The following is a 72,089-nucleotide window of genomic DNA, read 5'->3' as shown; positions in this document are numbered from 1 at the left end:
CCCGTAGCAGCCACGTAAAACTTGCAACAACAAAGTAGAGGACGTCTAACTTGTTTTTGCAGGGTATGTTGTGATGTGATATGGTCAAAGCATGATGCTAAATTTATTGTATGAGATGATCATGTTTTGTAACCGAGTTATCGGCAACTGGCAGGAGCCATATGGTTGTCGCTTTATTGTATGCAATGCAATCGCCCTGTAATGCTTTACTTTATCACTAAGCGGTAGTGATAGTCGTAGAAGCATAAGATTGGCGAGACGACAACGATGCTACGATGGAGATCAAGGTGTCGCGCCGGTGACGATGGTGATCATGACGGTGCTTCGGAGATGGAGATCACAAGCACAAGATGATGATGGCCATATCATATCACTTATATTGATTGCATGTGATGTTTATCTTTTATGCACCTTATCTTGCTTTGATTGACGGTAGCATTATAAGATGATCCCTCACTAAATTATCAAAGTATAAGTGTTCCCCCTGAGTATGCACCATTGCGAAAGTTCTTCGTGCTGAGACACCACGTGATGATCGGGTGTGATAGGCTCTACGTTCAAATACAACGGGTGCAAAACAGTTGCACACGCGGAATACTCAGGTTAAACTTGACGAGCCTAGCATATAACAGATATGGCCTCGGAACACGGAGACCGAAAGGTCGAGCGTGAATCATATAGTAGATATGATCAACATAGTGATGTTCACCGTTGAAACTACTCCATCTCACGTGATGATCGGACATGGTTTAGTTGATATGGATCACGTGATCACTTAGAGGATTAGAGGGATGTCTGTCTAAGTGGGAGTTCTTAAGTAATATGATTAATTGAACTTAAATTTATCATGAACTTAGTCCTGATAGTATTTTTGCAAATTATGTTGTAGATCAATAGCTCGCGTTTAGCTCCCCTGTTTTATTTTGATATGTTCCTAGAGAAAAATTATGTTGAAAGATGTTAGTAGCAAAGATGCGGATTGGATCCGTGATCTGAGGATTTTCCTCATTGCTGCACAGAAGAATTATGTCCTTGATGCACCGCTAGGTGACAGACCTATTGCAGGAGCAGATGCAGACGTTATGAACGTTTGGCTAGCTCAATATGATGACTACTTGATAGTTTAGTGCACCATGCTTAAACGGCTTAGAATTGGGACTTCAAAGACGTTTTGAACGTCATGGACCATATGAGATGTTCCAGGAGTTGAAGTTAATATTTCAAGCAAATACCCGAGTTGAGAGATATGAAGTCTCCAACAAAGTTCTATAGCTAAAAGATGGAGGAGAATAGCTCAAGCAGTGATCATGTGCTCAGATTGTTTGGGTACTAAAATCGCTTGAATCAAGTGGGAGTTAATCTTCCAGATAAAATAGTGATTGACAGAATTCTCTAGTCACCATCACCAAGTTAGTAGAACTTCGTGATGAACTATAGTATGTAAGGGATGACGAAAGTAATTCCCGAGCTCTTCGCGATGCTGAAATTGACGAAGGTAGAAATCAAGAAAGAGCATCAAGTGTTGATGGTTAACAAGACCACTAGTTTCAAGAAAAGGGCAAAGGGAAAAAGGGGAACTTCAAAAAGAACGGCAAGCAAGTTGCTACTCAAGTGAAGAAGCCCAAGTTTGTACCTAAGCCTGAGACTAAGTGCTTCTACTGCAAAGGGACTGGTCACTGGAAGCGGAACTGCCCCAAGTATTTGGTGGATAAGAAGGATGGCAAAGTGAACAAAGGTATATTTGATATACAGATTATTGATGTGTATTATACTAGTGTTCGTAGCAACCCCTCGGTATTTGATAATGGTTCAGTTGCTAAGAGTAGTAACTCGAAACGGGAGTTGCAGAATAAACAGAGACTAGTAAAAGGCGAGGTGACGATGTGTGTTGGAAGTAGTTCCAAGATTGATATGATCATCATCGCACACTCCCTATACTTTCGGGATTAGTGTTGGAACTAAATAAGTGTTATTTGGTGTTTGCGTTGAGCATGAATATGATTTGATCATGTTTATTGCAATACGGTTATTCATTTAAGTTAGAGAACAATTGTTGTTCTGTTTACATGAATAAAAACCTTCTATGGTCATACACACCAACGAAAATGGTTTGTTGGATCTCGATCGTGGTGATACACATATTCATAATATTGAAGCCAAAAGATGCAAAGTTAATAATGATAGTGCAACTTATTTGTGGCACTGCCGTTTAGGTCATATTGGTGTAAAGCGCATGAAGAAACTCCATACTGATGGGATTTTGGAATCACTTGATTATGAATCACTTGATGCTTGCGAACCGTGCCTCATGGGCAAGATGACTAAAACGCCGTTCTTCGGAACTATGGAGAGAGCAACTGACTTATTGGAAATAATACATACTGATGTATGCGATCCGATGAGTGTTGAGGCTCGCGGCGGGTATCGTTATTTTCTGACCTTCACAGATGATTTGAGCAGATATGGGTATATCTACTTGTTGAAACATAAGTCTGAAACATTTGAAAAGTTCAAAGAATTTCAAAGTGAAGTGGAAAATCATCGTGACAAGAAAATAAGGTTTCTACGATCTGATCGCGGAGACAAATATTTGAGTTACGAGTTTGGTCTTCAATTAAAACAAAGTGGAATAGTTTCACAAATTCGTGCCACCTGGAACACCACAGCATAATGGTGTGTCCGAACGTCATAACCATACTTTATTGGATATAGTGCAATCTATGATGTTTCTTACCGATTTACCACTATAGTTTTGGGGTTATGCATTAGAGACAGCTGCATTCACGTTAAATAGGGTACCATCTAAATCCGTTGAGACGACATCTTATGAACTGTGGTTTGGCAAGAAACCAAAGTTGTCGTTTCTTAAAGTTTGGGGTTGCGATGCTTATGTGAAAAAGATTCATCCTGATAAGCTCAAACCCAAATCGGAGAAATATGTCTTCATAGGATACCCAAAGGAGACTGTTGGGTACACCTTCTATCACAGATCCGAAGGCAAGACATTCGTTGCTAAGAATGGATCCTTTCTAGAGAAGGAGTTTCTCTTGAAAGAAGTGAGTGGGAGGAAAGTAGAACTTGATCAGGTAACTGTACCTGCTCCTTTATTGGAAAGTAGTTCATCGCAGAAACCAGTTTCTGTGACGCCTATACCAATTAGTGAGGAAGTTAATGATGATGATCATGGAACTTCAAATCAAGTTACTACTGAACCTCGTAGGTCAACCAGAGTAAGATCCGCACCAGAGTGGTACGGTAATCCTGTTCTGGAGGTTATGTTACTAGACCATGAAGAACCTACGAACTATGAAGAAGCGATGGTGAGCCCAGATTCCGCAAAATGGCTTGAGGCCATGAAATCTGAGATGAGATCCATGTATGAGAACAAAGTATGGACTTTGATTGACTTGCCCAATGATCGGCGAGCCATTGAGATTAAATGGATCTTCAAGAGGAAGACGGACGCTGATAGTAGTGTTACTATCTACAAAACTAGAATTGTCGCAAAAGGTTTTCGACAAGTTTAAAGTGTTGACTACGATGAGAGTTTCTCACTCGTATCTATGCTTAAGTCTGTCTGAATCATGTTACCAATTGCCGCATTTTATGAAATCTGGCAAATGGATAAACAAAACTGCATTCCTTAATGGATTTATTAAAGAAGAGTTGTATATGATGCAACCAGAAGGTTTGGTCAATCCTAAAGGTGCTAACAAAATATGCAAGCTCCAGCGATCCATCTATGGACTGGTGCAAGTATCTCGGAGTTGGAATATACGCTTTGATAAGTTGATCAAAGGATATAGTTTTATACAGACTTGCGGTGAAGCCTGTATTTACAAGAAAGTGAGTGGGAGCACTACAACATTTCTGATAAGTATATGTGAATGACATATTGTTGATCGAAAATAATGTAGAATTATTCTGCAAAGCATAAAGGAGTGTTTGAAAGGATTTTTTCAAAGAAAGACCTCGGTGAAGCTGCTTACATATTGAGCATCAAGATCTATAGAGATAGATCAAGACGCTTGATAAGTTTTTTTTCAATGAGTACATACCTTAACAAGATTTTGAAGTGGTTCAAAATGGAACAGTCAAAGAAAGAGTTTCTTGCATATGTTACAAGGTGTGAAATTGAGTAAGACTCAAAGCCCGACCACGACAGAAGATAGAAAAAGAATGAAAGTCATTCCCTATGCCTCGGCCATAGGTTCTATAAAGTATGCCATGCTGTGTACCAGATCTATTGTATACCCTACACTGATTTTGGCAAGGGAGTACAATAGTGATCTAGGAGTAGATCACTGGACAGCGGTCAAAATTATCCTTACTGGAATAAGGATATGTTTCTCGATTATGGAAGTGACAAAAGGTTCGTCGTAAAGGGTTACGTCGATGCAAGTTTTGACACTAATCTAGATGACTCTAAGTCTCGGTCTAGATACATATTGAAAGTGGGAGCAATTAGCTAGAGTAGCTCCGTGCAGAGCATTGTAGACATAGAAATTTGCAAAATACTTACGGATCTGAATGTGACAGGCCCGTTGACTAAAATTATCTCACAAGCAAAACATGATCACACCTTTGGGTGTTAATCACATAGCAATGTGAACTAGATTACTGACTCTAGTAAACCCTTTGGGTGTTGGTCACATGACGATGTGAACTATGGGTGTTAATCACATGGTGATGTGAACTATTGATGTTAAATCACATGGCGATGTGAACTAGATTATTGACTCTAGTGCAAGTGGGAGACTAAAGGAAATATGCCCTAGAGGCAATAATAAAGTTATTATTTATTTCCTTATATCATGATAAATTTTTATTATTCATGCTAGAATTGTATTAACCGGAAACTTGATACATGTGTGAATACATAGACAAACAGAGTGTCACTAGTATGCCTCTACTTGACTAGCTCGTTGATCAAAGATGGTTATGTTTCCTAACCATAGACATGAGTTGTCATTTGATTAACGAGATCACATCATTAGGAGAATGATGTGATTGACTTGACCCATTCCGTTAGCTTAGCACTCGATCGTTTAGTATGTTGCTATTGCTTTCTTCATGACTTATACATGTTCCTATGACTATGAGATTATGCAACTCCCGTTTACCGGAGGAACACTTTGTGTGCTACCAAACGTCACAACGTAACTGGGTGATTATAAAGGTGCTCTACAGGTGTCTCCGAAGGTACTTGTTGGGTTGGCGTATTTCGAGATTAGGATTTGTCACTCCGATTGTCGGAGAGGTATCTCTGGGCCCTCTCGGTAATGCACATCACTTAAGCCTTGCAAGCATTGCAACTAATGAGTTTGTTGCGAGATGATGTATTACGGAACGAGTAAAGAGACTTGCCGGTAACGAGATTGAACTAGGTATTAAGATACCGACGATCGAATCTCGGGCAAGTAACATACCGATGACAAAGGGAACAACGTATGTTGTTATGCGGTTTGACCGATAAAGATCTTCGTAGAATATGTGGGAGCCAATATGGGCATCCAGGTCCCGCTATTGGTTATTGACCGGAGACGTGTCTCGGTCATGTCTACATAGTTCTCGAACCCGTAGGGTCCGCACGCTTAACGTTACGATGATAGTTTTATTATGAGTTTTGATGTCTCGAAGGAGTTCGGAGTCCCGGATAAGATCGGGGACATGACGAGGAGTCTCGAAATGGTCGAGTCGTAAAGTTCGATATATTGGACGACTATATTCGGACATCGGAAAGGTTCCGAGTGATTCGGGTATTTTTCGGAGTACCGGAGAGTTACGGAAATTCGTATTGGGCCTTAATGGGCCATACGGGAAAGGAGAGAAAGGCCCCAAAGGGTGGCTGCACCCCTCCCCATGGACTTGTCCGAATTGGACTAGGGAGGGGGGCACCCCCTTCCTTCCTTCTCCTTCTCCCTTCCCTTCTCCTACTCCAACAAGGAAAGGAGGAGTCCTACTCCCGGTGGGAGTAGGACTCCCCCCTTGGCGCGCCCTCCTCCTAGGCCGGCCGCCTCCCCCCTTGCTCCTTTATATACGGGGGCAGGGGGCACCCCATAGACACAACAATTGATCTATTGATCTCTTAGCCGTGTGCGGTGCCCCCCTCCACCATATTAAACCTCGATAATATCATAGCGGTGCTTAGGCGAAGCCCTGCGTCGGCAGAACATCATCATCGTCACCGCGCCGTCGTGCTGACGAAACTCTCCCTCAACACTCGGCTGGATCGGAGTTCGAGGGACGTCATCGAGCTGAACGTGTGCTGAACTCGGAGGTGCGTGCGTTCGGTACTTGATCGGTTGGATCGTGAAGACGTACGACTACATCAACCGCGTTGTGTTAACGCTTCCGCTTTCGGTCTACGAGGGTACGTGGACAACACTCTCCCCTCTCGTTGTTATGCATCACCAAGATCTTGCGTGTGCATAGATTTTTTTTTGAAATTACTACGTTCCCCAACAAATACTACTTATAATATGGTGGTCTACTAGAAATTTTGATCGGTGGAAGACTCCATGATATCCGCTCCAGCTTCGTCTTCGTAATCATCATCGCTACTGTTGGGGTTGGAGTCGGTGTCGGTGTCGTCGATGATGATGTAGTCCTCGGGATAGTCGTCATCTCCTCCCGGCGCGGGGTCTCCCATGAACACTCCTAGCTTCCTTGTCAGGCCATCATTCTTCTCCACTAGTATTGCGATTTACTCCTCGTATCCGTCGCGTGTAGACTTGAGTTCCTCTTCTAGCTCCGTGTTCCTGGTCATCACCTTCTTCAATTCTATCATGCTTGCGCACATCAGGTTCTCCTGTCGACGAATGTGCTGGTTTAACTCCTGGATGAAAGCTGCAATGGACCTGTCCCTTCTGGTGTTGATCATTTCCCATTGCTCATCTCGGCGCCCACATATCTGGTAGATGGTGTCCTTAAGATCCTTGTGATAAACTTCGCCGATGCGTCCCATGGCAATGTGGGCTGCCATGCTCTTACCTAGACTCCAAGTTGGTGCATCAAAGGAAAACTCTATGGGCTCAGTAACTAGCGTGAATGTCCTTCCCGGAACTTGAACTCGAATCATCCAACACTCCTCTTCTGGTAAAGTGGTGGTGTAGGTCCCGGTGAAGCTTGGTATTCCTATGTTCAAGTACCTAGTGACTTCCTTCAAGTGTCGTCCAAAGGGTGTGTCCACATCTGGTTGTGCAAACTTGTTCCTTGAGTCCGCCATCCTATAGAGTAGAAAATGGAGAGGAGTCAGAAAGTAGAGAGGAGTGATCTATGGCTCATCTTAGTAGTCGTGTCCTACAAACAGCATGTGCTCTGATACCATCTTGTAGCGATCCGACCTCAAACGGTCAAATCTCTGTGTATAAGTGGCATCCCTGGATCGGTAATGCTGACACACACAGTACTTGAAGGATTTATAAAAGAGTGCAATGACACACTTATTACATCGAATGTCTCAAAAGAGAACTTATTACAATAAATATGGCTTAAGGCCATCTAAATAGGATAACAGCGGAAGGCTTGGAAGATAAAGTGACTCCATCAACTCCAATGGCATAGCTGAGTGCACGACAATGACCTAGCGCACCTTACTCTTCGTCTGAAAAGTCTGCAACATGATATGTTCAGCCCGAAACGGGTCAGCACATGGAATATGCTGGCAATATAACACAATAGAGCAATGAACAGAATAAATGCTATCACTACATGCGTATTTGGTTGGTGGAGGCTCTATGGTTATAATGTTTTGCGAAAAGCCAATTTTTTCCTACATCAAAGGAATATATTTTGTTTAACTATCATGGTAGTTGTTAAACATCGAGAAGGTTCCTCCAACTCAATCCTAATTAAGCAGTATTAATAACCCAACAAATTAATTTAGAGTGATGAGATCAACATGATAATCCAAGAACCAGATACTCAAGATGTCCATAACCGGAGACACGGCTAACCATGATTAGTTTGTACACTCTGCAGAGGTTTGCGCACTTTTCCCCACAAGACTCGATCTCCTCCATTGGATTTCTCGCACTACATGGTGTTTGAGAAACGGATGACTGAGACACAGTCTTTCGGAAGCATTAACTCTTTACTCTGGGTAGACAGTTACACCTACTTTCCCCTACATCTGCTAGCCTACCACTGAAATAGGTCATGCAACATACTCAACTATGCTAGAGCCCATAATAGCTTGTGGCTGCACACGGAAGTTTCTAGCATGAATAATCTTATGATCCCTTTGAGCCTGGGTGACGAACCATAGGATGATCACACGGGTACTCCGGGATATCCTAGGACAACACTGGATTCTCCAGGTGCCCGCAACCAATCCACCCAGATGTATTTAAGTAGCCACCTTAAGTTAACCATTAATTAATAATCTCACATCTGTCATGGACACACTCAAACCCAATCCACGTCTACGAGCATAGCATGGCAATATAAGCATAACGTAAAAGTAACTCCCATGGGTTTGATAATAAAAAGACGATAGGTTCTACCTCATCATCTACTTCCCAATACCCACAAGTTAATCACATCCTAATCATGCAATGTTTGAGGATTGTAACTAATGCATAAAACTGGGTAATAAAGGGGTATGATCAATGTGTTACTTGCCTTGCTGATGATCTGCAAACCCAAGAGACTCGTAGTAGCACGCTTCGCACTCCGGAAATTCTATCGCAAACAAACAATAGCATACATAAGAACTCAAGCATATATGCAAGGGTAAAACTCAAATAAAAAGATCCAATCTGAAAGTCCAACTGAAGAACTTCGATTTGCAAAAAAATCGATCAAATCGGAGCTACGGAACTGAAACTACGGTCAAAAGAACTTCGAATTCAAATCTGCTTGAAACCAAAATTTAAATTGTCAAAACCATGTTCAAGTTGATTAACCAGAAAGAGAGGTTCGAGACAAAGATTTTGGCATTGGTTTCACTGGATTTGGACAAACGGTTAAAAAGTTGCGAGGGTTTGAAGATCAGGGGCTAATCTTTGATAAAAATAATCGTGGATAGGTCCCTGGCTGAAAATAAACGGAAAAAGAAAAAAATCTGTTGGACGAACGTCCGCTAACAAAGACTAACGAACGAAAACGTTCTTTAAAACGAGTTAACGAATGAACATTCGCGGAATAAGCTGAACCGAGAAAACCGGACCGACCTAATAAAAACCAATCTAGGGTTTAAAAAAAACCCGGCGGTTTTACCTAAATTGAAAAAAAACCGAGGCGGCGAGGTCAACGGCGGCGGCTCGGATCTAGCGGGCAGCGGCTCGGTGGGGCGGCGGCGGCGGCGGCGGGCGGCGATGTGCGGCGGCTGCGGCGGCGGTGTGCGGCGCAGGCGGCGGCGCGGCTCGGAGTGGCGAGAGGGGCCCGGGGCGGCGGCTTAGAAAGGCCCCCTCGTGGTCTCCGACTTGGGAGAGGGGGCAGCGGCGGTGGCGGCGACCCGGACTCCTACCGGAGTCCGGCGCGGAGGCGGCGCCCGAACGGGCCGGCTGGGCTGCGGCCCAGTGCAGTCCGGGATTTAAAAAAATAAGTTCCGCCAAAAGAAAAATCCTAAATAAATATATAAAAAATTCTAAAAATGTCAAAAACAATCTTCACCGTCTAAATAAAATATTTAGAACAAAGTGAACATTTTTCTGGCCTAAAAATGCAATTTTGAAAAATGCATATTTTCTAATTCAAATGAAATAGCAATAAAATCTAAAATAAAATTATTATTTGATTTTAACATTTTTCCTCCAATATTTCTTTTAGTTTTGGAGAAGTCATATTATCTCCTCTCGTATATTTTTATATTGGAAATATTTATGGAGAGAAAAATAATTAAAACCAAAATGATCCTCTTTTCAATATTTGAGAAAAATTCAAATATGAAAATAAACAAAATCTCCAACCCTCTCCGTGGGTCCTTGAGTTGCTTAGAATTTCTAGGATCAAAACCAAAATGCAAATAAAATATGATATGCATATGATGACCTATGTATAACATTCCAAATTGAAAATTTGAGATGTTACATGTGTACACTTACAAACACATTAGTCTCTTAACCTATAAGTCTTCAATACACCAAAATCACTAAGGGACACTAGATGCACTTACAAATTTACTTTCAACTATTCAATTGGCCCGTGCTGGTTATGATTCGCATTTCGGTGAATTCCATGTGACCGTCTTTAAGAGAAGCAATCTCAAAGTGGTCTTTGTTGGGCATGTTGAAGACAACCTTTACGTGGTTGATTTCTCAAAAGATAAAACTCATCTTGCAACATGCCTAATGGCCAAGGCCAATGTGGGGTGGCTATGGCACCATAGGCTAGCCCACGTCGGTATGAGAAATTTACAAGCTCTCTTAAAGGGGGAGCACATCCTTGGACTAACCAATGTGTCTTTTGCCAAAGATCGTCCTTGTAGTGCTTGCATTGCCGGAAAGCTTCATAAAAAAGCTAATAAAGTGAAGACTATCATCACCACCTTGAGGCTCCTTGAGCTTATCCATTTGGATCTTTTTGGGCCTCCAACTTATGATAGTTTGGGAGGGAGGAGGTATTGCCTTGTCATTGTTGATGACTTCACAAGATATACTTGGGTGTTCTTTCTCAAGACCAAAGATGAAACTCAAGAAACCTTCATCAACTTTGCCAAAGAAGCTCAACGTCAACATAATTGTGAGATCAAGGCAATTCGAAGTGACAATGGCACCGAGTTCAAGAACTACACGATGGATGAATTCTTGAGTGAAGAGGGGATAAGGCATCAATATGCCGCACCATATACTCCCCAACAAAATGGTGTTGCGGAGAGGAAGAATCAGACTCTTATTGAGATGGCTAGGACCATGCTTGACGAGTACAAGTCTCCATACAAGCTTTGGGCCGAAGCCATCAACACCGCGTGTCATGCTTCAAACCGGCTTTATCTTCGCAAGCTCGAGAACAAGACCCCATATGAGCTCCTGATCGGGAGAAAGCCTAAAGTCAAATACTTTCGGGTATTCGGTTGTAAGTGTTTCATTTTAAACAAGAAATCCCGGTTAGCTAAGTTTGAGTCTAGAATTTATGAGGGCATATTTGTTGGATATGCATCAAACTCTCATGCTTACCGAGTTCTCAACAAATCCACCGGATGCATTGAGGAAACGGTAAATGTGGAGTTTGATGAAGATAACGGCTCCCGTGTGGAGCAAATTGTTCCTAGTGTAGTAGGTGATGAGGCTCCTTAACAAGCTATAAGGACGATGGGGATAGGCCACATTCTTCCATAAGAAACACCCCAAGTCCAAGTAGAAGAAGAAGGAGTAAGAGCCCCTCTTGTGGAGTCTTCACAAGGGAAGTCATCACCGGCACCTCTTGAACAAGATGCTACGGGAGATCATGTACCTATCCAAGAACAAGATCATGTCCCTCATATTCCCGAGCAAGATCAAGAGCGAGATCTTCAAATGGTGAAGAACCAATTATTGAGGCTCAAGATCAAGCTCATGTTCGTGATTAAGATCAAGATCAACCCCAACCGCAAGTGTCTTCATCATCATCACTTCCCAATGAGCAAGAACTTGTGGTTGTGAAGAGAAGGGTGTCTCCGAGGCCAAATCAATCTCAAGGTCAAGCTTCTTCATCAAGTCCAAAACCAAGTGAAGAAGAGCTTGCAATTAAGGAGCAAAAAGTGGATGCCAAGCTAAAGCATCTTCAACATCTCACCGAGAACATCTATGGAAGCATCAAAAAGGGGGTAACTACTCGTAGACGTTTGGCAAACTTTTGTGAACATCACTCGTTTGTCTCTTGTGTTGAGCCCCTTAAGGTGGAAGATGCACTTGACGATCCGAATTGGATAGATGCCATGCGTGAAGAACTCAACGACTTTACCCACAACAAAGTGTGGACCCTTGTGAAAAGACCCAAAGAGCATCATAATGTCATTGGAACAAATTGGATCTTCAAGAACAAACAAGATGAACATGGACAAGTAATAAGGAACAAGGCAAGGTTAGTGGCATAAGGTTTCACCCAAGTTGAAGGTTTGGACTTTGGTGAAACCTTTGCCCCCGTTGCCCGTCTCGAATCCATTCGCATCTTTCTTGCTTATGCCTCTCATCATGATTTTAAATTATATCAAATGGATGTGAAGAGTGCATTTCTTAATGGTCCTCTTAAGGAGTTGGTGTATGTCAAGCAACCTCCCGGTTTTGAAGACCCCGATCACCCCTCTCATGTTTATGAACTCCATAAGGCACTCTATGGACTCAAACAAGCACCTCGTGCTTGGTATGATCACCTTACGGCATCCCTAAGCGAGAAAGGGTTCCAAATTGGGGTAATAGATTCCACTCTCTTCACAAAGAGGGTAAAAGGAGAGTTGTTTGTTTGTAAAATTTATGTTGATGATATTATCTTTGGGTCCACTAACCATGCTATTAACATTGAGTTTGAGAATCTTATGACTAAGGAATTTGCTATGAGCATGATGGGAGAGTTGAAGTTCATCCTCGGTTTTCAAGTGAAGCAATTGAGAGGAGGAACCTTCATCAACCAATCTCGCTATATTCAAGACATGCTCAAAAGATTCAAAATGCAAGATGTCAAGACAATGAAGACACCCATGCCCACAAATGGTCAACTTCATCTTGATACCAATGGTAAAGAAGTGGATCAAAAGGTATATCGCTCCATGATCGGTTCCTTGCTTTACCTTTGTGCATCTAGACCGGATATTATGTTGAGTGTGTGTATGTGTGCAAGATTTCAATCCGCTCCTAAGGAGAGCCACTATTCGGCAGTGAAAAGAATCCTTCGATATTTGGCTCATACCCCAAACTTGGGCCTTTGGTATCCCAAAGGATCATCGTTTGAGTTAATGGGATACTCTCATTCGGATTGGGCCGGAGACAAGGTTGACCGCAAGTCCATTTCTGGTTCATGTCAATTCCTAGGGAGATCATTGGAAAGTTGGTCTTCAAAGAAGCAAAATTGTACATCTCTCTCGATGGCCGAAGCCGAGTACATTGCCGCCGGAAGTTGTTGCGCTCAGTTATTATGGATGAGGCAAACTTTGATGGATTATGGTGTCAAATGTGACAAAGTGCCTCTTTGGTGCGACAATGAAAGTGCAATCAAGATCGCCCAGAATCCGGTCCAACACAGCAAGACCAAGCATATTGAGATTCGTCATCACTTCATTAGGGATCATGTGGCCAAGGGAAACATTGAATTACTCCATGTCAACATCGAGAATCAACTAGCCGATATCTTCACCAAGCCACTTGAAGAAGCAAGATTCCGCGAGTTAAGGCATGAGCTAAATATCATGGATATAAGTAACTTGGGTTGAAAATCTTGCTCATGCACACATACTCATGTAATATCTTGCTTAGATGTAGGGCACATGTCTAGCGGGAGCTAGCTCAACTCATGAGTTATCTTATCCTAGAAGTGCATAAATTGAACAAAATCTTTCACACTAGCCACTTAGGTGGCACTTGTGCTTCAAAGGTGAGTATTGGTCTTGGTCCCAAGGTTCATATCTTCGCGGTGCCATACCAAACAAACTCAAACATGGTGGCCTCGGCCACCGCCCTCCTGTGAGGGTTGTGTCCGTTTTCGTGTGTGTTGTTGTTGTTCTTCTTCTGTTTTTCTCTCTGTTTTTGTGTCTTGGTTGTGTCTTTTTCTCTTCTTGTACAAGTGCTCCACATATTCCCTTCCTGTAGTGATAGGTTTTCTCTCGTGACGTATTCAGAAACATAGATCGAGTTCTTTGCGAAGACATGGTAAGAGTTGGCACTCATCCATCCCTTCAAAAAGTAACTCATGTCAAACTTCATGAATACCCCGTGCCCACGGGCTTGTACTGTGCGCACGGGGCCCCCATGCCCACGGGCATTGTACCGTGCGCACGGGGTTCTCTTAGCCCGTGCGCACGGGGTTTGCGGTTTCTGGACCTGAAGAGGCGGGGCGTGGGGGGCTTGGGATCATTCCCACCCAGTCGCCCCCTCCACTCCCCAGGAAGCCTTCAGCGCCGTCGCCTCCGCTCGCCGGAGCTCCTCCGGGCTCCTTCGAGCTCCTTGCTCCATGGATCTGCTTCGGGATGGGATCCTCCTCCGGTTGGTCCCTTCCCCTCATCCTCCTTTCCTCCATGGATGCCTGTCAAGTTCTCTAAAGTTCTAGGGTTTATGTTCTTTCTTAGTTTCGTTTGGCTGCTCCTTTACCTTAGGTAGATTTCAGATGCATAGCTCCTTGGGTTCTACTGCCGCACTCACTCCCAAACTTCGATCTGGAAGTGGCTGCCGCTGGGGAACCCCGTGTCCACGGGATGTTTGACCCCCCGTGCGCATGGGACCCCCGTGCCCACAGGGTCTAACCCCTCGTGTGCATGGGGTATCCAGGAGCTTTTCATCTGGTTGTTTGCCTTTCCCTGCCATCTATCAAGCACTTGTACTCATTTGTGTTTCGTGCTTTGTGTTGTTGGGTGTTCGTGTGTGTTTCAGACTCCGCTGACAAGAGGGCCGAGCTTCGTCGCAAGCGCCCAAAGGGAGGATCCAAGGAGTTCACAGTTGCTCGTCGCCATCCGTCTGAAGGCATGGGGCAGGGGTCTAAGTCTGGGCAGGGCCGTGTTCGCTGTGCTGCCACCAAGCGGCTGTTGTTGAGGCCTCCGATGATTCTGAGGAAGAGTATGACTCGCAAGATGATGCTCACTATGTCAACCCCAATGATGATGCAGAGATAGAAGAAGAGGATGATCATGTTGATGAGGAGGAAGAGGAGTAAGAGGAGCCTAGTCCCGAGCAAGCCATTCCAGGCGGGCGAGACCTCCGGAAGATGCCTCTTGCCAAGTGGACCAAGCCAGAGATTTGGGCTGAGAGACAGAGTCATCCTTATGCAGTTGCCACTGGTTTGGGTGTGGATCCCCGTTTCAAGAACGAGTTTCAGCAAAGAGTTTATCATGAGCTTCTCATGACCAAGTCGAAGAAGTTTGCACCGCACAAGCAAGTGAACACTGAGAGTCTGCGCGACAATGATCATCTATATCCCGGTGTGTATTCAGCTCTTGGGAGGTTGGGCCTCATTCCGTTCATCACATTCAACCACCCATACAATGAGGATCTGGTGATGCAGTTCTTTTCCACTTTGTTTTTCTCCAATGACTCTGCTCGCACGCTCACTTGGATGTCCGGGACTCATCGGTGCTCTGCGTATATGGCAAAGTTTTCTGAGATCATTCTGTATCCATTCATTGATGAATAGGCTGCATCTGATGAGTTTGGCAGGGTTCGTGAAAGTGGGAAGCACACTAAGGATGAGATTGCATTCGCTTACAAGCAGGAGAAGTCGTTTGTCACTGGATCCATCAAAGACCTTGTGCCTCTCTATGACACTATGCGCCACATCTTGAGGTATACACTCACTCCTAAGGCCGGTGATTCCCACAACATTCGGAGTTCCATGTTGGATGTTTTGTGTACCTGCATCAGAAGAAGAGGGTGGATGTTCTGGACTTCATGTTCTATGAGCTCCGTCAGTGTGTGCAAGAGAACAAGTCCTTGATCTATGCTCCGTTCATTCAGGCTTTGATTGAGTCCGTCTGCCCAGCCAAGTATATTGCTTCGTACAAGACTTCAATTCCCAAGCGCAACTCCAACTGGACCCCAGCTGCTCCTGCTCCTTATGTGCCTATCAAGAAGGGGCGCAACCCTAGGCCTGAGGATCGTGCCACATTCACTCCGGGCATGTCCTCCCCTGCATGGATCCCTCATGGTAAGGCCAAGTCCTTTGGTTCTAATGCCGTTTTTGCCAAAGGGGAGAAGAAGTCACTGTTCAAGACCTTGAGCAACATGTTCAAGATGTGCCAGTCTATCCAGCGCCGTCAGATTGAGGAGATCAACAAGGAGAAGCTTTGAGGCGTGAGCAAAAGGCAGCGAGGGCTGCAGCTGGTGAGGAGGTCGGCCCAGGGTCAGAGGACAATGACAGTGTGGCCACAGCTCGGTCCTTTCCGATGGCAGGATGGCGCTTTGATGATGATAATGATGCCTCGATTGCTCCTCCTCTTGTCTAGTGGGTCTGTGTGTCGCCATTTGTCTCCTTTTTGTTGTCTTGATGACAAAGGGGAAGAAGTGGTGGGTGTTGGTGTTTGTGGCTGTTGGTGTTTTTAGTGTGTGTTGAGATCTCAAGCCTCGTGTTTCTCTTTGTTGGTTGTCTTTAGCCGGCTTGAGATACTCTTTTTTGCTTTCCGCTCGTGTGGTTGTGAGCTACTCGTTTTTGCTTGTGAGACTCTAGCTTTATTATTGGACCTAATGCTATGATCATATCATGCTTATTATGTGTCTCACGATATTTGCTCACCACACCAATTCATGAGATCTAGGCACCGTTATAGGTTTATTATGTTGATCTCATGTCGTGACAATAATGATCTTGGGGGAGCCTTCGATGTGTGTACTTGATGCATTCTCAAGCATTCATTTTATCCGGGCACACATATAGGGCGAGCTACCATGATCATTCTTTGTCTCTTGGCTATTCAAATATTTATATCCTCTATGCCATGCTCTAACCACGTTGTCATCAATGCACCAAAAAGGGGGAGACTAAAAGTGCAAGTGGCACTTATACTATATTTTGGTGTGATGACAATGTGGTTAGTTGAACTAATATCGGTTACTAAAGTTTATCTCAGGATATTGGTTCTAAGTGCTTCGTGATGGAGATGTGCGATCCCCCAATTCAAAAAGGTTAAAGGCGTGGTTTTCCGGCGAACCGAAGGTTTAGTTTTTGGTTTGCTTCGAGTCATAGGAAAGACCGCACTATTAAGAGCGGTTTGTGTGGATGAAAGTTGTGTGGGAATGCCATTGCCAAACCATATACTCTAGCTTACCCATTCCTACCACCTGAAATCCTAGTGTGCGTGATTGTGGTACTCAGAAAGCTTATGACAGAAAGTTAATGGGTACCCCGTGCGCATGGGGTCTTTGGACCCCCGTGCGCACGGGGTACTGCGCAACTCTCTGGGTACCCCGTGCACATGGGGTCTTTTGACCCCCGTGGGCACGGGGTACTGTGTAAACTCTCTGAGTACCCCGTGCGCACGGGGTCTTTGGACCCCCGTGCGCACGGGGTGGTGTGATAGTCTCTGAGTACCCCGTGCGCACGGGGTCCAACGGGCAGAAACGGCCACCCCGGGACAAACACTATAAAATCCCCCCTTCTTCTTCCTCCATCCTTAACCCAAATGTCTTGTTGAGCTCCACCATTGCTACACCTCATTTTGCTCACTACTCTCAATCCCTCCACCCAAACTTGTCGAAACTTTGGGGATTGGGAGAGCAAGACCCGATCTACATCTTGACCAAACCAAATCACATTTTCCGCAACATTTCTTCCCCATTGACTTGTTACTCTTGGAGCTTGGGCTCCTAGGCGGCTAGAGGTTCCTCTGGAAGCTTCCTTGCTTGTGGTGTGCTCCGGAGAAGTTTGTAAAGGTGTGGTGGTCGCCTTCAAGACCAACCCCGAGTGATTCGAGGCTCATCCGTTGGGGTGACTCGAAGGAGATTACAGTGAGCCTTCGGTGGCGCTCCGCAAGCTTTGGCTCCGGCACCGCTCCAAACGAAGAGTAGCTCTTCCCCAAGGAAGAGTGATCTTCGGGATAAAATCCGTGTCCTCGTCTCACTTGTGGTTAATCCTTTCCCGCCGAAAGTCATGTTCTGCTCCCGAGCTCATTTGAGCTTGGGATGAACAGTAAAATCGAAAAAAAAAAACATTTCAAAAAATTCTGAAATTTTTGGGTGGAAACATTGACAAAAATTCTCAGTGCTTGCAAATTTTCATTCAAAAATGACATTCATAGAAGTCGTGGCAAAAAAATAAACAAAATCAGTACTCCAAAATGTTTTTGGGAATAACATTTTTGGATCATCAATTTTGTTTTTTTTTGCTGCGACTTGCATGAATGTTATTTTGTGATGAAATTTTGTGAGCATTGAGAACTTTTGTCAATGTTTGCACCCAAAAAAATCAGAATTTTTTCAATTGTTTTTAGAGTTACTATTCACCCGAGCTCATTTGTGCTCGGGCTCAAATACATCACGTCCCTTTCCCGCACCTTACTTTGCTTTATATGCTTGTTGGCTTGCTACTTAGATTGTTGCCTAGCATATTTAGCTTGGAGCTTGCTTGTCATATAGGTTGCATTCACCTAGTTGCATATCTAGTGAACCCTATTTATCCGCTAAGCCTTAAAATTGACAAGAAAGATTAAAATTTGTAGTCTCCTATTCACCCTCCTCTAGTCGACCGTATCGTCCTTTCACACTTCATACTGGACGATGCACTTTGGGGTTGTTTCAACATCATTCATAATAGGGTGATCATAACGACAACTTATAGGTTCACCGGAAACATATGCCAAGGGACTAGATAGCTCGAGACTGGGATTTGCTCCTCCGACGATGGGAGATATTATTAGAGCCCTCTAAGTGTGATGACATCCATCATTGTCTGGCCAGACACAACGGAAATTTCTCACGGGGATGCCGGAACACAATAATGAGAAAAGAGAACCAAACTGGTAATGGGGAGACTGGTATAGTGAGCACAGGTTGGACTCACGGGGATCCTAACACATCTCACCTTGGATTTTGTAAAGTACTGCAAAGCAAAAGGAATAGCATATGATAACCAAAGGTTCACTCGAATATCATTTATGTGAGTATAGGGGTCAATATGAATGTCCACAGTTCCACTATTGATCATTGAGAAAATATCACCGAAAAAGTTTTAAATATAAAAAATTGTTTCAAGAGAAAATTAGAAGTGTTTCGGGGAAACCGAAAGCATTTCAGAGAAAACCTGGTTAAACCGAAAGCATTTCCCAAAAACTGTGAGAGCTTCCGACTCTTGCGCGACACCAAAGAACTAGCGATGCTCTATATGGACCGGCCCAGTAGCGAAGCAATCACGTGTGCGTGTCTATGTCTCGTTTAATGGGTGCGAGAGAGAGCGCTCACCTCAAGCGCAGTGAGTGGGCCCGTCCACCAACTTGCATTTTTTATTTTACCGCTTTCTTCTGATTTGCTTTTCTATCTTTCCTTTTTGTTTCTATCTTGGTTTCTTTTTATTATAATTCACCCTTTTGCTTTCGTTTTATAAAAGTATTCATCGCACATTTTTTAAAAAATAATCAAGTATTTAAAAAGTGTCAAACGAGTATAAAAAATGTTCTCGATGTTTTGAAAAAAATGTTAATCAGGTACTTAATTTTTTTCAAACAAATATAGTAATTTTTTACCGATCTAGCTAGCTTCTACCGGGCTCTTGTATTTTTCTCTTTTTTTCGAGAAAACTTTGGATCTATTCATGCTTAACCATGACAGTACAACGAATATCATAAATAACAAAAATTATATCCAAATCTACTGCGCTCATGTATGTACAAGAGTCTTTGGCTAGACACGCACGTAGTGCTGCAAGTAGAAAAATCAGCCAAGCTGCTTCTATGGTTTGCTAGGTTTGCATGTATGCGTACAACTTCAGGTGAAGCTGAATTAGTTCTAGTGCTGTAAAACCAACAAAATCATGACAAGATGACATATAGTGAAAAAAAATCTGCAATGGGTGTGCTTACCTGGCACACCCTCTAGGTCCGCCAATGCGTGTAAGTGCTTCACGCCAAAAATGCATATATCACGCTATAAGGGAGATATAGCTCTCGCGACACGGGTGCGCCAATTAGGGAAAACAATAGAAACCAGCGTTGTAAGCGCTAAGAGCAGGTATAATAAGGTGACGCGGGCGGACTCTAAGACGTAAAATATTATACTTTTGTTGAGTTGGAGAAAGTGAATAGAAGATAGAAGAGCAACGGGCTGCAACACGTTCTCTAGATACTATTACCTCCGTCCGGGTTTAAAACCCCCTTAGACAAGAACTCTTGTACCAAGGTAACTGCAGCGGGTTTAACTCAATATTTAAGCGGCTGCATGCATTGGCCGCATGGTTGCAATTAACATCGGTATTAAAAACAAAAATCTCGGGCTCCGCTGCGCTCGCTAGTGCTGGCTCATGCATGGCCAGTAAAAAGACAACCATAGGACATGCCACTGGCGGGCATGCATCCATACATTAACTAATCTTATTTTATTCTGCTAGTATCAGCAAGCAACTTGAGCCTAGCCGGCCTTGTAAAAATGTATTAGCTCCATCCGTTTAGGGGCCTTTTAAACCCGGATGGAGGTTGTATGTGAGAGAGTGTGGTGGGGCATGTATTAATAATGTAGTATATATTATATATAACTATTGTATTTACCGGCTATAAATTTGGTTATAGATGATATTACAATATCATATGGGAGCACCTAATTGGCGCCTCAAGCGCTAGTTCCCTAAGCTGGTGGCCATGCACCATCACCCGTGGGCTGGCCCACGTAGGCGAGCACCCGATCATTCCATCGATCGCTTGTTCATTCCATCGATCGCATTTACCGGTCGCTACCCAAAAAAAAATAGTCAACCCTTGATTAATATGAAAAACAAAATTTTTGCAAAAAGTGAAAAACTTTATGAAATAAAATGTTCATGGATTTTCGCAAAAGTTCATGAATTTATAAAAATAGTTCACCGAATTTGAAAAAGAGTTCACTCAATTTGAAAAAAAGTTCATCGATTTTGAAAAAAGTTCATCAAGTTAAAAAGAATTCATCCGATTTGAAAAAATTCATCATTTTTTTAAATTTGTTCATGAAATTCAAAATTTCTTCATCCATTTTTCAAAAGAAATCTTGAATTCAAATTTTGTTCATCAAGTTAAAAAAATGTTCATCAACTTTAAAATTTGTTCATCAAATACAAAAAAGGTTCAACATTATTAAAAAATGGTCATAAAAATTGTTCATCAAAATATAAAAATGTTCCTTAAAGTTCAAAAAATATTCATTATTTTGAAATTATGAATATTTTTTAAATTCAAGAACTTTTATGGAATTCGGTAAACATTTTTTTAAATCTGTGAACATTTTTTGAAAGTCAAAACTTTTTGAAATCTTGAAAAAAAACTGGGGCACCTCGCGCCCCACATGGGCCGGCCAAGAAGGAACGTAGAGGAGCAAGTGGGTGCGCACGCCTGTTCCCCGACGTTAGGGTCGCCAAATCAGAGCACCCATCATATAGCCAGCAGCCGATCGAGAGTGGATTTTTGGAACCCACATGTATTAAAGGACCTTATTTTAAATGCTTTAAAATCACACTTAAAGTTTAAAAATTTCTGATTTTTTTACGTGATCATATGAATGTATATTACATATGTGTAAATTTTGGTTATGAAATAAATAAACATGTAAGCTATACAAAAAGACAAAATAGTGATTTCCAAATGATGAATAATTCATGCACTACTCATCTTTCCGAAAATCATGATTTTGTCTTTTTTATGTAACTCACATGGTTACTTATTTCAGCATCAGAATTTACACATATGTAATATACGTTCATATAAATATGTTGATTTGTTTTCAGAAATTTTTGAAATTTTAAAATATCATTTTGGTACTATTTAAAATATAAGGTTCCAATGCACCCACCCTTCAAAGTGACTTCTCGAGAAGGCCGGCATCGCCAGTTGGTCACGACGATAGAGGCCCACGATTACTTGCGTGGGATTTCTGTCTATGTAAAAGTACCAACGGATTCTCAAACAAAAAAATAATGTAAAAGTACCCCCCCCCCCCCCCCCCCCCTCTTTTGAGGGGTCCATTGCAGAGAGAGAGATAATGTAAAAGTACCAACGGGCGCGATAGCTTGTCACTTTCCCATTCCCCCCCCCCCCCCCCCCCCCCCCCCCCCTCTTTTGAGGGGTCCATTGCAGAGAGAGAGATGTGTCACTCGCCGTCGGGATCACGCGCGACGGCGCGGTCGGGCAGGGTGGAGGAATTCGCCGACGCTGCAACGGAGGAAGGCGGCGAGTCCAAGCTCTCCGCGCTCCTCTACGGTACGCGCCCCTAAAACCCTAGCCCTCCCGTCTTTGTTGTGGCACTTGGTCGCACGCCTCGCTCTCCAGGTTCGGTCGTCGCAGTCGCGCGAGTTCGTGCTCAGGGCGTGTGGTCCCCTAGGTTTTCCATACCAGTCTGCGATCGAATCGAGGCGATTCGACACTACATTGGGAGCGCAGGAATCCAGCTCTTTTAGATCACGGGGAGTAGTTTGATTTGGGGAAAGGGGATCAAACCCTGTGGCTCGCATTGTTTGAATTGATGGGAGCCATCGGCACCGCCTGTTTAGAATTGAAATTTGGTGCTGATCCATTATTTTGTTTATATCCAGACCAGTTTGGTTTGATTATTTCATCCGAGTCATTTCTCTTATTTATTAAGGCAATTCGGATCAGCAGTTTCAGATTCGCGAAATTGGAGTGAGACATCGCCCGTATGAATCGCCTCTACTTCATATGTGTAGGTCGTTTGCTAGATTCCAGAACACATACGCATCATACACATGATTCAGAGAGGCATAGATGAGCGTACATCTGCTCGCCTATTTGTTTGCAAACCAATACTGGAATTTCTAACGGCATGCTGAGAATTGCGATTTGGTCCCAATTCGTTTTTCCTTCTCCAGTTCTCTCGTTTCCTCATTCCAATTTTGACACTTTCACTACTGCATTTATCTTGTAGATTTCAGTTAGCAGCATCTTGGTTCCAAAAAAATGGGAGTGAACCTTCTGTATAGATCAACTCTACTTGATGTGTGATGCGCATATATAACTTGTTAGGTTGATAGATTCCAGTGATGGATATCATATCTGCTCGCTCATTGTTTGCAACCCAACACTAAAATTCTTGACATGTAGCACGTGTCAGGGATGTTACTGATGCTATGAATTTCTAACACATCCCATGCATTCTTCCCCACAGACGTGTCGCAGCAGGTCCAGGACAGCCTCCAGAGCATGCTGAAGATGACGGGCGAGATCGAGCAGTGCAGTGACGAGATCGAGGTGGAGATCGAGCAGGCCAAGGAGGGCGTGGCTGACAAGTACAGGGTGCTCGAGGAGGAGAAGGAAAGGTTCCAGAAGGTGGCCCTCGCAGCGCTCAACATCCTGAGCGGTGGCATCTGAAGCCTGCACCACCTTGATGTCAACAAAGACAATCCTGATAACTGCCCCGCTCTGTAGACCACCGTTCATGTGCAAGCCTAGCAATGAACCGCCAGTTGTACTCCTCCATATGTGACTGTTGCCAGTTGTCAGGTCGTCACAGTGTTAGCCACCATTCTTTTGCTTGGCCTGTCAGCCACTCGGATCAAAGTGTGGTGGCAGTAGCAATAGTAGTACTAGTTTGTTCAGGGTGGCTTTTTCAGTGAAGCAGAGCATAGCCGTATAGTTGGTAGTATGTGCGTTCCTGATTCTTATCGGTGGTATGATAATACGAAATTACTGTTAATTCAGAGAGACTATGCTGTTACAGACAGGAGAGCAGAGAAATTATCTATTCAAAGAGATTATGCTGTTACAGACAGGGTTTTTATAGGGAAATGATTGGTGAAGCTGGGGTTGCCTCGGCTTCCATCAGTAGTGAGGCATGTTTGTTGAACCATGTCCAGATTATAGAGGGAGTACTATGGCTATTCCTGTGGCTTTCAGTTAATTATGTCTCTCATTAGGCCTGGTCCCATCCAGGAAAGTTGTGGACTGTCCAGGCTAATTGTTTGCTATATCAGCAGGAGTTTATGGCAATTTGATGCCATTCTTCACATTTGTGTTTTTCCTATGGCCACTCAAGCTTGGAAAGTACCAAACTGAAAATATCAGAGGCTTAAACTCCCTTGACAAATGGTTGCATATTCATAATAATAAGATGCGCAGCGGCCGGCTACAGGAACTAGAGGGGGCATCCTTTTGCTATGGGACGAAATCCTCCTTGATATCTCTGACATTGTCACCACCACCTACTGCTTGTCAGCCTTGGTGCGAATACACTCATCTGGTATTTGCTTCAAAGCAACATCTGTCTATGGACCCACTGACGCGGCGTGCAAAGATGCGTTCTTTGCGGAGATCATCAGCCAAAAGCCTTTGCCGGAGATGGCATGGCTTGCATTAGGGGACTTCAACCAGATGTACCGAGCGAGGGACAAAAATAAATGTAATGTGAGCCGGAGCAGGATCAACCGTTTCCGCGCCGCGCTGCAATCCGATGAGCTTAAGGAAATACACCTCCAGAATAGGCGCTTCACTTGGAGCAACGAGCGAAACAACCCAACCCTTTGCAAGCTCGACTCCTTCTGCAATGCGGAGTGGGACACTACCTTCAACACCCATATTCTCCATGCCTTATCGTCTTCTCTCTCCGACCACTGCCCTTTGCTCCTAGCAGATGACAAAGGACCAAGGCGACCACGCTCCTTCAAGTTTGAGAACCTATGGGTATCCTTGCCTGGATTCCATGAAGTGGTCCAAAAAGCGTGGAACGAGCCGGTAGCTCACTACGATCCATACCGGAGACTGCATCACAAGCTCAAGAAGACCGCACTTCGACTCTCAGAGTGGAGCAAGAAAATGTTCTCCAAGGCCAAGGTCCATCTCCATGCAGCTCACATGGTGATTCTTCATCTGGACATTGCTCAGGAGGAACGCCTGCTTTCACCTCAGGAGCTTGACCTTCGCTCTAGGCTCAAACGGAAGATGATCAGCCTTGCGATACTGCAGCGGGCTAGGAAACGCCAGTGCGCGAGGATTGCAAACCTAAAAGAGGGTGATGCCAACACAAAATTCTTTCATCGACGAATAAACGCTAGGAGGAGAAAGAATCACATCCACCGGATTAAGGTGGCCCACGGTTGGGTTACGGAGCATCAACAGAAAGAGAAGATCATCCATGACCACTTCACTGGTGTCATGGGTCATGGGACCTCAACCAACTTCGATTTTAATTGGGATGAGCTCAATATCCATGTTAGAATAAATCCGAGGCGCTCCATCGATCATCCGAGGACCAAACAATCACACGAGCATGGCACCGAGATTTGTTAACGAGGCTCACCGATATGGCTAAATCCCCGGGGCCTGACTACGGGCACTCCTCCCCGTGACACCGTCACAATACCGCACCCCGCCCGCCCGGGTGCCGGCACACGCCGCCGGCTCCCCCGCGTGCTCGTGCTATTATGTTGGCATAGGTTACATCGTGTGTCTACCCCCGGTATATATGAGAGGTCTAGGATACAAGTGTCCTATTAGGACACAACTTCTACCCTGTCTACACACAATCCAAAACCAAGTCCAATTGTAACCTACCTTGTAGAATAATATTCGACACAACTCTAACAAACTCCACCTTGGCGAATATTCTCCACCACCTTGGATTCATCCATGAGTCGAACCTTCATGTACATTGGACTTGAGATATGCCATGAGCACCGCTGCTACTCCCAGACTTCATGTGACTCCACCTGCAACTGTAGTCCCTTCTCGCCTTCTTCACAGTCAACACTCGAGCAAAATTAAGTTCCTCGTTACTCTACCCTGTGCTCCCAACTTCCGGAGTATCCGTCCAACGCCATCACACACCGATCACTGTCTGCATGAAAGTGAACAACTCACATATTGGACGCCAGATATAAGAGTTACCTGAACTTAACGTCACCGCTCTTTCTTGACTTCTTGTCTGAAACTTGAAGGAATTTCACTGTCGCCATGTGTCACCCTGAGTCAAATTCGCAGTTGTCTCACCCTTCCTCCGGATAGTCTCTAGCATGTTCCACAACTATAGTACTCCGCCCCCTTCTGTATTTGTCATCCGCACTTTGCCATGTGCACTGAACACCACATAATATACGGCCATGTACTCTCTCAGCTTTTGAGAATTTCAGACTTTCCGCCACTTTCTCAGGTTCTCCATGGTCAACTCCTGTCCATCAACCAGCACCGATAGACCTAGTCACCAACTTGAACCTGGTACTCGTCAACACTGCTTCAACACCCCTACACACTTTGTCTAACAACATATTTGACCACTAGTGCCCTGGCCTGTCGCTGTGTCCCGTGCTTACCGCACGCCTCGCCGCTATCACCGCGTCGAGTCTTTGCTGTCCTGGTCGAGTCTCCCGGGTCGCGTACCCACACCACTCGAACCCCTACTGCAGAGAACCACCGATCATCACCGACCGATGCCGAGTATCACGTCTGCATCAGACCACTAGGCCCCAGTCCGATCCATGTTTCTCTCGCTTTTTCCGCTGAAATGGGCTTCGACTCTCCATGCATTTACGCCGTAGCCCCTCCATCAGCACAAAGTGTAGTCATCCATCAGACTCCAGCTCCACCTTCAACATGACTCCATGGTAGATGATCAGTCCACCCTCATGCCCCGTTGACTTCAAGCTCCGTGTGTACACAACCTTGAATCAACCCCGCGTTATAGTCTCGTCGAAGCCGCACAAGCCCTTAGGCCTGCACCACGTGTTTCCACGCCCCAGAAGTCGACCACCATCAGCATCACGCTCCTATGTCGTCGTCGCTGAAATCACCGCTGTCTTCTGCTTTGACCAACATCCATGTCGATCCGTCAGACAGTCTAGTCCAACCCAGCCGAAATTATCCGACTGCAACGACGCTCCACTCTGCGCCGTGTCCGCCCCGTACATCAAAATGGGCGAAAATCGGTTTTTCGGATATTTTTTGGAAAAATTCGGATGAAAATGACAAAACAAAATTTGTCCAAAATTTGAAATAAACCAGAGTAAAACATATAGCAGATCTTCACCCAATACACAAGTAAAATCATACAGTCCATGCTTCAAAACATTATAGACCAAACTAGAACAAATAGTTGACCAATCTGTCATCGTCGTGCGGCACGAGCCAAGATCAACTGCTTGTGGACACGCTCAGTGTTGTTGCCGCCTTCGACCCAGTCGATGCACAAGTGCATCCTCGACCTCATGTGGCTGCGCTCTAGGGTACTGTCGCCGTCAACAGGGTCCCGTCGTCACCGCCGCTGTCACAGCCGCGACCTTCACCATCTACGACGAAGAGAAGAAGGGAGGAGTTCTTGAGGAGGTGGTGGGCTAGAGGAGAAGGAGGGTGGGGACAGGTGGAGCGCCAGAGGACGAGGAGGAGCTTGCAGCCGCCACAGGGAGGATTGGAGACGGGGGGAATGAAAGTTAGGGTTGGGAAAGGCTCGGTAGCAGTTTTTATACGACTGGGGGTGTATATGTGGGCTATTGTCGACCATGGGCCGGACTGAAAATTCAAATAAGGCCGAGTTTTTTGGACGGTTTGTACTAATACCGGGCCCAAATGAACTGGGCAAATTTCGGACGAAATTCGGTTTTTTGGACGAAATCCAAATCTCTGGCCGCCCCACGCCGCCGGCTCCCCCGCGTGCCCTATTATGTTGGCATAGGTTACATCGTGTGTCTACCCCCGGTATATATGAGAGGTCTAGGATACAAGTGTCCTATTAGGACACAACTCCTACCCTGTCTACACACAATCCAAAACCAAGTCCAGCTGTAACCTACCTTGTACAATAATATTCGACACAACTCTAACAATCCAGACCCACGATCTGCATGATCTTGGTGATGCAATCACAGAGGAAGAGGTTTGGGAGGCAATTAAAGAAATGCCCGGAGACAAGGCCCCCCGGCCGGATGGCTTCACGAGCACTTTTTTCAAGAGATGCTGGAGTTGCATCAAGCATGATATCATGATGGTCATAAACTGCTTCAACTCCCTCCGCACCTCCAACCTCCAATAGCTTAACTCAGCCAATGTGACCCTTTTTCCCAAGAAGGAAGGGGCTGAAGGCATCTCCGACTATAGGCTCATTAGCCTTATTCATGCCATCGCCAAAATCATTGCCAAGATCCTGTCCCTCCGGCTCGCTCCTCACATGGGCGCACTTGTCTCCAATGCTCAAAGCGCATTCATAAAGAAAAGGAGCATACATGATAACTTCATGTATGTTCGCAACTTTGCCCACCGACTACACAAATGCAAGACCCCCGCTCTCCTATTCAAGCTCGACATCAAAAAAGCCTTCGACTCGGTCAAGTGGGAATACATTCTGGACTTGCTTCAACACAAGGGACTACCGAATAAATTCAGGGACTGGATTGCCGCTTTGCTCTCCTCGTCCTTGTCGCGCTTCCTTCTCAACAGCATTCCCGGCCCCCCATTAAGCACGGTTGTGGCCCGCGACAAGGAGGCCCCGTCTCGCCGTTGTTGTTCGTCCTGGCGATTGACCCTCTTCATCAGATTCTTGAACTTGCGACACGCAAAGGTCTCATTCGCAAGATTCGTGGGCGAGGAGCCATGGTGAGAACCTCCCTCTACGCCGATGATGCGACAGTTTTTATGGATCCAATCAAGAGGGATATTGACAATCTGTCAGTAATACTAAAAGGATTTGGAGAGGTTACAGGCCTCTGCACCAACCTTCAAAAAAGCTCAGTTGTGCCCATTCGGTGCGCTCACCTTTACTTGGAGCGGATCCTCCATAATATGCCGGTGTCCCGGGCCTCCTTCCCCATAAAATATTTGGGGCTGCCCCTCTCGGTTTGGCAACTACGGAAAGCTGACTTCCAGTATCTTGAAGATAAAGCAGCTGGTAAATTGGTCACTTGGGAGGGCCAAAACATCACCACCATTGGTCGCACGACGCTTGTTAGATCAGTCATCACCTCCCAAGTTGTGTACTCCATCACACCCCTTATTGTCCCGCAAGGGACACTGCACAACCTAAACAAGATTGAGAGGGCCTTCCTTTGGCCGGGATCGGACAAGACAACTGGTGCAAAGTGTAAAGTCAACTGGGAGGTGGTCTGTCGTCCTACTGCATACGGAGGCCTAGGAGTCCTCAACACTGACAAGTTTGCCCGCGCCTTGCGATTGAGATGGCTTTGGTATGAATGGAAAGAGCTGAGAAAACTTTGGGTGGGTTTGGGAAACCCATGCACCGTGGAGGACCATGATTTCTTCTATGCCTCCACGACGATCATCTTGGGCAATGGTGCTAAAACACCTTTTTGGGACTCCCCTTGGTTGCTTGGTCGGAAGCCCAAGGATATTGCCCCACTAATCTTTTAGGCCTCGAGGAGAATAAACTGGAAAGTGCGTGAGGCTCTGACTGGGAACAATTGGATGCTAAAGATCAAGCGAGACACCGTCATCACTGGAAACCACCTTCGTGAATTCTTCACGCTTTGGATGCTTGTCCAGGATTTCCATCTTGATGAGTTTGCCGAAGATGACATTGTTTGGAAGCACTCCTTGGACGGGATTTACTCGGCCGCCACCGCCTACAAGGCGCAGTTCCTCAGTTTGACTCTCTCCCCCATGGATTTCATGGTTTGGAAGGTTTGGGCGCCCCCAAAGGTTAAGTTCTTCACATGTCTAGCCTTGCAAGGCCAGATTTGGACCGCCGATCGCTTGGAGCACCGAGGTTGGCCAAATTGTGGCCTATGCCCTCTTTGCAAAAGAGAACAAGAAACAAGCATCCACCTCTTTGTCAAATGCCGTTTCACCATTAGGCTTTGGAACATGGTCATCGCAAGATATGGGCTTGTGCACATGGACACCACCGTTTGGCATCTTCATGAGTCGCTCTTTGATTGGTGGGATAGGAGAACCGACATGACAAATCCTAACAAGAGAGCTATGGCCTCTGTCACCATGCTAGTGTCGTCGACTAATGGAACAAGCGGAATGCTAGGATCTTCAGGCACAAGAGCGTGCCGCCCCCAATCCTCCTCAAAATAGTTACCGATGAGGCTAGACTTTGGGTTACTACCGGTGCTAAGAAACTAGGGAAAATTGTATTAAGCGAGCAATTGTCATGCCGTGTGGGGTGGGGTACTGTAACCGACTTAAACTCTATTCTCCTCTCATTTAATAGACGAGGCAAATCTTTTGCCTCCGTTTCAAAAAAAAGATCAATGAAAGTGGTTGTACTGTATTATGCTTCCAAGAAACAAAAAAAAGAGGATATTGACCTCTCTTTTATCAGAAAATTCCGTGTTGCGAGGTTTGATTCCTTTGCTTTTTTGCCATCCATTGGAAGGTTTGGTGGTATACTCACAGTTTGGTGTTCTGCACACTTTAAAGGAGACAATGTTTTTCAAAATGAATATGTTGTGTTTGTGGTTCTGCAGTCAGTCAAATGTGGTAGCTGTTGGACCCTTACACACATTTATGCTCCTTGTCAAGATGACAAAAAACCCGAGTTTCTGTCTTGGTTAAATGGTGTATCTGTTCCAGAGGCTGTTGACAGGCTAATTGTTGGGGATTTTAACTTTCCCAGAAGCTTTTCTAGGACAGAAACAAACCAGGTGGATATATAAATGATATGCTACAATTTAGTTTAATGAAGTGAGCTTGGCTTAGTGAACATACCAAGGGTAAGAATTTCACCTGGAGCAACATGCAATCCAACCCATTGCTAGAAAGATTGGACTGGTTTTTACATCTCCCTCATGGACACTCTCCTATCCAAATACCCTAGCATATCAACTTGCCATGGCTAATATGTCATTCCGATCCAAACATCCATGCTTATGAGTAACATTTTCAGCCAATCTTGAACAATGCTATGAACAGAGATTGCATTCATCCACCCATCAGGTTCAACTCTTGCCCTGATTTCCCCATGGTGCAGTATGCTGATTACACCTTGATAGTCTTGCCAGCTTACTCAGAACAACTATCACAGCTCAAAAACCTCATTGATCAGTTTGCTCTAGCATATGGGTTGAAGGTTAATTATCAAAAATCTAATCGGATCCCAATAAATGTGAATGAGGAGGATGACCATGCGCTACCTTTAATTCTTGGCTGCTGAGTTGGAACTTTTCCTTTTACTTACTTAGGGGTACCATTTGGCACCACAAAACCTAGATTGGAGCTTTTCATATATATATATATATATATTGTTGAGAGAATCCAAAAAAGACCAAGTGTCTGTTTAGAATACCTAAGCTATGATGGCATATTACTCATGGTTAATGTTGTCTTGTCCTCCTTGCCCACTTTTCTTATGAGTTGTCTCCTGTTGTAAGTATTAAGGTATCATTACTCAAATGGACAAATACAGAAGACACTGCTTTTGGAGAGGAAAAGACTCGGAAAAGAAAAATCCACCTCTAGTTGCATGGGATCTAATATGCAGGCCAAAGGAGCAGGGTGAGCTGGGTATTATCAAACAACAGTGTGGTGGACTCGCCATCATCGGCGCACGTGCGGCGATTCCTTCTTGAAGGCATAGCCTAGAAGTTGTGTATTTTCGTTTATGTTGTGTCTTGCATCATAGGGATTAGTGGCTATCTGGGGGAGGTACTATCGCGAGGTATACGACCTCAGGGTTTGTTTTTCGATTTATTTCCGGGTCGATGGTGTTCGGCTGCTGGAGTTTGCATTATTAATAATATATGGCTGCATGCATCGTGCTGATGCAGAGGCTGGGGGTTATGCTCCTTTTCAAAAAAAAAACTTCAGAACAATAGCTTGTTGTTCAAAATGCTTCATGCATTCTTTAATCACCATGATATACCATGGGTAAATCTGGTTTGGGAAGCTTACTACTCCAATAGATAGCTAACTGATCAACTATCACTCTGTTCTTTTTAGTGGAGGGATTGTCTCAAGCTACTGCTTCTATACAAAGAAAATGTTGATTGCTCCCTAGAAAAGGGAAACTCTATCCAATTATGGCATGACACTTGGCATGGATTGCCTCCAATGCTGATTTGGTCACAGCTGCACTCATTTACCAAAGATAGCACTATTTCCATATCTAAGCTTTGGAACATGGAGGAACCATCAAATCATTTCCACTTGACTCTCTCAGAGGAGGCTTTTCTATGGTACTATGAATTGCAATCCCTAATCATTGATATTCAACTTTCTACAGATAATGATACTTGGCACTGCCTTACTGGTGCTCCTAATTTTAAGGTTGCTAAGGTCTACAAACTGTTCATGGGGGAACATAATGTCCTGCCAGCAATTCTTTGGCTATGGAAGACCTACTGTCAACTGAACCATAAGATATTCTTTTGGCTTCTCCTCAATAATCGATTAAACACTAGAGCCCTTTTGCAGCGCAAAAGCTTCTTCATTGAGGACTACTCTTGTGTGTTATGTCACAGATAGGGTTTAGAGACTAGAGACCACATTTTCTTCCATTGCCTCTTTTCCAAGATCTGTTGGTCATATCTATGTCCAACATGGGCTCGTATTCATGAAGGCTTGTAGACATAGATTGAGCACCTAAAAACCTTTTTGGCTCTGCCTTTCCCACTTGAGATCATTATCCCTGTTTGCTGGGCAATCTAGACAACTTGAAATGATTTTGTCTTCAAGGGAATTGCTCCGAGTATTTACACTTGCACGAAGAATTCAAGGATGAACTCAGATGGTTGATTTTGAAGGCTCACAGGCGTGGTTACAACAACTTTAAAGTTTGGGTCAATACTCTTGTATAACGACCCCCTTTTGCTTTGTACATGTTCCTGTTGTTGTTCTATTTACTCTCATGTATAGTATTCTCTTTCCTTTTTCTTATTTTGAGACGTACTCTCTTGTACTATTTTCAAAAGATTAATAAAATATGCAACAGAGTGTCATTGTTTCCCTAAAAAAGGCATGGAGCGCATTTGTGACTCGTCTTTTACCAGTGGCTAACATGATCATTCATCCTAAACAAACATCGTTCATTCAGGGAAGAAGCATTCTCAATGGGACGGTGGTTCTCCATGAGATTTGGTGTGAGGACGAGGAAACTTTTGTTCTCAAATTATATTATGAAAAAGCATACGACATAGTTGATTGGAGACTCATGTACGAGGTCTTGCTTAGCGAGGCTTTGACCCTAGGTGGACTTGCTGGATGATGAACCTAGTTAAAGGTAGCCAGACCACCATCAATATTAATGTATTAATGACCATATTGGGCCATTTTTAGACAAGGGGATCCTCTTCCCCCTCCCATTAAACATTGTGGTAACTCCCTTGGCCACCATGTTTGATGAGTCCAAGGCCGTTGTTCACATCCATGTCATGTCACATCATATTTATGCCGGCGAGATTACTCACCTCGAGTACGCAAATGATACCTTCATCCTTATTCGAAACGATCGAGTGTGGATCATTAGTCATTAACCCAAGTTCCTTCTCCTGTGTTTCGAGGCGATGCTAAGATTAAAGATCAATTTTCAGAAAGGTCATGCACTTGTCATGAGAAGGGACCTTGGGGTCCAACTTAGGGTGGCCAATATCATGAATTGTAGACTTGGGAAGATGCCCATAAAATACCTAGGTCTTTCGATCTCTGATCGCAACCTTACCATTGCTACCATGGAGCCAATATCTGATCACCCAAACCCTCTTCTTCAGGCGCTCTCCACCTCAATGTCTTATCACTGCCCAATTTTGCTCTCAGTAAACATCATGTTACACTCCAAAAGGTGTTGGGGAACGCAGTAATTTCAAAAAAATTCCTATGATCACGCAAGATCTATCTAGGTGATGCATAGCAACGAGCAGGAGAGTGTTGTCCACGTACCCTCGTAGACCGAAAGCGGAAGCGTTATGACAACGTGGTTGATGTAGTCGTATGCCTTCACGATCCGACCGATCCTAGCACCGAAAGTACGGCACCTCCGCGATCTGCACACGTTCAACTCGGTGATGTCCCACGAACTCTAGATCCAGCTGAGGTCGAGGGAGAGTTTCGTCAGCACGATGGTGTGGCGACGGTGATGATGAAGTTACCAGCGCAGGGCTTCGCCTAAGCACTACGGCGATATGACTGAGGTGGAAATCTGTGGAGGGGGGCACCGCACACGGCTAAAACAATTGTCAACTTGTGTGTTCTAGGGGTGCCCCCCTCCCCCGCATATAAAGGAGCAAGGGGGAGGCCGGCCGTTCCTATGGGCGCGCCAAGGAGGGGAGGAATCCCCCTCCTAGTAGGAGCAGGATTCCTCCTTTCCTAGTCCTACTAGGAGGGGGGAGGAAGGAGAGGGACAGAGGGAAGGAAAGAGGGGGCGCCGCCCCCCCCTCCTTGTCCAATTCGGACTCCTCAAGGGGGGGGGGGGAGGACACGACCAGCCCTAAGGCCCCCTCCTCTCTCACACACACAAGGCCCATGTTGGCCCATTAGTTCCCCCGAGGGTTCCGATAACCCCCCGGCACTCCGATAATTATCCGGTGACCCCGGGAACTCATCCGGTGTCCGAATATAGTCATCCAATATATCAATCTTTATGTCTCGACCATTTCAAGACTCCTCGTCATGTCCGTGATCACATCCGGGACTCCGAACTACCTTCGGTACATAAAAAACACATAAACTCATAATACCAATCGTCGCCGAACGTTAAGCGTGCGGACCCTACAGGTTCGAGAAGTATGTAGACATGACCGATACACATCTCCGGTCAATAACCAATAGCAGAACCTGGATGCTCATATTGGCTCCTACATATTCTACAAAGATCTTTATCGGTCGAACCGCATAAAAACATATGTTGTTCCCTTTGTCATCGGTATGTTACTTGCCCGAGATTCGATCGTCGGTATCTCAATACCTAGTTCAATCTTGTTACCGGCAAGTCTCTTTACTCGTTCCGTAATGCATCATCCCATAACTAACTCATTAGTTACATTGCTTGCAAGGCTTATAGTGATGTGCATTACCGAGAGGGCCCAGAGATACCTCTCCGATACTCGGAGTGAAAAATCCTAATCTCGATATATGCCAACTCAACAAACACCTTCGGAGACACTTGTAGAGCATCTTTATAATCACCCAGTTACGTTGTGACGTTTGATAGCACACAAAGTGTTCCTCCGGTATTTGGGAGTTGCATAATCTCATAGTCAGAGGAACATGTATAAGTCATGAAGAAAGCAATAGCAATAAAACTTAACGATCATTATGCTAAGCTAATGGATGGGTCTTGTCCATCACATCATTCTCCTAATGATGTGGTCCCGTTCATCAAATGACAACACATGTCTATGGTCAGGAAACTTAACCATCTTTGATTAACGAGCTAGTCTAGTAGAGGCATACTAGGGACACTTTGTTTTGTCTATGTATTCACACATGTATTAAGTTTCCGGTAAATACAATTCTAGCATGAATAATAAACACTTATCATGATATAAGGAAATAAATAATAACTTTATTATTGCCTCTAGGGCATATTTCCTTCAAAAGGCGCTTTCACTTTACGCGGGATGAAATTCTCAGGATTCATTGAGGTGGTTCGGGATGTATCATTCTCGGTCCACCCCAATGTTGATTCTCTCATGTACTTAAATGGTTGTTTACATGCAACAGACAGAGCTCTTACTAGCTAGAGCACTAGAAAAACTGGCAATGTTAAGCGGCAGATTCTTCTTGCCTCTGAAATTATCCTTCAACTGCACATTGCTCAATATTATCGTGCTATTTAAAGCGGAGGAGGCGTGGCTGCGGAATGCCCTTAAGGTCAAAGAGGTCAGTTTGGCCTCCCTTGAGCGTATAATTGCTCGCCAACGGTCAAGGATTAGAATGCTAGCTGAAGGGGACACAAATACCTCTTTCTTCCATCAACACGGAAGCTACCCATGTATTAAGATATACCTTTTCAGGCTAGCTTGGGATGGTTCGAAAGCAATGTAACAAGTGGATAAGGAAGAGCTAAGATGCTATTTTTTCCCAAGATATTATTGGAACCCCGACTGAACATGTTCTACTTGAGAGGTTGCAATGACCAGAGTGTCTTTGAGACCTCATAGACACTTCAAGACTCAAGAAATTTTGGAGGTTGTTCAATCTTTGCCAGCGGACAAGGCACTGGGGCCCAATGGTTTCATGCATGGTTTCACCAAGTCTGTTGGCCAGTGATCAAGGACTTGGTGGTCAAGGCCTTTGATCAACTCACTTTGGCTGATGGGAGACATTTCCATCTCCTAAACAGGGCTCTGATTACTTTGTTACCAAAAAATATGGGGCAATATATATAAAAGATTTTAGACCCATCATCTTCGACCATACTTTTGCCAAAATCTTTACGAAAGTTCTTGCAAGTTGCCTTGCACCAAATTTGAATGAGCCGATTGGCGAGAATCAGAATGCTTTTATTGACGGGCGTTGCATACAAGACAATTTCTTAATGGTACAACAGCCTGTGTGTTCTCTGCATCGTAAGAAGACTTCGACCCTTCTTCTGAAATTAGACATTGCACGTGCTTTTTGACACGGTTGCATGACCTTTCCTGACCGTGATTCTACGTTTTTGGATTTGTTCCAAGATGTTTGCTTTGTATCGCCACTCTTTTATCAATTGTCGGCACAAAAGTTGTTGTAAATGGTGGCACTGACAATTCTATTTTTTCATGCTGGAGGTTTGAGGCAGGGAGATCCGATATCTCCGATGTTGTTCCTAGTTATGGACATTCCGAGTCATATTATCTGAAGCAAAGTGAAAGAAGTTCATGTTTTGGGGTCAATGCGCAATCTTGACATTCGGTATCACATTTCCCTATTCACCAACGATGTGGTCATTTTTCTTAGACATGTGTAGCATGAATGTGTCGCCACTAGAGAGCTTCTTTTCAATTTTGCAGCAGCTTTCTGGAATGCTTGTTAATATGGATAAGAGCCAAGCATCAGGTGCGAGGAGGACAAAGTACACCTTGCTGGCCTTTTGTGAAGCCCCATCGGAACATTCCTGTGCAAATATCTAGGTCTTCCCCTTAGTCCGTGGAGGCTGCGGAAAGCTGATCCTCAGCCGCTGGTCGACAGTGTTGCTCATGCAATTTCCACCTGGAAAACTTTGATGCTTAAGCGTGCTGATCGACTCATCTTAACTAGTTTTGTCCTCTTGTCCACTCCATTTTTTCGTATGCTATCACTTGATCTTCCAACATGGATGATTAAATGCCTCAATAAGCTTTGTCGGGATTTCTATGGAGAGGTGTGATGATGCCAAGGGGGGGCATTGTCTAGTGGCTTGGGAGGTGGTTTGCAGACCAAAATCCCGAGCTCGGCTTGCCTAATTTCAAATTGATGAATGCGGCCTTGCGTGTTAGATGGTACTGGCTCGCGCGATCTAAGGAGGATCGGCCATGGAAGTACCTCAAAATCAATGCGCCGAGACTACCTAAGGAGCTCTTCTACTACACCAGGACCAAATTTAGTTTGCAGAACGATATGAAAACTGCAATCTGGCAAGATGCATGGATTAATGGGGGTGCAGATTAATATTGCCCCTAATCTTCTTCCCTTCATGTTCCCCAAAGCACTATCTGACAATGTGGTGCTCGCTCTTGAGGAGGGAAAATGGGTCCAAAATTCGTGGTCAATTTTCATTACCGGCAATTGCACAATTCTGCATCTTATGGGAAGAACTCAACCATGTTCAATTGAATAATATGGTTGAGGATCAGTTCACCTAGAATGTTGAAACTAATGGTAATTTCTCATCTCAATTTGCCTACAAAGCCTTGTTTACATGGCTTGAGGAATTCACTAGTCTGGAACAAGTGTGGTCCTCGCATGCGTATCTTCAGGCTAAAGTGTTCGTTTGGTCGATACTGCATAACAACTGCTGGACTACAGATAGGCTAGCCCAGAGGGTATTCCTGCATAAACCATTAGTCCACTTTGCTGCCAGGAACGAGAGAGCATGCATCACCTATTGGTGTAGTGCCCCTTCTCACGACGAGTCTGGTATGATGTTATGCATAATTTTAATCTACAACCTTTGACTCCATCAAGGGATTCGGCTACCTGCGAATGGCTGTTTCATATGGGCATGGTCACCCTTGCCAAAAGGCATGCTATTGTTTTCTCTAAGGCCATCTTAGGCATGCATAAACTATGGCTTGAGCGCAGTAGTAGGATCTTTGATAGAATTGCATCAAGCCTGCAGGTGGTGGTGGACAAAATCTTATACGAAATCAACCTAGGGGAATTCATGTAGAGTACTAGTAGATGTTTGCGATATCTTGTGGGGCCTTTCAGCCATGTAATATCCTCCTACAAATGTAAAACTCTTCTTCACTCTTAATATAAAAGACGCGCAAAGCTTTTGCGGGTTCTAGAAAAAAATATCAACCTAACAACAACTTCCAATAGGAGAACTATCACTTACGCGCCATTCCACTAGCATTCTTACAACATTTCTTTGTATGTACAAATTTCACTTCCATTCCCACCATTGTAAGATTTTTTTTTTCAAAAGACATGTTCAAAAATAACTTTCGAAACATGTCTATGAAATATGTAGGAAGGGCAATTAGCAACATAGTAACAACTTTTCACAACACTCCAGAAGGTCTGCTTCATATTGTTACTTGCTATATCATCATATGTCTGAAGAACATTTTGGGCAAGTTCTTGCATGTCCACCTCAATTTTCTTGTCCATGCGACTTGTTACTGCCTTGTTCTCCTCGGTGTCCTATAAATTGCATCATTAGTACAATGGTTAAAAATGTAGAAGTTGAAAATTTATATTTTAGTCATTAAAGGCAACTTGTAGCTATGAGGTATGAAATATGTGGGCCAGCTTACAATAGTTATCATAAATATATTACATGCCCATGTAATACAGAATTGTAGCTTATATCAAAAACATGTGGCTGTTTTCCCAATAGGAAGTACCTTCTGTAGTTTGTGTATACATGTGAATATTGTATGGAGCAGATAGCAACAAAAGAAAACACCCGTTGCACCGACAAATGAAAAGAAAAATACGACCACCAATGTTTCACATGGTTAACCACAAAAATGTCAAGAAAATTAAGCATAAATGTTACCTGTGAAAGTAACATTCTGTGGTGAAGGCTGTCACAGATAGAGGATGCAAGTTGAATAAACCAAGTATTGTCCTTGCTATTTACCATAGATGATGCTTCACCAATTCGTCCAGCACAAATCTCGATAATTTTAACTAGAAGCAAAGATGTTTGTTTGTCATGAACCATGCATGACCCTGCTTCAATAACGCTCATACCGTTTGTGCCATCATCTCTATTTATCTCTTGCATCATCCATTCGATCCACTAGAAGTTCAAAGATATATATTAGAACTTTTATCTAAGAGAGACCATTGCATTTAATAACTCCCAGACATGCGCAATTGCTCATTTAACTTACAACGCAACGTAACAAATTGTTGATGTGCATGGGTTCTTCACCAACATGTAGCGCCTTTTGTGCCAATAAATCAATAAGCTTCTCAAGTGCGCCCACAAGAATTTCCACTTTTGCATCTCCTTTAAGCCTAGATGCACAATTTGTGTCATACGAAGCATATTTAACATGAAAAGAGTCTATAGCCAAAGACTATGATTTTCTAATAGTACAGTGATGAATTACTACATGGCTGTGCTTAAAGATATTATGTGACATTTTATCAAGTAAAAAGGAATTATTATTCAAGTATGGGGATCTTAATTTCTACAAAAGAAAAATGTATTGCACATATGTATCTTAATTGTTCACTGGTGGAAATCATATACCAAATTACTAGGATTAGTCAAAAGTGGTCCAATTAAGCATGCAAATATTTACCATTTGACGTGATGGTTAGACTGTATATAGGGATGCTCGGTTAATGTACTTACCATGATACATCATTATTTCCTTCATAGAGGCCACCATGCATAAACCGTTCCACCATTTTATTGCCCGACAACTCGCTACGAAGATATTTAGAAATAATGTTGGCCATCACTGATGCTCTGGCCCATGCAAGTCGCTCTGTGGCACGACTTGGTTCAAAAATGCAAGCGGCGGCTAGAAAATAAGCTCTCAATACATCTCTTGGAGCCACCCCAAAAGCCTCGAGGCCATTCTCTGTAAACCACCTACGTACATGGAGATATAAGTTCTCATGCAGGAAAACAAGATATAATTAACAAAATACAGAGTATTACGTAAGTTTGATGCATACTTTTGTAGGCCATGCCACTCAAGCTGATGTTGGACTTGGCAGCGATTGAAATCACGCTTTGCCAGCTCGAGATAGGTGTTGTTGTTCACAAGTGGCATCCTGCCAAAGCCATTCAGCTTATCACATATTGGTAAGTTTTACATTGCTTTTGCTGTGCAACGAACAGACTAAAGTTGTTTAAAATTGATTGATGCACCGTCGTAAACCATTATTGTTTTACCTGTAGAGCGTCTTCCCAATCCAGACATCATCGTCACCGCCATATTGATCTAGGTAGACTCTTGCTTCTACACGCGGCAAGCTTGCATACCAAGGAAAGTCCAGTGCATATTGTACCTATGATCACATACGGAGTTATTTACATTCTTGTGCGTATCCATATAAGGTTATTTTGTTTCGGTGTTTAAAATAGTTATATTAATATCAACTGCAATCCCTCTCTAGGTGTTGAGAGCTACGTTCTTCACTTCCCATTTTCTATCTAAAACGATTGATTAGTAGGATGGAGGTGTTTAATTACCTCGCCTGGTAGATCCTTTGAAATGATCCATTTGTCTCGGATCGTGCCCTGGGCCTCCCTTTCTCTAAGGAACTCATAGGAGAATCTCCCAGCACGTTGCAGCACGTCCTCTCCGGGAAATCTAACCTGAGAGGCCCTGTTCAGGTTGTACATCCCAGTGACCGCCTGTGTTGATTGCCCCACGAAACAGAAGAACCCCCCATCCTTCTCAAAGTTCTCGAACACACCTGCGGATCGGCATCGGTTTTGTTTTGTTTGTCACGCGGCGTAAAAAACTTTACACTCGGGAGATAATATAATGCACAACATGACAACACCAGTATTTTGATTCAGAAGAGGGAGAACTATGGGTCGTACGTACTTGGGGAGACGTTGTATCGGTGCAGCCGCAGCAGCCGGAACGCCATGGCTGTGTCGTCCACGTCTACTACAGCGGAGTTCCTCGCCCAGCATATCCCGCCCTCAGTCCAGTGCCTACAGCATATATGAGCAAAGAGGTTAGAACAAACTTTGGTCATGGAGCGAGAAGAAGTTTAAGGTCAGCACACCGATGTTCAGCAAAACACGGTTATGAAGGAGGAACCAAACCTGTGGACATGGTCCAAGCACTGTTTGATTTCTTGCTTGAAGTAGCGCGAGATCCCAAGACGCTCCAACCGATCGACGGCCCAGATGTGCTCGAAGAGATCGACCGGGTAAACATTGGGAACTGAAGAATGCATGGTCAGTCAAAGAGGAACACTGCACTCCAATCCAATATCAGTGCTGCATGCATCGAACGGGGAACGGGTTTCATTAATTGATCTCTTACCCCCTCCGTCGAACTTCTTCACGATCCTATCTATATACTCGAAGCATTTTGTGTCACCGGTCTGCGTGAGGGCAGAGGCTGTAGCCGCCGGAGAAAACAGGAAGGACCCGTCGCTGGACTGGAGCCTGAGGATCTTGCGCCAGTCCACCCCGGGCATCCCTTCAAGGGAGTGCAGGATCGTCGTCGGAATGCTGTGCATCATCTCCATCGGAATCCTACGGATCAAATTAATTAACAATGTAGTTCCAGAAAAGTTAGTGTCCATCGACATGGAAAGAAACTGAAGGCAAAGGTGTTGCACTTGTCTAGGAGGATATATACCTTTTGAGCTTCACTTCTCTGTTGGCATATATGCGCTGCAGAGCATGGTGGTCATAGGGGAAGACAACGTCCAGGCTCTTGGCCGCCTCCAGGAGAGAAGGGAAGGCGATCTCGAAGCCGATGGGCATCGACACCGAGTCCTCCTCGGCCAGCCTCCACATGTTGTCCTCCAGAAAACTCAGCCCTGATCGAGTGAACAAAACACACGTTCAGTTTCACCAAACACATTCCTGGTTCAGTGTGCGTGCATGCGTACCTCTCCTGCAGTTTTCGGGGCCAAGCGACCACTTGGTGAGAGCCACGACGCAGGCGAGGGTGTTGGTGATCCGGTCGTAGGCGGAGAAGAGGGCCGCGTCGCCCCAGGACCCGTCGGGCAGCTGGTTCCCGAGGATCCACCGGAGGGCGGCGGGGAACTGGGCCCCGTCGCCGCCGTCGAGCCTCGGCACCAGGGCCACCCAGGCCGTGTCGTAGGCCGACACGCTGATCTCGCCGTCGCCCATCGACCCGAGCATGGCCTTCACCTGGTCGATCAGCGGCTGCTCGAGCTCTGTCCCAGGAATCACACGGTACTCGTCGATGTCGCGTGCTTCCTCTTCGGGCCGTTCTAGAATCTGGACGTCGTTCCCGGTAGGGTTCGCTTGCAGCCGTGCAGGTACTACATCGAAACAAACGAACGCACGATTACAAATTTACAAGGTTGACATATCAAAAATAATCAAATATGCGTACAGAGCGTCAGAGCCACACGATTGCACACTGAGAACTTTCTAACCTAGAATAATGGTTAAAATGTACTCCCTCTGTTTTTTTACTCTCCATACTAGTTTTGACTGAAGTCAAACTTGTAGAGAACAGTATGAACATTTGGAATAACAAATCTATATGATGTGAAAATATATTCGGTGATGAATCTAATGGTGTTGACTGGGTGATGTATATGTTAATATATTTTTCTGACCCGCAAAAAAAATATTTTTCTACAAATTTGATGAAAGTTTACCAAGTTTGACTTTAGACAAAAAGTAAATAAAAACGGAGTATCAAACTACATGACTTTTAGATGACCGCAAGTCAAACGTGCGTACCACTACCTTTTCACTAGGGCCCCTTGATCGTCCCCTCTAGGGCGACTTGGGCGGCGCCCAAACCCTAGCCACCGGGGGCACGAACTCCCTTTTCCTCTTCCTCCGCCGCCGCCGGGCTAAGCCCCGAGGCCGACGGCGGTGGCGGGGGACTCCCTCTCTCTCCCGTCTTAGGGGGTGATGCGGGGCCCCTAAACGTGTGGTGGCGCGGCTGATCCAGTCCTTGTGGCGCGACGACGATGGCTGCCTGTAACGTCCCGAGACCGACGCTTCAGAAGACTTCCTTATTTCGTGATCGCCGTGTGTTCCTTTTGGTGCTTGCTCTTTTATTTTTGCATTGCTTCATGTCATCATGCCATTAAATCTTTGCATAAAAACCCAACTAAATAAACTGTATGGATCTTCGGTCCATTTAAATCGAGGGATATTCACAATGATGATTTCTCTTTATAACATACCCTCCCAATATAAGGGAGCTATAACAAAATATTCCATTTATTTGGAGGCCCTCGAAACAAACTTGCATTTGAAATCTCTCTCGTTTTCAAATATTCTATGTCTTGATCTTTCTCCAAATACTTAAATTCCAGTTGTGGCACTTTGAAATATGTCAAAGTAGCTCAATGCCAGTTTTCTTCTCAACTTGTATTTATTTTGCCCTCCAAATAGATATTTTCTTCTATCTCTTTTCTGTAAATAGAAAAGGATTTTCCCCTTCTTTTCTTTTAATCCAGCCTGCTAGGCCTCTTGGCCTTTTCCCCCTCCACCGAAATGGCCCAGGCCCACCTAAACCTTCCTAACCCTAGCCCGATGCCTCACCCGATCTCCTCCTCTCCCTCTCGTTTCCCCTCCGCCGCCACTCACACACGCACACACATCGCTAGCGCCAGGAGGAGCGCTCGCGCTCGATCCCCATGGCGCGCCTCCCCGCCAGTGACGCCACCCTTCTTCCTCTTCTGCACCGGCGCCGTCCATCCCCGTTGCCCCGAGCTGCTTCGCCTCCCTCCTCCTCGAGCCGGCCTCCCCGCCTCTGGCAACGGCCGCCGCCCGTCGCGCCTCTCCGCCGCCGCCATGAATGCCCGCAGGAGCGCCTACGCCGCCAGGCCGCCGTCCCGCGCCCAAGCTCCTCCGCCCCGAGCTCCGTTCGCTTCGGGCGCCGGCCGACTGGATTCGCCGTCTTCGCTGTTCCCGGCGCCGCCGGAGCCATGCCCCTTCGCCGTCGTGTCACCTTGCCTCGCCTCCTGCCTCCCGCGTGCCCCGTTGGGCGCGTGTGTGCCCGCGTCCAGCGCCTCCCGCTCGCTCCGCCACGGCCTCCTCGACGTGGTCGAGCCCGACCACGACCCTCTCCACGCGCCACAGAGGTCTCGCCTCCTCCCTGTGGCATCGCGCGCCCGACGTCCATGGCCTCTCCAGCCTCCAGAAGCTCTGCTTCCCTTGCTCCATGCTAAGACCGACGCCGGCCCCACTTCGTCTTGCTGCTGTTCCGCCATCGACCTCCTGTTGCTGCAGGACCCTTCCCATCGTGCACTGTGGCCGTTCTGTTTCTTCTCTCTCAAGGTCGAAAGGACACCAGTTACACGAGACACGAAGAACCGCGACGATCCCGGAGACTGGATAGGTCAAGTACCAGGTCAACGAGGACCGCCAAGTTCATCTACGAAACGTGCACATCTACACCGCCAAGATCGGAACGACAAGTACCTCGACGTTGCGTGTACCACTACCGTCGCCCCAAAGACCTCGGACCCGTCAAGTACCTCTGCGAAAACGAACGTGTGCCACTACTTCCACTACCGTCGCCGAAGACCCGTGTAACGGAACCGTCAAGTTCGACTACCTCCGCGTGTACCGCTACTTCCACTACCGTCGCGAGAACGACTACTTCCATGATGACCCCGTGAACAACTACTTACACTTCGAACGCGATTCGCCCTGAATGCACGCTTCGAAGGTATAATCCCGAGGCGACATCCGTGGACCGAATGCATGTGTGTTGTATGAGATGCTCGTGGTTGCACCGTTTCCGAGTTGTCATTCCATGTTCCTCCTCGTTGTCATGCCATCGTCCCGTGGGAACCCGGTAACCGGGATCACCCCACCATCTTTTGCATGTTCCGTTCATCCATAGTTTCTTTTGCACCGACATCTCGACGAGTTGTCGGATCACCGTTATGTTGCCGTGGCATCATTTTCGGATTCCTTGCCGTGGCACCCCCTTTCTTCCTCCACGGTAACAAATGCCTCGTATCATTTTATACCAACACTTTCATAAAATTGCGTATACCTTGCATATGTCATCCGCATCATGATAACAACATTTAAAATGTCTAAAATTGATGTTTGCATTAAAATTGCTATTTGACATATGGGGATTTTTCGGTATTGTCGTTTGTTATTTCCGGCCTCATTTAAACGTGCCTAGATAGGTTGTTTAATTATGCTTCACCCCTTGCCATGGTTAACAACATTTAATATTGTTGGTTACTTAAACAAGAGCGAACTAAATAATTAAATGTGGTGTTTCGTCAATATGCAAATCGTTGCATATTGAGCTCCACTTAATTTGTAGTGTTGTTTGTTGCACTTTGCTATGCCATGCATATTTAAACCGGACATGCATCATATTTGTTTTTGCATCATGCCATGTGTATGTGGTGGTTGTTTACTATGTTGTTTGTTTCTTTCCGGGTTGCTTCTCTCGTTAGCTTCGGTTTCTTTCCGGAGTTGTGAGGATTCGTTCGACTCCATCCGTTTGTCTTCTTCATGGACTCGTTCTTCTTCCTAGCGGGATCTCAGGCAAGATGACCACCCCTCGAAATCACTTCTATCTTTGCTTTGCTAGTTGCTCGTTCTATTGCCATGCCGCGCTACCTACCACTTGCTATTTCATGCCTCCCATACTGCCATGTCAGCCCCTAACCTTTTCACCCTTCCTAGCAAACCGTTGTTTGGCTATGTTACCGCTTTTGCTCAGCCCCTCTTATAACGTTGTTAGTTGCAGGTGAAGATGAAGTTTGTTCCATGTTGGAACATGGATATGCTGGGATATCACAATATCTCTTATTTAATTAATGCATCTATATATTTTGGTAAAGGGTGGAAGGCTCGGCCTTATGCCTGGTGTTTTGTTCCACTCTTGCCGCCCTAGTTTCCGTCATACCGGTGTTATGTTCCTTGATTTTGCGTTCCTTACGCGGTTGGGTGATTTATGGGACCCCCTTGACAGTTCGCCTTGAATAAAACTCCTCCAGCAAGGCCCAACCTTGGTTTTACCATTTGCCACCTAAGCCTTTTCCCCCGGGTTTTCGCGAGCCCGAGGGTCATCTTTATTTACCCCCCCCCCCCCCGGCCAGTTCTCCTTCGAGTGCTGGTCCAAACCGAGCGATGTCCGGCGCCCCCTGGGCAACCAGGGTCTATGCCAACCCGACGTCTGGCTCATCCGGTGTGCCCTGAGAACGATATATGTGTAGCTCCTATCGGGATTTGTCGGCACATTCGGGCGGCTTTGCTGGTCTTGTTTTACCATTGTCGAAATGTCTTGTAACCGGGATTCCGAGACTGATCGGGTCTTCCTGGGAGAAGGAATATCCTTCGTTGACCGTGAGAGCTTATAATGGGCTAAGTTGGGACACCCCTGCAGGGTATTATCTTTCGGAAGCCGTGCCCGCGGTTATGTGGCAGATGGGAATTTATTAATATCCGGTTGTAGAGAACTTGACACTTGACCCAAGTAAAATACATCAACTGCGTGTGTAGCCGTGATGGTCTCTTCTCGGCGGAGTCCGGGAAGTGAACACGGTTTGAGTTATGTATGACGTAAGTAGGAGTTCAGGATCACTTCTTGGTCATTGCTAGATGACGACCGTTCCGTTGCTTCTCTTCTCGCTCTCTCTTGCGTATGTTAGCCACCCTATATGCTTTTGCCGCTGCAGCTCCACCTCACTACTCCATCATGTCCTACAAGCTTAAATAGTCTTGATATCGCGGGTGTGAGATTGTTGAGTCCTCGTGACTCACATATTCTACCAAAACAGTTGCAGGTGCCGACGATGCCAGTACAGATGATGGGGTCGATCTCAAGTGGGAGTTCGACGAGGAACGTGGTCGTTACTATGTGTCTTTTCCTGATGATCAGTAGTGGAGCCCAGTTGGGACGATCAGGGATCTAGCAGTTGGGTTGTCTTCTTTTATTTTGGTTCCGTAGTCGGACCTGTGTGTGTATCTCTGAATGATGTATGTTTCATTTATGTATTGTGTGAAGTGGCGATTGTAAGCCAACTCTTTATCCCATTCTTGTTCATTACATGGGATTGCGTGAAGATGACTCTTCTTGCGATAAAACCACTATGCGGTTATGCCTCTAAGTCGTGCCTCGACACGTAGGAGATATAGCCGCATCGTGGGTGTTACACTGCCGCAGGCGATGGCGTGGTGACCAGCCCTGCCTCGAGCCGCGGCGGCTGTAGGCATGGCGGACGGCCCGGTCACGGGCTGCGGCGTGGGCTGCGCGCGCGGAGGCCGGCCCTGATCGGGCAGGGACGGCGGCCGGTTATGCTGCAGCGGCGCGCCATCGAGCTTTGGATCGACGGTGGCGGCCTGTAGGGCCTGGAGGACTGGCCTGCGGCGCCTTCGGTCAGATTTGATCTGGCCGGTGCAGTCGGCGGTGGTGGTCATCTCCTCCGACGGAGGTGGTCGGCCTGAGGCTGGGTGGTCAGATCACGAGATCCGCCGTCTAATCCTGGCAGCGAGTCGGGGAGACATAGTTGCCGGTGAAAACCGAGCCAATGGCGGGCAATGGCGGTGTTCTGCGCCGTTACCTTGATGAAGGCATCGTCGTGTAACTACTGTCGGCCCACTCGTGTTGCTCGGGGGGAAACCCTAGTATCTGGTCTTCCAGGTGGGACGACGGCAGCACTGCGGTGCCGTTTCTCTCTTGGGAGCATCGTTTGTGGAGCAGCGCCGGAAGACAGAGGAGGGAGGTGGAGCAGCTTCACCTTGGACGGAGTTTCGGTGGAGATGTCAAGTCATGCCTGGCCGACAGATGCTAAGCTGTGTCATGCCTGTTCAGCAGGTGCTACGCACGACAGATCTTCGAGAGACTTCAAGCTGTGTCGGCTGGTGGTACTTGGCGGCATGGTGCTGCGGTGTACCGGCGACCGCGACATGCTTAGTAGTTTACGCGCAGGGAGGTGGTGCCGTTAGGCGCCATGGTGACTTCGACGGATGTTCGGACTGGCAAGAATGACGCGGATCTCTTTCCTGAAGATGGGCCAACAGTTCGATGATGATGACGGCTTCTAAAACGTGTGCATGTGGTGTACGCTTCAGGTTTGCTGCACCAGTTGTAGGTTTCGATACGTTATGTGGATGGATCGGCGACGACACCGATTTTAGATATGAGGGTGAGAGCACTCCATATTATCGAGTTTGTAGGTGTGCGTGATGGCTTCGAATGGCTTGATGCATGTTTTTATCAGACATTTGTTGAATAATTAATAAAGATGACTGTATACATCGATTGTTGCAGAGGCAGGGGGTTTTAACCTCCTTTAAAAAAATATGACTTTGACTTTGACTTGACTTATAACTACATGACGTTGACTTATAACTCTAGAATAATGATAGGAGTATCAACGCTTCAGCTCCAGGCCCAGTTTGACGTGACCAACAAGGAATTGCAGACGCAAAGTTGGCAGAAGTAACATGGGCGGCCGCAAGCTCGTACCGACTTTCAACCGATAAGAAAGGCAGGGAATTTCATCGTTTTTGCCACAGAGCACAGAGCCTACAGAGCCTCACTGATTTCTGTCACTGGGAGCATGAAGTTGTGTGCTAGCTAAAGGCACCTTATCCAAAGAAATCGAACGAAACTTTTTTCTGATTTTCTCTTTTTGTGGGCATATGATCTTGGTATAAGCACACCCTCTACTATCCGATCTAATCCTTCCTGACTTTCACGTGCCAGTCTTAGTCGAATCTCTGATCATATTATTCGGTAACCAAATTGGTAGACCGGCCGGATATTCGGCTCAAAAGAACGCCGGGCCCGTACTTACTTAGAGACCAAGTTCGGCGCCAGGAAAGCATGCATCCTACGTAGTACTCCCTCCGTAAACTAATATAAAAACGTTTAAAATATTAAAATAATGATCTAAATGCTTTTATATTAATTTACGGAGGGAGTACTAAGATAGCGTGAGCTTCACCTAGCTAGGATTTTGTTACAACGATGGTGATGACAGCATCATATCAAATCATAGTACTGACGGTAACAAGAATAATAGTACGTCGAGAACCTTTCTATCATCGGATTGACTTTAAACTGCAGAAGCATTTTTTTTTCCTGGAGTTGCATGCTTTGGGATCTGACGAGAAAGCTACATCCTTTGTTTTTCTGTTTTTGAACGGGAAAAGCTACATTCTTTGTTCAACTGTGGATTTTTCATACAGGTTTTGATTCCTTTGCTTCATGAGGCCGAAAACCATGTAGCCGTTGACGTTGTCTCATCTACTAATTAGCGTGTTGTGCGCTAAAAGTTCTCAACCCTACCCCCTCCCGGCTAAATATCTGATGCTCCGGCAGCACTTTATTAAGCTCGGGTGCTCCCGTGTGAGCTCCACCTTTGGATCTTGATCCGGTGGTCATCTGTGGAGCACTTGGACCTGCGCATAATTGAGGTACTCTTAGAGGTTCTTTTTGCAAATTTTCTAGAGCACCTCGAGTGACCGTTGGATTGAGATCAAATGGCCGAGCTCGCGTGGGAGCACCTAAGCTGATATTCTGTCACCCCCTCCCCCCTTTCCTTCTCACTTGTATATATTCTCTTGTGTTTCTGTCTACTCTGTTGGTATCTTTCCGTCTCCTCTTGGTGAAAATGACATGTTGTGTTGTTTGTGTAAAAAGAACATAGAGCCGTTGACAGAACATTTGTTCTTGTCTCGCCTACTAACTAATGTGTTGTGTGCTCCAGAAATCCGAACCCTGCCTTCTTGGTATTTGTCGGTATCTTCCAAACTCCTCTTGCCGATAATTGACACAATATGTCATTTTGCTAAAAATAGAAATAGTTATATTCGCTTGACGGTTAATTTATTCTTGTCTCACCCTCGACACTAGTACATATTTTTCTCGTGTTTTCTTTGTACTTTGTCATTATATTTCAAACTCCTGTTGGCGATAATTGACACGATATATCATTTTGTTAAAAAAGAAATTCTTAGATTCACTTGACGAGATAATTTGTTCTTGTCTCACTGACCCCACTTTCCCTTTCTACTATGTATTTTTCTCTTTTTTTCTTTGTACTTTGTCGGTATCTTTCAAATCTTGCGATAAATGGCACTATATGTTGTTTTGTCAAAAAGTAAATTTTAGATTTACTTAATGGATAATTTGTTCTTGTCTCGCCGACCCCCTCCCTCTAGTAGGTATATTTCTCGTGTTTTCTTTGTATATTTTGTCTATATCATTCGAATCTTGGTGATAAATGACACTATATGTCGTTTTGTAAAAACAAATCCTTGGATTCACTTAGCAGATAATTTGTTCTTGTCTCGCCGACCCCACCCCCTCTAGTAGGTATATTTGTCATGTTTTCTTTGTATACTTTGTCTGTGTATTTCGAATCTTGGTCATGAATGACACCATATGTTGTTTTGTAAAAATAAATCCTTAGATTCACTTAACAGATAATTTGTTATGGTCTCACCGACACCCCCACCTTCTAGTAGGTATTTTTTTCTCGCGTTTCCTTTGTACTTTTGTCGGTGTCTTTCAAATCTTGGAGATAAATGTCACTACAAGCCGTCTTGTAAAAAAAAGGAAAAATCCGTTTCAAAAAAATAAAAAAGGAAACTCTTAGATTCACTTAACGGATAATTTGTTCTTGTCTCATCCCCCCTCTAGTAGGTATTTTTCTCGTGTTTTCCTATAGGTTGTCGGTGTCTTTAGAACCTTGGCGATAAATGACACTATATGCCGTCTTGTAAAAAAAGAATTCCTCGTATTGACTTAACGGACAATTTGTTCTTGTCTCACCCCCCCCCCCCCCCCCCTCTAGTAGGTTTTTTCTCGTGTTCTCTTTGTACTTTGTCGGTATCTTTCGAATCTTGACGGAGCATTTGTTTGTGTCTCATCCACTAACTTGAGTGTCTGTTAAGTACTTGAGAGAGGTTAGAAAAAAAATGTGTTTTACCCCCCCCCCCCCCCCCCCCCCCCCCCAAATTCATATTTGGTGGTTCTTTTTAGAGGCCTTAGATTAGAAAAAAAAACATTTTGCTCCACAGCTGGTATAAGACGCACGTATGAACTCACCGGAGGCCTTTTTTGTTGACAGACACCGGAGGCTCCTTGGATGAACTAATACGAGCACGTGTGGTAATGTGTGAGTATGGCAATAAAAAGGAACATAATGAGATGAGAAAGAAAAAGGGAAAAAAAACATCATTAACTGCCTATTTCGTGGAGCGTGTAGGCTGGCATATATATATGACAGATAGGGAAACAAGACACGAAAACGGGAGCCGGCTAAGATTAGCAAGTACTCTCTCTGTTCCTAAATATTCGTCTTTCTAGAGATTTCAACAAGTGACTACATACGGAATAAAATGAGTGAATCTACACTTTAAAATATGTCTATATACAATTAAATGTGGTAGTTCATTTGAAATCTTAAAAAAAAACAAATATTTAAAAACGGAGTGAGTAATTGGCATATGCTATGACGCTTGTGCCGGCCAAGTATAATAACGTACAAGACACTTGCGGTGCTAGCTCCTAGCTGTAGATAGATACTCCTACTCCCTTCGTCTCAAAATAAGTGACTCAATTTTGTACTAAAGTTAGTACAAAGATGAGTCACTTATTTTAAGACGGAGGGAGTACATGGTGCGCTAAGCTTTTTTTTTCTTAGGGAAAGATGGTAACGCTAAGCAAAAAAGGACAGTAGTAGTAGGGGTAAAAGCGATCGATCGAGCGATGGAGAAGAGCGGCGGGCATAAAGCAAAGTGAGAGACAAGACACAAGATTACCGGGCCCCAGCCCAAGTCAAGGCAATGATACGATACGTACCTTTGGTAGGAGTACTGGATACGCTGCTGGTCCGTCGAGCGACGCGCGTGCCGCCGGCATCTCCTTTGCCGCGCAAACGGCATGGACCTGATTGTTCAAAGCCAAAGTGATCAGACCCAATCCAATCTTTCTCAACACAAGTACTTCCCCGTTCCTAAATATAAGTCTTTTTAGAGATTTCACTACAGACTACCTACAGAACAAAATGAGTGAATCTATACTCTAAAATATATCTATATACATCCGTATATAGTTTGTATTGAAATCCTAGAAAGACTTATATTTAGGAACGGAGGGAGTATATATCATCCCAAAAGAAAAGAAAAGAAAAGGCACAAGCTACAAAGACAGATACACACGTAACCCCGTAAAAAGGAAAAATTGAAAAAAATAATCACGAACTCTCGTTTTGCCAGCTTCGTTTCAAGCTCAATACGGCACGGCCGGCACTCGTACGCAGCACGTACGTGAACAGGGAGAAACGGCTGTCAGCTGCAGGCAGCGAACTGCAACTGCAGCAGCCATCCCGATCTGTCGGCGAGTGACAGACAAGAACTCGTGCCACAGAACGTGAGAGTTGGATCGGAGCTGCATGCTGGCGCGCACGAAAAAATTGCGAGGTCGATCTTACCGGAGAAGAAGAGATTGGCGAAACCGTAGAAAGGAGTACTAGCAGAATCGGGCGAAAATTAATCCGTACGTTGAGCATGCAGCGATCTGACCCGTTTGTACATGCGTATATACGCTGCACCCGTAAAATTAATGGCGGGGACGAAGCTAGAAAAAAAAAGCTTGATGGATCATTTATATGACGGTGAGGAGTGATCAGTAGTAAGCCAGCGAACCCTAAAAAAAAAGTAGTAAGCCAGCGAAGGATTTTCTACTTTCCACATTTTTAATGGCCGTACACACAGAAAAGAAAAAATCGTATAGCAGAAGAAATTAAACCAGCGTTCCGTTTGAAGAAACTAGGAAGAAACCAGCGCCCGCGGCAAAGCGAAAAGCATGGCAGGAACGGACATCCATCACCTTTGGCGAGAGCACGCGGCAGCAGCCGGGGTTGGAAGGGCGCCCCCGCCGGCGGAGAGAGGCGGAGCTGCATGCTGGGCGGGCTGCAATGCATGCACGTGCCTCAATTCCACCCCATGCGGGTCGCTCTATTATAACCGTCGATCCAGCCCCGACGAGGAGCTAAGGACGATGATGAGCTGATGGTGATGGCGATCAAGCGAGGGGATAAGGATCGGAGCGCGCTGGTTTGGGCAAGTGATTAACAGGGGCAGTTAATGAGCAAAAGGCAGGAAAAACACGAGGTTTATTTGGAGGGATACCTCTGTGTTGGTGGGTGCATATATATACAAGGGGTAGCGAGAGAGTGGGCTGGGCTGGGCAGGGTTGGAGATGGTTAGCGAGGAAGGAGGAGACAGAGGGCTTGTGGGAGAAGGGAATGATTCCGGTGCGGGGAAAGCTCCTAGTAGTGGACAAAAACCTTAAAACGTCTCCCTTGTGAACGGGTGGTGCGAGGGCGACATTCTCTCCCCACACACGATGATGCCCCTCTATAATCAGTCCAGAGACTTTTCTTTTTTGCGGGATGACTTCTTTTTTCTTTAAGTGTTGTTGATCTGTTTTGGAGTGAATAGAGGGTAAACGTAATCTATATATGTATGGGAATATGATGTTACTGTCCACCGTGTGGTATCTCCCGATCAATCATCGTCCTTGCCAAAACACTCATTTCACATCTTGGTAAAGCCGAATCCACATAAACAAGGAATTAGTAGAAGCTAGGCGTGGAACTTCATTTTCAGTACCTATCATGCATGCATGGAAGCAGTGGCGGAGCTACAAACAGAAGACTGGACGGGCCGGGCTGAATTTGATGCTAAATCTAGCCTGCTGCCTTGTAGCGTTGTGTATTCATGGGTTGGGCCTTGGTGAATTTTTATAATTTTTCTTAAAAGATGGGCGGGCCACGGCCCATTCGGTCACAACGTAGCTCCGCCAATGCATGGACGGTAGTTAGGCTAACTCCAACGGGCCACTCCATTTGGTCCGGCCGCGTCCGTTTGGGGCTAAACAGACACAAATCGCGGCCCAACGCGTGCCCGCAAACGGACTGGCATCCGCTTTTCGCCTGCCTTCGACCCATTTCCGGCCCAAACTTGAGCCGCGTTTGCATCGAAACGGACAGGGCGCGGATGCACGCGGGCGATCTCTTTGTCCTCCCCCTGGCCCGCCCCCCGCCATAGCCGTCGCCGCCTGGCCGCTCCATCGCTGTCCAAGCCAGCCGTCCAACATCCTCGCCGCTCGACACAAATCCCCCGCCCCTTAGCCCACTTTCAGAGGAGTTCTTGCCGGCGTTTGTGGGCTTTCTTCGCCGCCTCCAATACTACAGAAACCACGGCCACCGGCGACGCCCATCGGTCCCAACACCACCCCCTAGCGCCACAAGGCCGCCTCCCGCACTCATCTCCTCTACTACACGTCGGCTGCCTATACGGGGAGGCCGAGGTGCTCTTCACCGTCCGCCTCTCCACCACGATCGCAAGGTGTTCGACACTTTTCTCGCGAGGTACCATGGATAGTGGGGACGAGTATTTTTTCAACAACTTCATTTGTTCATCAGATGACTCATCGTTGGACGACGAGTAGCTTGTGGTTCCTGCATTGGTGGTCAATGACCACATTGCTAGGCAACTGCCTAGGTTCAGGGGATCAATCCCGGGCCATGCTCCAGCGTTGAACCACAATAGAGAAAGCGGTCATTCCCTACTCTATGCCGATTACTTTGAGAATTCCCCGCTCTTCAAACCCCATCTTTTCCGGCGCCGCTTCTGGATTGCAAGGCATATGTTCAATCTTATTCGGGAGGGAGTGGTAGCATATGACAATTACTTTGAGTGCAAGGAGGATGCCTTTGGTAAGGTTGACTTCTCCTCTTATCATAAATGCACAACAGTTATTCGTATGCTTGCATACGGAATTCATGGTGATCTTGTGGATGAGTACGTCCGCATGAGTGGGTCCACATGTCTCGCATGAATATATAGGTTCAGCAGGGCAGTGGTGGCAGTGTTTGGCCTGAGTATCTGAGAGACCCAAATGTCGCAGATACATCCCGGTTGTTGGCGATCAATGCAGATAGAGGCTTTCCAGGAATGCTTGGCTTGCATGCACTGGAAGTGGTAGAACTGTGCATTAGCTTGGTATGGGTAGTACAAGGGGCATGTCAAATGTTGCACTATCATACTTGAAGCGGTGGCTTCACAAGATCTTTGGATACGCCACTCTTTCTTCGGCATGGATGGTTTTGATACATCATCGTGCTTCAGCGTTCTCCAGTGTCTGCAAGGCTTGCAGAAGGCCACTGTTCAGAGGTCAACTTTGAGATCAATGGCCACCATTACAACAAGGGATACTTGAAGGAAATATGCCCTAGAGGCAATAATAAAGTTGTTATTTTATATTTCCTTATATCACGATAAATGTTTATTATCCATGCTAGAATTGAATTAACCGGAAACTTGATACATGTGTGGGTACATAGACAAAACACCGTGTCCCTAGTAAGCCTCTACTAGACTAGCTCGTTAATCAAAGATGGTTAAGTTTCCTAACCATAGACATGTGTTGTCATTTGATGAACGGGGTCACATCATTAGAAGAATGATGTGATGGACATGACCCATCCGTTAGCTTAGCATTTTGATCGTTTAGTTTTATTGCTATAGCTTTCTTCATGTCATATACATATTCCTTTGACTATGAGATTGTGCAACTCCCGGATACCGGAGGTATACCTTGTGTGCTATCAAACGTCACAACGTAACTGGGTGATTATAAAGATGCTCTACAGGTATCTCCGAAGGTGTTTTTTGGGTTGGCATAGATCGAGATTAGGATTTGTCACTCCGAGTATCGGAGAGGTATCTCTGGGCCCTCTCGGTAATGCACATCATAATAAGCCTTGCAAGCAATGTGACTAATGAGTTATTTGTGGGATGATGTATTACAGAACGAGTAAAGAGACTTGCCGGTAATGAGATTGAACTAGGTATGAAGATACCGACGATCAAATCTCGGGCAAGTAACATATCGATGACAAAGGGAATAACGTATGTTGTCATTACGGTTCGACCGATAAAGATCTTCGTAGAATATGTGGGAACCAATATGAGCATCCAGGTTCTGCTATTGGTTATTGACCGGAGAGGTGTCTCGGTCATGTCTACATAGTTCTCAAACCCGTAGGGTCCGCACGCTTAACGTTCGATGATGATTTTGTATTATATGAGTTATGTGATTTGGTGACCGAATGTTGTTCGGAGTCCCGGATGAGATCACAGACATGACGAGGAGTCTAGAAATGGTCGAGAGGTAAATATTGATATATATAGGACGATGGTATTCGGACACCGGAAGTGTTTCGGGATGCACCGGGTACTTATCGGGTCACCGGAAGGGGTTCCGGACACCCCCGGCAAAAGATATGGGCCTTATGGGCCAAGAGGGGAAACACCCCAGCCACAAATGGGCTGGTGCACCTCGCCCCCCCCTCCCAAATGGGCTGGCCAAATTGGTGTAGAAAAGGGGAAGGAGGAAAGGAAAAAGGGAATAGGATTCCCCCTTCCCCCTCTTCCCTTCCTACTTTGAATAGGAATAGGAAAGGGGGGAGGCCGAATTGGGAGGACCCCAAGTAGGATTCCTCCTACTTGGGGCGCCCCTTGGCTGCCTCTCCTCCCCTCTAACCTATATATATGGGGAGGGTGCACCGCTAGAACACACACCAACAATTGTTAGCCGTGTGCGGCACCCCCCTCCACAGTTTACACCTCTGGTCGTAGTGCTTAGGCGAAGCCCTGCGTGGATCACTTCACCATCACCGTCACCACGCCGTCGTGCTGACGGAACTCATCTACTCTCTCGACACTTTGCTCGATCAAGAGTTCGAGGGACGTCATCGAGCTGAACGTGTGCATAACTCGGAGGTGCCGTACGTTCGGTGCTTGATCGGTTGGAACGAGAAGAAGTTCGACTACATCAACCGCGTTGTCAAACGCTTCCGCTTTCGGTCTACGATGGTACATAGACAAACTCTCCCATCTCGTTGCTATGCATCTCCTAGATAGATCTTGCGTGAGCGTAGGAATTGTTTTGAAATTGCATGCTACATTTCCCAACAGTGGCATCCGAGCCAGGTCTATGCGTAGATGATATGCACGAGTAGAACACAAAGAGTTGTGGGCGGTGATTGTCATACTACTTACCACCAACATCTTATTTTGATTCGGCAATATTGTTGGATGAAGCGGCCCGGACCAACCTTACATGACCACGTTCATGAGATCGGTTCCACCGACAAACATGCAACTTGTTTTGCATAAAGGTGGCTGGCGGGTGTCTTTTTCTCCAAATTTAGTTGAATTGAATTTGACTGCGGCCGGTCCTTGTTGAAGGTTAAAACAGCAAACTTGATGAAACACAGTTGTGGTTTTGATGCGTAGGTAAGAACGGTTCTTACTAGAAGCCCGTAGCAGCCACGTAAAACTTGCAACAACAAAGTAGAGGACGTCTAACTTGTTTTTGCAGGGCATGTTGTGATGTGATATGGTCAAGACATGATGTGATATACGTTGTTGTATGAGATGATCATGTTTTGTAGAAGTTATCGGCAACTGGCAGGAGCCTTATGGTTGTCGTTTTATTGTATGAAATGCAAACGCCATGTAATTTCTTTACTTTATCACTATGCGTTAGCGATAGTTGTAGAAGCAATGTTGGCGAGACGACCATGACGCTTCGATGGAGATCAAGGTGTCAAGCCGGTGACAATGGATATCATGACGGTTCTTTGGAGATGGAGATCAAAGGCACAAGATGATGATGGCCATATCATGTCACATATTTTGATTGCATGTGATGTTTATCTTTTATGCATCTTATTTTGCTTAGTACGGCGGTAGCATTATAAGATGATCCCTTACTAAAATTTCAATGTATAAGTGTTCTTCCTGAGTATGCACCGTTGCAACAGTTCGTCGTGCTGAGACACCACGTGATGATCGGGTGTGATAAGCTCTACGTTCACATACAACGGGTGTAAGACAGTTTTGCACATGCGGAATACTCGGGTTAAACTTGACGAGCCTAGCATGTATAGACATGGCCTCGAAACACTGGAGACCGAAAGGTCGAATGTGAATCAAATAGTAGATATGATCAACATAGAGATGTTCACCATTGAAGACTACTCCATCTCACGTGATGATCGGACATGGTTTAGATGATTTGGATCACGTAATCATCTAGATGACTCGAGGGATGTCTATCTAAGTGGGAGTTCTTAAGTAATATGATTGATTGAACTTAATTTATCATGAACTTAGTCCTGATAGTATTTGCATATCTATGTTGTAGATCAATAGCTCGCGTATAGCTCCCCTGTTTTATTTTTGATATGTTCCTAGAGAAAACTAAGTTGAAAGATGATAGTAGCATAATGCGGACTGAGTCCGTGATCTGAGGATTATCCTCATTGCTGCACAGAAGAATTATGTCCTTGATGCACCGCTAGGTGACAAACCTATTGCAGGAGCAGATGCAGACGTTATGAACGTTTGACAAGCTCAGTATGATAACTACTTGATAGTTTAGTGCACCATGCTTTACGGCTTAGAATCGGGACTTCAAAAATGTTTTGAACGCCATGGAGCATATGAGATGTTCCAAGAGCTGAAAATGATATTTCAGACTCATGGCCGTGTTAAGAGGTATGAGACCTCTGACAAGTACTTTGCCTACAAGATGGAGGAGAATAGCTCAGCCAGTGAGCATGTGCTCAGAATGTCTGGGTACTACAATCGCTTGAATAATGTGGGAGTTAATCTTCCAGATAAGATAGTGATTGACAGAGTTCTCTAGTCACTATCTCCAAGCTACTAGAACTTCGTGATGAACTATAATATGCAAGGGATGATGAAAATGATTTCCGAGCTCTTCGCGATGCTAAAATCAGCGAAGGTAGAAATCAAGAAAGAGCATCAAGTGTTGATGGTTAACAAGACCGCTAGTTTCAAGAAAAAGGGCAAGGGAAAGAAAGGTAACTTCAAGAAAAATGGCAAGCAAGTTGCCACTCCCGTGAAGAAGCCCAAAGCTAAACCCAAAACCTGAAACTGAGTATTCTACTGCAAAGGAAATGGTCACTGGAAGCGGAACTGCCGCAAATACTTGGCGGATAAGAAGGATGGCAAAGTGAACAAAGGTATATTTGATATACAATGTTATTGATGTGTACTTTACTAGTGTTCATAGTAACCCTAGGGTATTTGATACCGGTTTAGTTGCTAAGATTAGTAACTCAAAAACATGAGTTGCAAAATGAACAGAGACTAGTTAAGGACGAGGTGACGATGTATGTTGGAACTGATTCCAAGGTTGATAAGATCAACATCGCACACTCCCTCTACCTTCAGGATTAGTGTTGGACCTAAATAAATATTATTTGGTGTTTGCGTTGAGCATGAATGTGATTGGATCATGTTTATTGCGATACAATTATTCATTTAAGTCAGAGAATAATGTTTGTTCTGTTTACATGAATAAAGCCTTCTATGGTCATACACCCAATGTAAATGGTTTATTGAATCTCAATCATAGTGATACACATATTTGTAATATTGATGCCAAAAGATGCAAAGTTAATAATGATAGTGCAACATACTTGTGGCACTGCCGTTTAGGTCATATTGGTGTAAAGCGCATGAAGAAACTCCATGCAGATGGGCTTTAGGAATCACTTGATTATGAATCATTTGATACTTACGAACCATGCCTCATGGGCAAGATGACTAAAACTCCATTCTCCGGAACAATGGAGCAAGCCAATGACTTACTGGGAATAATACATACCGATGTATGCGGTCCAAAGAGTGTTGAGGACGCGACGGGTATCGTTATTTTTTGACCTTCACAGATGATTTGAGCAGATATGGGTATATCTATTTGATGAAACACAAGTCTGAAACATTTGAAAAGTTCAAAGAATTTCAGAGTGAAGTGGAGAATCATCATAACAAGAAAATAAAGTTTCTACGATCTGATCACCGAGGCGAATATTTGAGTTACGAGTTTGGCCTTCGTTTAAAACAATGTGGAATAGTTTCACAACTCATTCCACCTGGAACACCACATCGTAATGGTGTGTCCGAACGTCGTAACCGTACTTTATTAGATATGGTGCGATCTATGATGTCTCTTACCGATTTACCACTATCGTTTTGGGGTTATGCATTAGAGACAGCTGCATTCACGTTAAATAGGGCACCATCTAAATCCGTTGAGACGACACCGTATGAACTTTGGTTTGGCAAGAAACGTAAGCTGCCGTTTCTTAAAGTTTGGGGTTGCGACACTTATGTCAAAAGGCTTCAGCCTAATAAGCTCGAACCCAAATCGGAGAAGTGCGTCTTCATAGGATACCCTAAAGAAACAATTGGGTATACCTTCTACCACAGATCCGAAGGCAAGATCTTTATTGCTAAGAATGGATCCTTTCTAGAGAAGGAGTTCCTCTCGAAAGAAGTGAGTGGGAGGAAAGTAGAACTTGGTGAGGTAATTGTACCTTCTCTCGAATTGGAAAATAGCTCATCATAGAAAACCGTTCCCGTGATGCCTACACCAACTAGAGAAGAAGCTAATGATGATGATCATGAAACTACAGATCAAGTTACTACCAAACCTCGTAGGTCAACCAGAGCACGTTCCGCACCAGAGTGGTACGGTAATCCTGTTCTGGAAGTCATGTTACTAGACAATGACGAACCTACGAACTATGAAGAAGGTATGATGAGCTCAGATTCCGACAGATGGCTTGAGGCCATGAAATCTGAGATAGGATCCATGTATGAGAACAAAGTGTGGACTTTGGTGGACTTTTCCAACGATCGGCAAACCATTGAGAACAAATGGATCTTCAAGAGGAAGACGAACACTGATGGTAGTGTTACTATCTACAAAGCTCGACTTGTCGCAAAAGGTTTTCGACAAGTTCAAGGTGTTGACTACAATGATATTTTTTCACTCATAGCGATGCTTAAGTCTGTCCTAATCATGTTAGCAATTGCCGCATTTTATGAAATCTGGCAAAAGGATATCAAAACTGCATTCCTTAATGGATTTATTAAAGAAGAGTTGTATATGATGCAACCAGAAGGTTTTGTCAATCCTAAAGTTTCTGACAAAATGTGCAAGCTCCAGCGATCCATCTATGGACTGGTGCAGGCATCTCGGAGTTGGAATATACGCTTTGATGAATTGATCAAAGCATATAGTTTTATACAGACTTGAGATGAAGCCTGTATTTACAAGAAAGTGAGTGGGAGCACTACAGCCTTTCTGATAAGTATATGTGAATGACATATTGTTGATCGGAAATGATGTAGAATTTTCTGGAAAGCATAAAGGAGAGTTTGAAAGGAGTTTTTCAAAGGAAGACCTCGGTGAAGCTGCTTACATATTGGGCATCAAGATCTATAGAGATAGATCAAGACGCTTGATAAGATTTTTCAATGAGTACATACCTTGACAAGAATTTGAAGTAGTTCAAAATGGAACAGTCAAAGAAGGAGTTCTTGCCTATGTTGCAAGGTGTAAAGTTGAGTAAGACTCAAAACCCGACCACGGCAGAAGATAGAGAGAGAATGGAAGTCATTCCCTATGCCTCAGCCATAGTTCTATAAAGTATGCCATGTTGTATACCAGACCTATTGTGTGCCTTGCCATGAGTTTGGCAAGGGGGTACAATAGTGATCCAGGAGTAGATCACTGGACAACGGTCAAAATTATCCTTAGGTACCTAAAGAGGACTAAGGAAATGTTTCTCTGTTATGGAGGTGACAAAGAGTTCGTCGTAAAGGGTTACGTCGATGCAAGCTTTGACACTGATCCAGATGACTCTGATTCTCAATCTGGATACGTATTGAAAGTGGGAGCAATTAGCTAGAGTAGCTCCGTGCAGAGCATTGTAAACATAGAGATTTGCAAAATACATACGGATCTGAATGTAACAGACCCGTTGACTAAACTTCTCTCACAAGAAAAACATGATCACACCTTATTACTCTTTGGATCCTAATCACATGGCGATGTGAACTAGATTATTTACTCTAGTAAACCCTTTGGGTATTGGTCACATGGCGATGTGAACTATGGGTGTTAATCACATGGTGATGTGAACTATTCGTGTTAATCACATGGCGATGTGAACTAGATTATTGACTCTAGTCCAAATGGGAGACTGAAGGAAATATGCCCTAGAGGCCATAATAAAGTTGTTATTTTGTATTTCCTTATATCATGATAAAAGTTTATTATCCATGCTAGAATTGTATTAACCGGAAACTTGATACATGTGTGGGTACATAGACAAAACACCGTGTCCCTAGTAAGCCTCTACTAGACTAGCTCATTAATCAAAGATGGTTAAGTTTCCTAGCCATAGACATGTGTTGTCATTTGATTAACTGTATCACATCATTAGGAGAATAATGTGATGGACATGACCCATCCGTTAGCTTAGCATTTTGATCGTTCAGTTTTATTGCTATAGCTTTCTTCATGTCATATACATACTCCTTTGACTATGAGATTATGCAACTCCCGGATACCGGAGGAATACCTTGTGTGCTATCAAACGTCACAACCTAACTAGGTGATTATAAAGATGCTCTACAGGTATCTCCGAAGGTGTTTTTGGGTTGGCATAGATTGAGATTAGGATTTGTCACTCCGAGTATCGGAGAGGTATCTCTGGGCCCTCTCGGTAATGCACATCATAATAAGCCTTGCAAGCAATGTGACAAATGAGTTAGTTGCAGGATGATGTATTATGGAACGAGTAAAGAGACTTTCCGGTAATGAGATTGAACTAGGTATGAAGATACTGACGATCGAATCTCGGGCAAGTAACATACCGATGACAAAGGGAATAATGTATGTTGTCATTACGGTTCGACCGATAAAGATCTTCGTAGAATATGTGGGAACCAATATGAGCATCCAGGTTCCTCTATTGTTTATTGACCGGAGAGGTGTCTCGTTCATGTCTACATAGTTCTCGAACCCATAGGGTCCGCACGCTTAACGTTTGATGACGATTTTGTATTATATGTGTTATGTGATTTGGTGATCGAATGTTGTTCGGAGTCCCAGATGAGATCACGGACATGACGAGGAGTCTCGAAATGGTCGAGAGGTGAAGATTGATATATAGGACGATGGTATTCGGACACCGGAAGTGTTTCGGGATGCACCGGGTACTTATCGGGCCACCGGAAGGGGTTTCGGGCACCCCCGGCAAAAGATATGGGCCTTATGGGCCAAGAGGGGAAACACACCTGCCACAAAGGGGCTGGTGCCCCCCCCCGCCAAATGGGCTGGTCAAATTGGAGTAGAAAAGGGGAAGGAGGAAAGGAAAAAGGGAATAGGATTCCCCCTTCCCCCTCTTCCCTTCCTACTCCGAATAGGAATATGAAAGGGGAGGCCGAATTGGGAGGACCCCAAGTAGGATTCCTTATATATATATATATATATATATATATATATATATATATATATATATATATATATATATATATATATATATATATATATATATGTGGGGGGGGGGGGGGCGGGCACCGCTAGAACACACACCAACAATTGTTAGCCGTGTGCGGCACCCCCCTCCACCGTTTACAGCTCCGATCATATCTTCGTAGTGCTTAGTGAAAGATCGTGGATGTCGCCTAGAGGGGGGGTGAATAGGCGCTTTAAAATAATTACGGTTTAGGCTTGAACAAATGCGGAATAAACCTAGCGGTTAATTTGACAAGCACAAAACTACAACAACTAGGCTCACCTATGTGCACCAACAACTTATGCTAAGCTAGATAAACAACTAAGTGATAGCAAGATATATGACAAGAAACAATATGGCTATCACAAAGTAAAGTGCATAAGTAAAGGGTTCGGGTAAGAGATAACCGAGGCACGCGGAGACGACGATGTATCCCGAAGTTCACACCCTTGCGGATGCTAATCTCCGTTTGGAGCGATGTGGAGGCACAATGCTCCCCAAGAAGCCACTAGGGCCACCGTAATCTCCTCACGCCCTCGCACAATGCAAGATGCCGTGATTCCACTAAGGGACCCTTGAGGGCGGTCACCGAACCCGTACAAATGGCAACCCTTGGGGGCGGTCACCGAACCCGTACACTTTGGCAACCCTTGGGGGCGGTCACCTGTACCCGTCAAATTGCTCGGGGCGATCTCCACAACCTAATTGGAGACCCCGACGCTTGCCCGGAGCTTTACACCACAATGATTGAGCTCCGAACACCACCAACCGTCTAGGGCGCCCAAGCACCCAAGAGGAACAAGCTCAAGGGCACCAAGCACCCAAGAGTAATAAGCTTCTCAACTTGTAACTTCCACGTATCACCGTGGAGAACTCAAACCGATGCACCAAATGCAATGGCAAGGGCACACGGAGTGCCCAAGTCCTTCTCTCTCAAATCCCACCGAAGCAACTAATGCTAGGGAGGAAAATGAGAGGAAGAACAAGAAGGAGAACACCAAGAACTCCAAGATCTAGATCCAAGGGGTTCCCCTCACATAGAGGAGAAAGTGATTGGTGGAAATGTGGATCTAGATCTCCTCTCTCTTTTCCCTCAAAAACTAGCAAGAATCCATGGAGGGATTGAGAGTTAGCAAGCTCGAAGAAGGTCAACAATGGGGGAAGAACACGAGCTCAAAAGATAAGATTCATTGGGGAAGAAGACCCCCTTTTATAGGAGGGGGAAAATCCAACCGTTATGTGCTCAGCCCGCACACGAGCGGTACTACCGCTCCACGAGCGGTACTACCGCTCAGGCGGAAGAAGCAGGGAAACGGATCAACAAAACATGAACCTTGGGGCGGTAGTACCGCTTATAAGCGGTACTACCGCGCACCCCAGTGGTACTACCGCTGGAGGAGCAGAACACCGGACCAAAAATGCAGTAGCGGTACTACCGCCCGACCGGAGCGGTACTACCGCTTACAGGCGGTACTACCGCCCGACCGGAGCGGTACTACCGCTTACAGGCGGTACTACCGCCCATCGGGGCGGTACTACCGCCCATCGGGGCGGTACTACCGCTTATAGGCGGAACTGCCGTGCCTTACTGCCGTGCAACTACTGCAAAACTCGACACGAAAAATGCAAGACCCAAAATCAAGGCGGTACCAGCGCGGAACCGTAGCCGTACTACCGCTTATGGCCATAGGCGGTAGTACCGCTTTGGACAGCGGTACTACCGCTTGGGGCGATAAGCGGTACTGCCGCTCTGGCCGCGGTACTACCGCAGGGAGAAAACCAGAACTACCATAACTTCTTCATATGAGCTCCGAATTGAGCAAACTCAAGCTTGTTGGATTGAGAAAGACGAGTAGCATCAAAACAGCGGTGAGGTATGCCAACAAATAGAGGAGTGAAACCTCCAACCGAGAAGAACCGGCATAACCTCCAACATCGAAAACATCATAGAAGATGCGAGTGAACTCCGTTTTCGATGAACTCGAGCTTGTCATCAAGATGACCATAAGCTCCAAAACTCACAAAGAGAAGAACCAAACAAGAACCAATAAAGATGATGCAAGGATGCAATGGTTTGAGCTCTCTATGAACGATACGATCAAGCTACTCATCGAGAGCCCCCCTTGATAGTACGGCAATCGATCCTATAACCCGGTCTCCCAACTACCATCATGAGACCGGTAAAATAGAAAACCTATCAAGAGCAAACCTTTGCCTTGCATATGGTCCACTTGAGCTAGATGATGATGATCTTGACTCCCTCAAGTTGGACCACCTTTCTTGGTTGTGTTGGCTCGATGAAGACTAGTTGATTGCTCCCCCATGCTCCACTATGGGTGAGCCACTCTTCCGCACATCTTCACAAGTCAATTGTCACCACAATGGACGGCAAGCTTCAAGCATTTGATCTCTTCATGATGCTTCACTTGAACTTGCACACCGCAACATCTTCACAAGTCCATTGTCACCACAATGGACGGCAAGCTTCAAGCATTTGATCTCTTCATGATGCTTCACTTGAACTTGCACACCGCAACCTAACCCCACAAAGAACTCTCACGAAGACCATGGGTTAGTACACAAAGCGTAATTGACAATGCTTACCATACCATGGGATCGCTTGATCCCTCGGTACATCTTGTGCGCTTTGTGTGTTGATCAACTTGATTCACTCTTGACTTAGTCTTGATCAACCTTGACTCTTTCCAACTCTCTTCATTTGGATGATGTCTTGAAGGTAAACATGAACGATCACACAATCTTCTTCTTCAAGACATGCTTGCAATAAGCTCTACTCTCACATGACCAATCTTTGGATAATTCCTTAATAACACCTTGGTCACCACATAAACTCCTTGAAACCAACACGTGGACTTCAAGAAATGCCTATGGACAAATCCTTCAAATATAACTCAAGGCAACCATTAGTCCATAGAGATTGTCATCAATTACCAAAACCAAACATGGGGGCACCGCATGTTCTTTCACTTAGGCGAAGCCCTACGCGAATCACTTCACCATCACCATCACCACACCGTCGTGCTGTCAGAACTCATCTACTCCCTCGACACTTTGCTGGTGTTGGGGAACGTAGCATGCAATTTCAAAAAAAATCCTACGCTCACGCAAGATCTATCTAGGAGATGCATAGCAACGAGAGGGGGAGAGTGTGTCCACGTACCCTCGTATACCGAAAGCGGAAGCGTTAGTTTAACGCGGTTGATGTAGTCAAACGTCTTCGCGATCCAACCGATCAAGTACCGAACGTACGGGACCTCCGAGTTCAGCACATGTTCAGCTCGATGATGTCTCTCGAACTGTTGATCCAGCAGGGGGTCGAGGGAGAGTTTCGTCAGCACGATGGCGTGGTGACGGTGATGGTGATGTGACCCGCGCAAGGCTTCACCTAAGCACTACGACGATATGACCGGAGGAGTAAACTGTGGAGGGGGGCACCGCACACGGCTAAGGAACAACTGGTGTGTTTTGGAGTTCCCCGTTGCCCCCGTATATAAAGGAGGAGAGGGAGGAGGCCGGCCCCCCTAGGGGCACGCCAAGTGTGGGGAGTCCTACTAGGACTCCTAGTCCTAGTAGGATTCCCCCTTCCTTTTTCCGGAGTGGGAAAGGGGGAAAGGGAGAGGGAGTAGGACAGGGAAAGGGGGGCGCCGCCCCCTCCCCATTTCCAATTTGGACTCCCATGGGGGGCGCGTGGCCACCCCTTGTGGGCTGTCCCCTCTCTTCCCTATGGCCCATGAGGCCCATTACGTCTCCCGGGGGGTTCCGGTAACCTCCCGGTACTCCGAAAAATATCCGAAGTGATCCGAAACTATTCCGGTGTCCGAATATTATCATCCAATATATCAATATTTACCTCTCGGCCATTTCGAGACTGCTCTTCATGTCCGTGATCTCATCCGGGACTCCGAACAATCTTCAGTCACTAAAAACACATAACTCATAATACAAATCGCCATCGAACGTTAAGCGTGCGGACCCTACGGGTTCAAGAACTATGTAGACATGACCGAGACACATCTCCGGTCAATAACCAACAGCGGAACCTGGATGCTCATATTGGTTCCTCCATATTCTACGAAGATCTTTATCGGTCAAACCGTAATGACAACATACGTCATTCCCTTTGTCATCGGTATGTTACTTGCCCGAGATTCGATCGCCGGTATCCTCATACCTAGTTCAATCTCGTTATAGACAAGTCTCTTTACTTGTTCCGTAATGCATCATCCCGCAACTAACTCATTAGTCACATTGCTTGCAAGGCTTATCATGATGTGCATTACCGAGAGGGCCCAGAGATACATTTCCGATACTCGGAGTGACAAATCCTAATCTCGATCTATGCCAACCCAACAAACACCTTCGGAGACACCTGTAGAGCATCTTTATAATCACCCAGTTACGTTGTGACATTTGATAGCACACAAGGTGTTCCTCAGGTATTCGGGAGTTGTATAATGTCATAGGCAGAGGAACATGTATAAGTCATGAAGAAAGCAATAGCAATAAAACTTAACGATCATTATGCTAAGCTAACGGATGGGTCTTGTTCATCACATCATTCTCCTAATGATGTGATCCCGTTCATCAAATGACAACACATGTCTATGGTCAGGAAACTTAACCATCTTTGATTAACTAGCTAGTCTAGTAGAGGCATACTAGGGACACTTTGTTTTGTCTATGTATTCACACATGTATCAAGTTTTCGGTTAATACAATTCTAGCATGAATAATAAACATTTATCATGATATAAGGAAATATAAATAACAACTTTATTATTGCCTCTAGGGCATATTTCCTTCAGTCTCCCACTTGCACTAGAGTCAATGATCTAGATTACATTGTAATGATTCTAACACCCATGGAGTCTTGGTGCTGATCATGTTTTGCTCGTGGAAGAGGCTTAGTCAACGGGTCTGCAACATTCGGATCCGTATGTATTTTGCAAATCTCTATGTATCCCTCCTTGACTTGATCGTGGATGGAGTTGAAGCGTCTCTTGATGTGTTTGGTTCTCTTGTGAAATCTGGATTCCTTCGCTAAGGCAATTGCTCCACTATTGTCACAAAAGATTTTCATTGGACCCGATGCACTAGGTATTACACCTAGATCAGATATGAACTCCTTCATCCAGACTCCTTCATTTGCTGCTTCCGAACCAGCTATGTACTCCGCTTCACACGTAGATCCCACCACGACGCTCTGCTTGGAACTGCACCAACTGACAGCTCCACCATTCAATATAAATACGTATCCGGTTTGCGACTTAGAGTCATCCGGACCAGTGTCAAAGCTAGCATCGACGTAACCATTTACGACAAGCTCTTTGTCACCTCCATAAATGAGAAACATATCCTTAGTCCTCTTCAGGTATTTCAGGATGTTCTTGACCGCTGTCTAGTGATCCACTCCTGGATTATTTTGGTACCTCCCTGCTAAACGTATAGCAAGGCACACATCAGGTCTGGTACATAGCATTGCATACGTGATAGAACCTATGGCTGAGGCATAGGGAATGACTTTCATTTTCTCTCTATCTTCTACAGTGGTCGGGCATTGAGTCTGACTCAACTTCACACCTTGTAACACATGCAAGAACCCTTTCTTTGACTGATCCATTTTTAACTTCTTCAAAACTTTATTAAGGTATGTGCTTTGTGAAAGTCCAATTAAGCGTCTTGATCTATCTCTATAGATCTTGATGCCCAATATATAGCAGCTTCACCGAGGTCTTTCATTGAAAAATTCTTATTCAAGTATCCTTTTATGCTATCCAGAAATTCTATATCGTTTCCAATCAACAATATGTCATCCACATATAATATTAGAAATGCTACAGAGCTCCCACTCACTTTCTTGTAAATACAGGCTTCTCCAAAAGTATGTATAAAACCATATGCTTTGATCACACTATCAAAGCGTATATTCCAACTCCGAGAGGCTTGCACTAGTCCATAAATGGATCGCTGGAGCTTGCACACTTTGTTAGCACCTTTAGGATCGACAAAACCTTTTGGTTGCATCATATACAACTCTTTTTTAAGAAATCCATTAAGGAATGCAGTTTTGACATCCATTTGCCAAATTTCATAATCATAAAATGCGGCAAATGCTAACATGATTTGGACAGACTTAAGCATCGCTACGGGTGAGAAGGTCTCATCATAGTCAACTCCTTGAACTTGTCGAAAACCTTTCGCAACAAGTCGAGCTTTGTAGACAGTAACATTACCGTCAGCGTCAGTCTTCTTCTTGAAGATCCATTTATTCTCTATGGCTTGCCGATCATCGGGCAAGTCAACCAAAGTCCACACTTTGTTCTCATACATAGATCCCATCTCAGATTTCATGGCCTCAAGCCATTTTACGGAATCTGGGCTCATCATCGCTTCCTCATAATTCATAGGTTCGTCATGGTCTAGTAACATGACTTCCAGAACAGGATTACCGTACCACTCTGGTGCGGACCGTACTCTGGTTGACCTACGAGGTTCGGTAGTAACTTGATCTGAAGTTTCATGATCATCATCATTAGCTTCCTCACTAATTGGTGTAGGCATCATTGGAACTGATTTATGTGATGAACCATTTTCCAATTTGAGAGAAGGTACAACTACCTCATTAAGTTCTACTTTCCTCCCACTCGCTTCTTTCGAGAGAAACTCCTTCTCTAGAAAGGATCCATTCTTGGCAACAAATGTCTTGCCTTCGGATCTGTGATAGAAGGTGTACCCAACAGTTTCTTTTGGGTATCCTATGAAGACGCATTTCTTCGATTTGGGTTTGAGCTTATCAGGCTGAAGCTTTTTCAGATAAGCATCGCAACCCCAAACTTTAAGAAACGACAGCTTAGCTTTCTTGCCAAACCACGGTTCATATGGTGTCGTCTCAACGGATTTAGATGGTGCCCTATTTAACGTGAATGCAGCCGTCTCTAAAGCATAACCCCAAAACAATAGTGGTAAATCGGTAAGAGACATCATAGATCGCACCATATCTAATAAAGTACGGTTACGACGTTCGGACACACCATTACATTGTGGTGTTCCAGGTGGCGTGAGTTGCGAAACTATCCAACAATGTTTCAAATGAAGACCAAACTCGTAACTCAAATATTCGCCTCCACGATCAGATCATAGAAACTTTATTTTATTGTTACGATGATTTTCTACTTCACTCTGAAATTCTTTGAACTTTTCAAATGTTTCGTACTTATGTTTCATTAAGTAGATATACCTATATCTGCTCAAATCATCTGTGAAGGTCAGAAAATAACGATGCCCGCCGCTAGCCTCAACACTCATCGGACCGCATACATCAGTATGTATTATTTCCAATAAGTCAGTAGCTCGCTCCATTGTTCCGGAGAACGGAGTCTTAGTCATCTTGCCCATGAGGCATGGTTCGCAAGCATCAAGTGATTCCAAAAGCCCACCTGCATGGAGTTTCTTCATGCTCTTTACCCCAATATGACCTAAACGACAGTGCCACAAATAAGTTGCACTATCATTATTAACTTTGCATCTTTTTGCTTCAATATTATGAATATGTGTATCACTACGATTGAGATTCAATAATAGACCACTCATCAAGGGTGCATGACCATAAAAGATATTACTCATATAAATATAACAACCATTATTCTCTGATTTAAATGAATAACCGTCTCGCATCAAACAAGATCCAGATATAATGTTCATGCTCAACACTGGCACCAAATAACAATTATTCAGGTCTAAAACTAATCCCGAAGGTAGATGTAGAGGTAGCGTGCCGACGGCGATCACATCGACCTTGGAACCATTTCCTACGCGCATCGTCACCTCGTCCTTGGCCAATCTTCCTTTAATATGTAGCCCCTATTTTGAGTTGCAAATATGAGCAACAGAACCAGTATCAAATACCCAGGCGCTACTACAAGCATTAGTAAGGTACACATCAATAACATGTATATCAAATATACCTTTCACTTTGTCATCCTTCTTATCCGCCAAATACTTGGGGCAGTTCCGCTTCCAGTGACTAGTCCCTTTGCAGTAGAAGCACCCAGTTTCAGGCTTAGGTCCAAATTTGGGATTCTTCCCTTGAGCAGCAACTTGCTTGCTATTCTTCTTGAAGTTCCCCTTCTTCCCCTTGCCCTTTTTCTTAAAACTAGTGGTCTTGTTAACCATCAACACTTGATGCTCCTTCTTGATTTCTACCTCCGCAGCCTTTAGCATTGCGAAGAGCTCGGGAATCGTCTTGTTCATCCCTTGCATACTATAGTTCATCACGAAGCCTTTATAGCTTGGTGACAGTGATTGAATAACTCTGTGAATGAAAGTATCATCAGGAAGATTAAATCCCAATTGAGTCAAGTGGTTATGGTACCCAGACATTCTGAGTATGTGTTCACTGATAGAACTATTCTCCTCCATCTTGCAGCTATAGAACTTGTTGGAGACTTCATATCTCTCAACTCGGGCATTTGCTTGAAATATTATCTTCAACTCTTGGAACATCTCATATGCTCCATGACGTTCAAAACGTCTTTGAAGTGCCGATTCTAAGCCGTAAAGCATGGCACACTGAACTATCGAGTAGTCATTAGCTTTAGCTTGCCAGACGTTCATAACGTCCGGAGTTGCTCCTGCAGCAGGCCTTGCACCTAGCGGTGCTTCCGGGATGTAATTCTTCTGTGCAGCAATGAGGATAATCCTC

The 72,089-nt window shown here is 45.0% G+C and overlaps 3 protein-coding genes across 3 annotated transcripts; 2 read left to right on the top strand and 1 right to left on the bottom strand.

Moving 5' to 3' along the window:
- The first annotated feature begins 21,844 nt into the window (after positions 1–21,844).
- LOC109737616 (uncharacterized) lies at positions 21,845–23,507 on the top strand. Its single transcript, XM_020296743.4, has 2 exons — positions 21,845–21,988; positions 22,911–23,507. The coding sequence occupies exons 1-2, from the start codon at positions 21,874–21,876 to the stop codon at positions 23,111–23,113; spliced, it is 318 nt and encodes a 105-aa protein (XP_020152332.1). The 5' UTR covers positions 21,845–21,873; the 3' UTR covers positions 23,114–23,507.
- A 572-nt stretch (positions 23,508–24,079) lies between these two features.
- On the top strand, positions 24,080–25,027 carry LOC141027812 (uncharacterized). The gene has a single exon (XM_073505265.1). It carries the CDS (start codon positions 24,080–24,082, stop codon positions 25,025–25,027), a length of 948 nt encoding a protein of 315 aa, XP_073361366.1.
- A 13,000-nt stretch (positions 25,028–38,027) lies between these two features.
- On the bottom strand, positions 38,028–53,119 carry LOC109737607 (ent-copalyl diphosphate synthase 1, chloroplastic). The gene is made up of 14 exons (XM_020296736.4): positions 52,780–53,119; positions 51,751–51,837; positions 41,855–42,253; positions 41,599–41,782; positions 41,278–41,492; positions 41,055–41,175; positions 40,828–40,940; positions 40,467–40,693; positions 40,167–40,282; positions 39,947–40,045; positions 39,618–39,860; positions 39,148–39,274; positions 38,808–39,053; positions 38,028–38,449 (listed from the first exon to the last, which is right to left on the bottom strand). The coding sequence occupies exons 1-14, from the start codon at positions 52,871–52,873 to the stop codon at positions 38,225–38,227; spliced, it is 2,496 nt and encodes an 831-aa protein (XP_020152325.1). The 5' UTR covers positions 52,874–53,119; the 3' UTR covers positions 38,028–38,224.
- Positions 53,120–72,089: the final 18,970 nt, after the last annotated feature.

Source organism: Aegilops tauschii, chromosome 1 (genome assembly GCF_002575655.3).
Source record: "Aegilops tauschii subsp. strangulata cultivar AL8/78 chromosome 1, Aet v6.0, whole genome shotgun sequence".
Lineage (NCBI taxonomy): Eukaryota > Viridiplantae > Streptophyta > Magnoliopsida > Poales > Poaceae > Aegilops > Aegilops tauschii.
Note: the sequence above shows the minus strand (reverse complement) of the source record. Positions and strands in the feature narration are given on the sequence as shown.

Coding starts and splice junctions, on each gene's coding strand:
- LOC109737616 (XM_020296743.4), top strand. CDS start 21,874: ATGTGTCACTCGCCGTCGGGATCACGCGCGACGGCGCGGTCGGGCAGG. Junction 21,989..22,910: donor GCTCTCCGCGCTCCTCTACG/GTACGCGCCCCT, acceptor TCTTCCCCACAG/ACGTGTCGCAGCAGGTCCAG.
- LOC141027812 (XM_073505265.1), top strand. CDS start 24,080: ATGGCATGGCTTGCATTAGGGGACTTCAACCAGATGTACCGAGCGAGG.
- LOC109737607 (XM_020296736.4), bottom strand. CDS start 52,873: ATGCATTGCAGCCCGCCCAGCATGCAGCTCCGCCTCTCTCCGCCGGCG. Junction 51,838..52,779: donor GCCGCGTGCTCTCGCCAAAG/GTGATGGATGTC, acceptor TTGAACAATCAG/GTCCATGCCGTTTGCGCGGC. Junction 41,783..41,854: donor CCCCGAAAACTGCAGGAGAG/GTACGCATGCAC, acceptor TCACTCGATCAG/GGCTGAGTTTTCTGGAGGAC.